The sequence below is a fragment of the Salmo salar genome, unplaced genomic scaffold (assembly GCF_905237065.1).
Source record: "Salmo salar unplaced genomic scaffold, Ssal_v3.1, whole genome shotgun sequence".
NCBI lineage: Eukaryota > Metazoa > Chordata > Actinopteri > Salmoniformes > Salmonidae > Salmo > Salmo salar.
Window position 1 is genome coordinate 27,874 of NW_025548242.1, and position 72,089 is coordinate 99,962.

At 45.3% G+C, this 72,089-nt stretch overlaps 2 protein-coding genes across 3 annotated transcripts; both read right to left on the minus strand.

Moving 5' to 3' along the window:
- Positions 1-13,918: 13,918 nt before the first annotated feature.
- Positions 13,919-49,194, minus strand: LOC123732797 (vacuolar protein sorting-associated protein 13C-like). 2 transcript variants are annotated; one of them, XM_045712074.1, is made up of 6 exons: positions 48,959-49,194; positions 44,284-44,327; positions 42,061-42,103; positions 31,453-31,548; positions 30,852-30,884; positions 13,919-14,408 (listed from the first exon to the last, which is right to left on the minus strand). In XM_045712074.1, exons 1-6 carry the CDS (start codon positions 49,056-49,058, stop codon positions 14,275-14,277), a joined length of 450 nt encoding a protein of 149 aa, XP_045568030.1. In that variant the 5' UTR covers positions 49,059-49,194; the 3' UTR covers positions 13,919-14,274. The 2 variants fall into 2 exon arrangements, with proteins under 2 accessions (XP_045568030.1, XP_045568031.1); XM_045712075.1 differs by lacking the exon at positions 30,852-30,884.
- Positions 49,195-49,975: 781 nt separating this feature from the next.
- On the minus strand, positions 49,976-51,852 carry LOC123732798 (C2 calcium-dependent domain-containing protein 4C). The gene is made up of 2 exons (XM_045712076.1): positions 51,672-51,852; positions 49,976-51,423 (listed from the first exon to the last, which is right to left on the minus strand). The coding sequence occupies exon 2, from the start codon at positions 51,394-51,396 to the stop codon at positions 49,993-49,995; it is 1,404 nt and encodes a 467-aa protein (XP_045568032.1). The 5' UTR covers positions 51,397-51,423; positions 51,672-51,852; the 3' UTR covers positions 49,976-49,992.
- Between the last annotated feature and the right edge of the window lie 20,237 nt (positions 51,853-72,089).

The window sequence follows — 72,089 nt, forward strand, 5'->3', positions numbered from 1 at the left end:
CTACATAACCTAATACCTGGCTGGTCCACTACACTACAGAACAGAACCTAATGCCTGGCTGGTCCACTAAACAACAGAACCTAATACCTGGCTGGTCCACTACACTACAGAACCTAATGCCTGACTGGTCCACTACACTCCAGAACCTAATGCCTGACTGGTCCACTACACTCCAGAACCTAATGCCTGACTGGTCCACTACACTACAGAACCTAATACCTGGCTGGTCCACTACAGAACATAACCTAATACCTGACTGGTCCACTACACTACAGAACCTAATACCTGGCTGGTCCACTACAGAACAGAACCTAATACCTGGCTGGTCCACAATAGAATAGAACCTAATACCTGGTTGGTCCACTACAGAACAGAACCTAATACCTGGCTGGTCCACTACAGAACAGAACCTAATACCTGGATGGTCCACTACAGAACAGAACTTAATACCTGGCTGGTCCACTACACTACAGAACAGAACCTAATACCTGGCTGGTCCACTACACTACAGAACCTAATACCTGGCTGGTCCACTACACCCCAGAACAGAACCTAATACCTGGCTGGTCCACTCCAGAACAGAACCTAATACCTGGCTGGTCCACTACAGAACATAACCTAATACCTGGCTGGTCCACTACACTACAGAACAGAACCTAATACCTGGCTGGTCCACTACACTACAGAACAGAACCTAATACCTGGCTGGTCCACTACAGAACAGAACCTAATATCTGGCTGGTCCACTACACTACAGAACAGAACCTAATACCTGGCTGGTCCACTACACTCCAGAACAGAACCTAATGCCTGGCTGGTCCACTACACTTCAGAACAGAACCTAAAACCTGGCTGGTCCACTACAGAACAGAACAGAACCTAATGCCCGGCTGGTCCACTACAGAACAGAACCTAATGCCTGGCTGGTCCACTACACTACAGAACCTAATACCTGGCTGGTCCACTAAACTACAGAACCTAATGCCTGGCTGGTCCACTACAGTACAGAACCTAAAACCTGGCTGGTCCACTACACTACAGAACAGAACCTAATGCCTGGCTGGTCCACTACACTACAGAACAGAACCTAATGCCTGGCTGTCCACTACAGAACAGAACCTAATACCTGGCTGGTCCACTACAGTACAAAACCTAATGCCTGGCTGGTCCACTACGGAACAGAACCTAATACCTGGCTGGTCCACTACACTCCAGAACAGAACCTAATACCTGGCTGGTCCACTCCAGAACAGAACCTAATACCTGGCAGGTCCACTACAGAACAGAACCTAATACCTGGCTGGTCCACTACACTACAGAACAGAACCTAATACCTGGCTGGTCCACTACACTACAGAACAGAACCTAATACCTGGCTGGTCCACTACACTACAGAACAGAACCTAATATCTGGCTGGTCCACTACACTACAGAACAGAACCTAATGCCTGGCTGGTCCACTACACTTCAGAACAGAACCTAAAACCTGGCTGGTCCACTACAGAACAGAACAGAACCTAATTCCCGGCTGGTCCACTACAGAACAGAACCTAATGCCTGGCTGGTCCACTACACTACAGAACCTAATACCTGGCTGGTCCACTAAACTACAGAACCTAATGCCTGGCTGGTCCACTACAGTACAGAACCTAAAACCTGGCTGGTCCACTACACTACAGAACAGAACCTAATGCCTGGCTGGTCCACTACACTACAGAACAGAACCTAATACCTGGCTGGTCCACTACACTACAGAACAGAACCTAATGCCTGGCTGTCCACTACAGAACAGTACCTAATACCTGGCTGGTCCACTACACTACAGAATAGAACCTAATGCCTGGCTGGTCCACTAAACAACAGAACCTAATACCTGGCTGGTCCACTACACTACAGAACCTAATGCCTGACTGGTCCACTACACTCCAGAACCTAATGCCTGACTGGTCCACTACACTACAGAACCTAATACCTGGCTGGTCCACTACAGAACATAACCTAATACCTGACTGGTCCACTACACTACAGAACCTAATACCTGGCTGGTCCACTACAGAACAGAACCTAATACCTGGCTGGTCCACAATAGAACAGAACCTAATACCTGGTTGGTCCACTACAGAACAGAACAGAACCTAATGCCTGGCTGTCCACTACAGAACAGAACCTAATACCTGGCTGGTCCACTACAGTACAGAACCTAATGCCTGGCTGGTCCACTCACGGAACAGAACCTAACACCTGGCTGGTCCACTTCAGTACAGAACCTAATACCTGGCTGGTCCACCACACTACAGAACCTAATACCTGGCTGGTCCAGTACACTACAGAACCTAATACCTGGCTGGTCCACTACAGAACAGAAACTAATACCTGGCTGGTCCACTACAGTACAGAACCTAATACCTGGCTGGTCCACTACAGAACAGAACCTAATACCTGGCTGGTCCACTACACTACAGAACCTAATACCTGGCTGGTCCACTACAGAACAGAAACTAATACCTGGCTGGTCCACTACACTACAGAACCTAATACCTGGCTGGTCCACTACAGAACAGAACCTAATACCTGGCTGCTCCACTACAGAACAGAACCTAATACCTGGCTGCGCCACTACAGAACAGAACCTAATACCTGGCTGGTCCACTACACTACAGAACAGAACCTAATTTCTGGCTGGTCCACTACACTACAGAACAGAACCTAATACCTGGCTGGTCCACTACACTCCAGAACAGAACCTAATGCCTGGCTGGTCCACTACACTTCAGAACAGAACCTAAAACCTGGCTGGTCCACTACAGAACAGAACAGAACCTAATGCCCGGCTGTTCCACTACAGAACAGAACCTAATGCCTGGCTGGTCCACTACACTACAGAACCTAATACCTGGCTGGTCCACTAAACTACAGAACCTAATGCCTGGCTGGTCCACTACAGTACAGAACCTAAAACCTGGCTGGTCCACTACACTACAGAACAGAACCTAATGCCTGGCTGGTCCACTACACTACAGAACAGAACCTAATGCCTGGCTGTCCACTACAGAACAGAACCTAATACCTGGCTGGTCCACTACAGTACAAAACCTAATGCCTGGCTGGTCCACTACGGAACAGAACCTAATACCTGGCTGGTCCACTACACTCCAGAACAGAACCTAATACCTGGCTGGTCCACTCCAGAACAGAACCTAATACCTGGCAGGTCCACTACAGAACAGAACCTAATACCTGGCTGGTCCACTACACTACAGAACAGAACCTAATACCTGGCTGGTCCACTACACTACAGAACAGAACCTAATACCTGGCTGGTCCACTACACTACAGAACAGAACCTAATATCTGGCTGGTCCACTACACTACAGAACAGAACCTAATGCCTGGCTGGTCCACTACACTTCAGAACAGAACCTAAAACCTGGCTGGTCCACTACAGAACAGAACAGAACCTAATTCCCGGCTGGTCCACTACAGAACAGAACCTAATGCCTGGCTGGTCCACTACACTACAGAACCTAATACCTGGCTGGTCCACTAAACTACAGAACCTAATGCCTGGCTGGTCCACTACAGTACAGAACCTAAAACCTGGCTGGTCCACTACACTACAGAACAGAACCTAATGCCTGGCTGGTCCACTACACTACAGAACAGAACCTAATACCTGGCTGGTCCACTACACTACAGAACAGAACCTAATGCCTGGCTGTCCACTACAGAACAGTACCTAATACCTGGCTGGTCCACTACACTACAGAATAGAACCTAATGCCTGGCTGGTCCACTAAACAACAGAACCTAATACCTGGCTGGTCCACTACACTACAGAACCTAATGCCTGACTGGTCCACTACACTCCAGAACCTAATGCCTGACTGGTCCACTACACTACAGAACCTAATACCTGGCTGGTCCACTACAGAACATAACCTAATACCTGACTGGTCCACTACACTACAGAACCTAATACCTGGCTGGTCCACTACAGAACAGAACCTAATACCTGGCTGGTCCACAATAGAACAGAACCTAATACCTGGTTGGTCCACTACAGAACAGAACAGAACCTAATGCCTGGCTGTCCACTACAGAACAGAACCTAATACCTGGCTGGTCCACTACAGTACAGAACCTAATGCCTGGCTGGTCCACTACGGAACAGAACCTAACACCTGGCTGGTCCACTTCAGTACAGAACCTAATACCTGGCTGGTCCACCACACTACAGAACCTAATACCTGGCTGGTCCAGTACACTACAGAACCTAATACCTGGCTGGTCCACTACAGAACAGAAACTAATACCTGGCTGGTCCACTACAGTACAGAACCTAATACCTGGCTGGTCCACTACAGAACAGAACCTAATACCTGGCTGGTCCACTACACTACAGAACCTAATACCTGGCTGGTCCACTACAGAACAGAAACTAATACCTGGCTGGTCCACTACACTACAGAACCTAATACCTGGCTGGTCCACTACAGAACAGAACCTAATACCTGGCTGCTCCACTACAGAACAGAACCTAATACCTGGCTGCGCCACTACAGAACAGAACCTAATACCTGGCTGGTCCACTACACTACAGAACAGAACCTAATATCTGGCTGGTCCACTACACTACAGAACAGAACCTAATACCTGGCTGGTCCACTACACTCCAGAACAGAACCTAATGCCTGGCTGGTCCACTACACTTCAGAACAGAACCTAAAACCTGGCTGGTCCACTACAGAACAGAACAGAACCTAATGCCCGGCTGGTCCACTACAGAACAGAACCTAATGCCTGGCTGGTCCACTACACTACAGAACCTAATACCTGGCTGGTCCACTAAACTACAGAACCTAATGCCTGGCTGGTCCACTACAGTACAGAACCTAAAACCTGGCTGGTCCACTACACTACAGAACAGAACCTAATGCCTGGCTGGTCCACTACACTACAGAACAGAACCTAATGCCTGGCTGTCCACTACAGAACAGAACCTAATACCTGGCTGGTCCACTACAGTACAGAACCTAATGCCTGGCTGGTCCACTACGGAACAGAACCTAATACCTGGCTGGTCCACTACACTCCAGAACAGAACCTAATACCTGGCTGGTCCACTCCAGAACAGAACCTAATACCTGGCAGGTCCACTACAGAACAGAACCTAATACCTGGCTGGTCCACTACACTACAGAACAGAACCTAATACCTGGCTGGTCCACTACACTACAGAACAGAACCTAATACCTGGGTGGTCCACTACACTACAGAACAGAACCTAATATCTGGCTGGTCCACTACACTACAGAACAGAACCTAATGCCTGGCTGGTCCACTACACTTCAGAACAGAACCTAAAACCTGGCTGGTCCACTACAGAACAGAACAGAACCTTATTCCCGGCTGGTCCACTACAGAACAGAACCTAATGCCTGGCAGGTCCACTACACTACAGAACCTAATACCTGGCTGGTCCACTAAACTACAGAACCTAATGCCTGGCGGTCCACTACAGTACAGAACCTAAAACCTGGCTGGTCCACTACACTACAGAACAGAACCTAATGCCTGGCTGGTCCACTACACTACAGAACAGAACCTAATACCTGGCTGGTCCACTACACTACAGAACAGAACCTAATGCCTGGCTGTCCACTACAGAACAGAACCTAATACCTGGCTGGTCCACTACAGTACAGAACCTAATGCCTGGCTGGTCCACTACGGAACAGAACCTAACACCTGGCTGGTCCACTTCAGTACAGAACCTAATACCTGGCTGGTCCACCACACTACAGAACCTAATACCTGGCTGGTCCAGTACACTACAGAACCTAATACCTGGCTGGTCCACTACAGAACAGAAACTAATACCTGGCTGGTCCACTACAGTACAGAACCTAATACCTGGCTGGTCCACTACAGAACAGAACCTAATACCTGGCTGGTCCACTACACTACAGAACCTAATACCTGGCTGGTCCACTACAGAACAGAAACTAATACCTGGCTGGTCCACTACACTACAGAACCTAATACCTGGCTGGTCCACTACAGAACAAAACCTAATACCTGGCTGCTCCACTACAGAACAGAACCCTAATACCTGGCTGCGCCACTACAGAACAGAACCTAATACCTGGCTGGTCCACTACACTACAGAACAGAACCTAATACCTGGCTGGTCCACTACACTACAGAACCTAATACCTGGCTGGTCCACTACACTACAGAATAGAACCTAATGCATGGCTGGTCCACTAAACAACAGAACCTAATACCTGGCTGGTCCACTACACTACAGAACCTAATGCCTGACTGGTCCACTACACTCCAGAACCTAATGCCTGACTGGTCCACTACACTACAGAACCTAATACCTGGCTGGTCCACTACAGAACATAACCTAATACCTGACTGGTCCACTACACTACAGAACCTAATACCTGGCTGGTCCACTACAGAACAGAACCTAATACCTGGCTGGTCCACAATAGAACAGAACCTAATACCTGGTTGGTCCACTACAGAACAGAACCTAATGCCTGGTTGGTCCACTACAGAACATAACCTAATACCTGGCTGGTCCACTACAGAACATAACCTAATACCTGGTTGGTCCACTACAGAACAGAACCTAATACCTGGCTGGTCCACTACAGTACAGAACCTAATGCCTGGCTGATCCAACACAGTACAGAACCTAATACCTGGCTGGTCCACTACAGAACAGAACAGAACCTAATACCTGGCTGGTCCACTACACTACAGAACAGAATCTAATACCTGGCTGGTCCACTACACTACAGAACAGAACCTAATACCTGGCTGGTCCACTACACTCCAGAACAGAACCTAATACCTGGCTGGTCCACTACAGAACTGAACCTAATACCTGGCTGGTCCACTACAGAACAGAACCTAATACCTGGCTGGTCCACTACAGTACAGAACCTAATACCTGGCTCGTCCAGTACAGAACAGAACCTAATACCTGGCTGGTCCACAACAGTACAGAACCTAATACCTGGCTGGTCCACTACACTACATAACCTAATACCTGGCTGGTCCACTACACTACAGAACAGAACCTAATGCCTGGCTGGTCCACTAAACAACAGAACCTAATACCTGGCTGGTCCACTACACTACAGAACCTAATGCCTGACTGGTCAACTACACTCCAGAACCTAATGCCTGACTGGTCCACTACACTACAGAACCTAATACCTGACTGGTCCACTACACTACAGAACCTAATACCTGGCTGGTCCACTACAGAACATAACCTAATACCTGACTGGTCCACTACACTACAGAACCTAATACCTGGCTGGTCCACTACAGAACAGAACCTAATACCTGGCTGGTCCACAATAGAACAGAACCTAATACCTGGTTGGTCCACTACAGAACAGAACCTAATACCTGGCTGGTCCACTACAGAACAGAACCTAATACCTGGCTGGTCCACTACAGAACAGAACTTAATACCTGGCTGGTCCACTACACTACAGAACAGAACCTAATACCTGGCTGGTCCACTACACTACAGAACCTAATACCTGGCTGGTCCACTACACCCCAGAACAGAACCTAATACCTGGCTGGTCCACTCCAGAACAGAACCTAATACCTGGCTGGTCCACAACAGAACATAACCTAATACCTGGCTGGTCCACTACACTACAGAACAGAACCTAATACCTGGCTGGTCCACTACACTACAGAACAGAACCTAATACCTGGCTGGTCCACTACAGAACAGAACCTAATATCTGGCTGGTCCACTACACTACAGAACAGAACCTAATACCTGGCTGGTCCACTACACTCCAGAACAGAACCTAATGCCTGGCTGGTCCACTACACTTCAGAACAGAACCTAAAACCTGGCTGGTCCACTACAGAACAGAACAGAACCTAATGCCCGGCTGGTCCACTACAGAACAGAACCTAATGCCTGGCTGGTCCACTACACTACAGAACCTAATACCTGGCTGGTCCACTAAACTACAGAACCTAATGCCTGGCTGGTCCACTACAGTACAGAACCTAAAACCTGGCTGGTCCACTACACTACAGAACAGAACCTAATGCCTGGCTGGTCCACTACACTACAGAACAGAACCTAATGCCTGGCTGTCCACTACAGAACAGAAACTAATACCTGGCTGGTCCACTACAGTACAAAACCTAATGCCTGGCTGGTCCACTACGGAACAGAACCTAATACCTGGCTGGTCCACTACACTCCAGAACAGAACCTAATACCTGGCTGGTCCACTCCAGAACAGAACCTAATACCTGGCAGGTCCACTACAGAACAGAACCTAATACCTGGCTGGTCCACTACACTACAGAACAGAACCTAATACCTGGCTGGTCCACTACACTACAGAACAGAACCTAATACCTGGCTGGTCCACTACACTACAGAACAGAACCTAATATCTGGCTGGTCCACTACACTACAGAACAGAACCTAATGCCTGGCTGGTCCACTACACTTCAGAACAGAACCTAAAACCTGGCTGGTCCACTACAGAACAGAACAGAACCTAATTCCCGGCTGGTCCACTACAGAACAGAACCTAATGCCTTGCTGGTCCACTACACTACAGAACCTAATACCTGGCTGGTCCACTAAACTACAGAACCTAATGCCTGGCTGGTCCACTACAGTACAGAACCTAAAACCTGGCTGGTCCACTACACTACAGAACAGAACCTAATGCCTGGCTGGTCCACTACACTACAGAACAGAACCTAATACCTGGCTGGTCCACTACACTACAGAACAGAACCTGATGCCTGGCTGTCCACTACAGAACAGAACCTAATGCCTGGCTGGTCCACTACAGTACAGAACCTAATGCCTGGCTGGTCCACTACGGAACAGAACCTAACACCTGGCTGGTCCACTTCAGTACAGAACCTAATACCTGGCTGGTCCACCACACTACAGAACCTAATACCTGGCTGGTCCAGTACACTACAGAACCTAATACCTGGCTGGTCCACTACAGAACAGAAACTAATACCTGGCTGGTCCACTACAGTACAGAACCTAATACCTGGCTGGTCCACTACAGAACAGAACCTAATACCTGGCTGGTCCACTACACTACAGAACCTAATACCTAGCTGGTCCACTACAGAACAGAAACTAATACCTGGCTGGTCCACTACACTACAGAACCTAATACCTGGCTGGTCCACTACAGAACAGAACCTAATACCTGGCTGCTCCACTACAGAACAGAACCTAATACCTGGCTGCGCCACTACAGAACAGAACCTAATACCTGGCTGGTCCACTACACTACAGAACAGAACCTAATACCTGGCTGGTCCACTACACTACAGAACCTAATACCTGGCTGGTCCACTACACTACAGAATAGAACCTAATGCCTGGCTGGTCCACTAAACAACAGAACCTAATACCTGGCTGGTCCACTACACTACAGAACCTAATGCCTGACTGGTCCACTACACTCCAGAACCTAATGCCTGACTGGTCCACTACACTACAGAACCTAATACCTGGCTGGTCCACTACAGAACATAACCTAATACCTGACTGGTCCACTACACTACAGAACCTAATACCTGGCTGGTCCACTACAGAACAGAACCTAATACCTGGCTGGTCCACAATAGAACAGAACCTAATACCTGGTTGGTCCACTACAGAACAGAACCTAATACCTGGCTGGTCCACTACAGAACAGAACCTAATACCTGGCTGGTCCACTACAGAACAGAACTTAATACCTGGCTGGTCCACTACAGAACAGAACCTAATACCTGGCTGGTCCACTACACTACAGAACCTAATACCTGGCTGGTCCACTACACCCCAGAACAGAACCTAATACCTGGCTGGTCCACTCCAGAACAGAACCTAATACCTGGCTGGTCCACTACAGAACATAACCTAATACCTGGCTGGTCCACTACACTACAGAACAGAACCTAATACCTGGCTGGTCCACTACACTACAGAACAGAACCTAATACCTGGCTGGTCCACTACAGAACAGAACCTAATATCTGGCTGGTCCACTACACTACAGAACAGAACCTAATACCTGGCTGGTCCACTACACTCCAGAACAGAACCTAATGCCTGGCTGGTCCACTACACTTCAGAACAGAACCTAAAACCTGGCTGGTCCACTACAGAACAGAACAGAACCTAATGCCCGGCTGGTCCACTACAGAACAGAACCTAATGCCTGGCTGGTCCACTACACTACAGAACCTAATACCTGGCTGGTCCACTAAACTACAGAACCTAATGCCTGGCTGGTCCACTACAGTACAGAACCTAAAACCTGGCTGGTCCACTACACTACAGAACAGAACCTAATGCCTGGCTGGTCCACTACACTACAGAACAGAACCTAATGCCTGGCTGTCCACTACAGAACAGAACCTAATACCTGGCTGGTCCACTACAGTACAAAACCTAATGCCTGGCTGGTCCACTACGGAACAGAACCTAATACCTGGCTGGTCCACTACACTCCAGAACAGAACCTAATACCTGGCTGGTCCACTCCAGAACAGAACCTAATACCTGGCAGGTCCACTACAGAACAGAACCTAATACCTGGCTGGTCCACTACACTACAGAACAGAACCTAATACCTGGCTGGTCCACTACACTACAGAACAGAACCTAATACCTGGCTGGTCCACTACACTACAGAACAGAACCTAATATCTGGCTGGTCCACTACACTACAGAACAGAACCTAATGCCTGGCTGGTCCACTACACTTCAGAACAGAACCTAAAACCTGGCTGGTCCACTACAGAACAGAACAGAACCTAATTCCCGGCTGGTCCACTACAGAACAGAACCTAATGCCTTGCTGGTCCACTACACTACAGAACCTAATACCTGGCTGGTCCACTAAACTACAGAACCTAATGCCTGGCTGGTCCACTACAGTACAGAACCTAAAACCTGGCTGGTCCACTACACTACAGAACAGAACCTAATGCCTGGCTGGTCCACTACACTACAGAACAGAACCTAATACCTGGCTGGTCCACTACACTACAGAACAGAACCTGATGCCTGGCTGTCCACTACAGAACAGAACCTAATGCCTGGCTGGTCCACTACAGTACAGAACCTAATGCCTGGCTGGTCCACTACGGAACAGAACCTAACACCTGGCTGGTCCACTTCAGTACAGAACCTAATACCTGGCTGGTCCACCACACTACAGAACCTAATACCTGGCTGGTCCAGTACACTACAGAACCTAATACCTGGCTGGTCCACTACAGAACAGAAACTAATACCTGGCTGGTCCACTACAGTACAGAACCTAATACCTGGCTGGTCCACTACAGAACAGAACCTAATACCTGGCTGGTCCACTACACTACAGAACCTAATACCTAGCTGGTCCACTACAGAACAGAAACTAATACCTGGCTGGTCCACTACACTACAGAACCTAATACCTGGCTGGTCCACTACAGAACAGAACCTAATACCTGGCTGCTCCACTACAGAACAGAACCTAATACCTGGCTGCGCCACTACAGAACAGAACCTAATACCTGGCTGGTCCACTACACTACAGAACAGAACCTAATACCTGGCTGGTCCACTACACTACAGAACCTAATACCTGGCTGGTCCACTACACTACAGAATAGAACCTAATGCCTGGCTGGTCCACTAAACAACAGAACCTAATACCTGGCTGGTCCACTACACTACAGAACCTAATGCCTGACTGGTCCACTACACTCCAGAACCTAATGCCTGACTGGTCCACTACACTACAGAACCTAATACCTGGCTGGTCCACTACAGAACATAACCTAATACCTGACTGGTCCACTACACTACAGAACCTAATACCTGGCTGGTCCACTACAGAACAGAACCTAATACCTGGCTGGTCCACAATAGAACAGAACCTAATACCTGGTTGGTCCACTACAGAACAGAACCTAATGCCTGGTTGGTCCACTACAGAACAGAACCTAATACCTGGCTGGTCCACTACAGAACATAACCTAATACCTGGTTGGTCCACTACAGAACAGAACCTAATACCTGGCTGGTCCACTACAGTACAGAACCTAATGCCTGGCTGATCCAACACAGTACAGAACCTAATACCTGGCTGGTCCACTACAGAACAGAACCTAATACCTGGCTGGTCCACTACACTACAGAACAGAACCTAATACCTGGCTGGTCCACTACACTACAGAACAGAACCTAATACCTGGCTGGTCCACTACACTCCAGAACAGAACCTAATACCTGGCTGGTCCACTACAGAACAGAACCTAATACCTGGCTGGTCCACTACAGAAGAGAACTTAATACCTGGCTGGTCCACTACACTACAGAACAGAACCTAATACCTGGCTGGTCCACTACACTACAGAACAGAACCTAATACCTGGCTGGTCCACTACACTCCAGAACAGAACCTAATACCTGGCTGGTCCACTCCAGAACAAAACCTAATACCTGGCTGGTCCACTACAGAACATAACCTAATACCTGGCTGGTCCACTACACTACAGAACAGAACCTAATACCTGGCTGGTCCACTACACTACAGAACAGAACCTAATACCTGGCTGGTCCACTACACTACAGAACAGAACCTAATATCTGGCTGGTCCACTACACTACAGAACAGAACCTAATACCTGGCTGGTCCACTACACTCCAGAACAGAACCTAATACCTGGCTGGTCCACTCCAGAACAGAACCTAATACCTGGCAGGTCCACTACAGAACATAACCTAATACCTGGCTGGTCCACTACACTACAGAACAGAACCTAATACCTGGCTGGTCCACTACACTACAGAACAGAACCTAATACCTGGCTGGTCCACTACACTACAGAACAGAACCTAATATCTGGCTGGTCCACTACACTACAGAACAGAACCTAATGCCTGGCTGGTCCACTACACTTCAGAACAGAACCTAAAACATGGCTGGTCCACTACAGAACAGAACAGAACCTAATGCCCGGCTGGTCCACTACAGAACAGAACCTAATGCCTGGCTGGTCCACTACACTACAGAACCTAATACCTGGCTGGTCCACTAAACTACAGAACCTAATGCCTGGCTGGTCCACTACAGTACAGAACCTAAAACCTGGCTGGTCCACTACACTACAGAACAGAACCTAATGCCTGGCTGGTCCACTACACTACAGAACAGAACCTAATACCTGGCTGGTCCACTACACTACAGAACAGAACCTAATGCCTGGCTGTCCACTACAGAACAGAACCTAATACCTGGCTGGTCCACTACAGTACAGAACCAAATGCCTGGCTGGTCCACTACGGAACATAACCTAACACCTGGCTGGTCCACTACAGTACAGAACCTAATACCTGGCTGGTCCACCACACTACAGAACCTAATACCTGGCTGGTCCAGTACAGAACAGAAACTAATACCTGGCTGGTCCACTACAGAACAGAAACTAATACCTGGCTGGTCCACTACAGTACAGAACCTAATACCTGGCTGGTCCACTACAGAACAGAACCTAATACCTGGCTGGTCCACTACACTACAGAACCTAATACCTGGCTGGTCCACTACAGAACAGAAACTAATACCTGGCTGGTCCACTACACTACAGAACCTAATACCTGGCTGGTCCACTACAGAACAGAACCTAATACCTGGCTGCTCCACTACAGAACAGAACCTAATACCTGGCTGCGCCACTACAGAACAGAACCTAATACCTGGCTGGTCCACTACACTACAGAACAGAACCTAATATCTGGCTGGTCCACTACACTACAGTACAGAACCTAATACCTGGCTGGTCCACTACACTACAGAACAGAACCTAATACCTGGCTGGTCCACTACACTACAGAACAGAACCTAATATCTGTCAGTCCACTAGTTTAACTCCCGTCTCCTCACCTCTGTGATGTCAGTCCACTAGTTTAACTCCCGTCTCCTCACCTCTGTGATGTCAGTCCACTAGTTTAACTCCCGTCTCCTCACCTCTGTGATGTCAGTCCACTAGTTTAACTCCCGTCTCCTCACCTCTGTGATGTCAGTCCACTAGTTTAACTCCCGTCTCCTCACCTCTGTGATGTCAGTCCACTAGTTTAACTCCCGTCTCCTCACCTCTGTGATGTCAATCCACTAGTTTAACTCCCGTCTCCTCACCTCTGTGATGTCAGTCCACTAGTTTAACTCCCGTCTCCTCACCTCTGTGATGTCAGTCCACTAGTTTAACTCCTGTCTCCTCACCTCTGCGAGCAGCCATCAGTAGCGCGTCTTCAATGCGCTGCAGCTCCTTCTGCTTGGCCTCCTGCTGGTAACGCTCCTCCTTCGCAGCGTCATACTTTATCGCTTTGAAACAACACACCATGGACATAGTTAATAAACACAACGGGTGTTGGAATTCCAATATTCAGGGCTTCAGGTGATGTTTTGGTACTTATATCAAATAGAACAAGACAACATGACTACATAGTGGATAGACATAGAACTGTTGATAGTAACATACATACAGTACAGTTTAACTGGTGTTAGCGTTTCAACATTCAGAGCTTTAGTTGCCGGTTGGACTGTGTGGATTCAACCATGGATAGACTATAGGCTTACTTCCACTGTATAAACCAAGTTTAAGTTTAGTCCTAGATTTAAAGAGGGGTGGGTTTTTTTTGTCCAGGAAACGGTTGATCTTGGTCTGGGAAACCATCCAAAACAAGCCCTACACAAACCTATAGTACCAGTCAAAAGTGTGGACACACCTACTCATTCCAGGGTTTTTCTTTATTTTGACTATTTTCTACATTGTAGAATAATAGTGAAGACATCAAAACTATGAAATAACACACATGGAATCATGTAGTAACTCAAAAAAGTGTTAAACAAATCAAAATGTATTTTATGTTTGAGATTCTTCAAAGTAGCCACCCTTTGCCTTGATGACAGCTTTGCACACTCTTGGCATTCTCTCAACCAGCTTCATGAGGTAGTTACCTGGAATGCATTTCAATTAACAAGTGTGCCTTGTTATAAGTCAATTTGTGGAATTTCTTTCCTTCTTAATGCATTTGAGCCAATCAGTTGTGTTGTGACAAGGTATGGGTGTTAAACAGAAAATAGTCTTATTTGGTAAAAGACCAAGTCCATATTATGACAAAAACAGCTCGAATAAGCAAAGAGAAATGACAGTCCATCATTACTTTAAGACATGAAGGTCAGTCAATGCAGAAAATGTCAAGAACTTTGAAGGTTTCTTCAAGTTCAGTCGCAAAACCCATCAAGCGCTATGAGGAAACTGGCTCTCATGAGGACCGCCACAGGAAAGGAAGACCCAGAGTTACCTCTGCTGTTTAGAGGTTAACTGCACCTCAGATTGCAGCCCAAATAAATGCGTCACAGAGTTCAAGTAACAGACACATCTCAACATCAACTGTTCAGAAGTATTGCATGAAATCAGACCTTCATGGTCAAATTGCTGTCTAGAAACCACTACTAAAGGACACCAATAAGAAGAGGAGACTTGCTTCGGCCAAGAAACACGAGCAATGGACATTAGACCAGTGGAAATCTGTCCTTTGGTCTGATGAGATTTTTGGTTCCAACCACCGTGTCTTTGTGAGACGCACAGTAAGTGAACGGATGATCTCCGCATGTGTGGTTCCCAGCGTGAAGCATGGAGGAGGAGGTGCGATGGTGTGGAGGTGCTTTGCTGGGGACACGGTCTGTGATTTATTTAGAATTCTAGGCACACTTAACCAGTATGGCTACAACAGCATTCTGCAGTGATACGCCATCCCACCTGATTTGCGCTTAGTGGGACTATCATTTGTTTTTCAATGACCAAAACACACCTCCAGGCTGTGTAAGGGCTATTTGACCAAGAAGGAGAGTGATGGAGTGCTGCATCAGATAACCTGGCCTCCACAATCACCTGACCTCAACCCAACAAGTGCTCAGCATATGTGGTAACTTTTGGAAAAGCAAGATTGTTGGAAAAGCATTCCAGGTGACTACCTCACGAAGCTGGTTGAGAGAATGCCAAGAAAAAGGGTGGCTACTTTGAAGAATCTAAAATATATTTTGATTTGTTTAACACTTTTTTGGTTACAACAGGATTCCATGTGTTATTTCATACAATGTAGAAAATAATGAAAATAAAGAAAAACCCTTGAATGTATAGGTGTGTCCAAACTTTTGACTGGTACTGCACGCACACACACAAGACCAGATACCCAATTAGAAAACAGCCATACCAAATGTAGAGGTGGACTGGTGTGTGTGTGTCACAGTGCTCTCTACCAGAGCAGCAAGGAGTACATTACTGTGTTTGTTCTTGCCATTCATTGTTTCTGCTTCTGTGGATGTGACTGGTGCAAACATCACCGGTTAAAAGGGATACTTCAGGATGTTGTCAATGAGTTCCTTTATCTACTTTCCACAGAGTCAAGATTAACTCATGGATACCATTTTATTTGTTTCTATGTGCGGTTTGAATGAAGTTGCTAACTAGTGCTAGCACAATTGCTAACTTCCTGTTACTGTGCTAACACTAGTTAGCGTTGGCTCGCAAAACTACCTTTAACATCCTTCGTATTGGAGATGCTATCCACAAGTTCATCTGACTCTAGAGAAGTAGATAAAAGGGCCTCATCGACAACATCCCAACATATCCCTTTAATATGAAGATAATGTATTTGGCCAGGACATTATTTCTGCATCTTTGGATGTGGCTGGTATAAAATCAACACAGGTTAATATGAGGATATTTGCCCAGGACAGTATTATATCTAAGTAGCCTAGTCTAACAGTACTGCCCCTACCAAACAAAAATGGCAGTAACTGCTCATTGGAGTATAACTGAGAAAAATGTCTTGAAAAAGTTTTTTTCCATTGTGCAGACAAATGAGTTGTAGGCAGATCACTGTTGTCTTACTATGAGGTAATGTTTTATTCATATTGACCCTGACCTGACCTTTGACCCTAGACAGCAGTTACTGCCTTCTTGCTTGGTACACCCAATGGAATACGTTTCCATGACGATTTTTTATTTTATTTATTTTTTTACACAAACTTGTGTTCATAAATGCATTCGTATGTAGCTGTCAGTTTCATATAGTTTGATACTTGTATCAGCAAAGAACAAATAAAAAAATACAACAAAAAAAGGGTACATCATAGACACTGCAGCCCAAAGCTTGGTGACACCAAGGTAAAAGGCAGTAACTGACGTGAGTGATAGTAGTTACTGCTTTCCTCCTTGGTTTCACTGGAACTTTTTGTAGTTACTGCAGACATGACCTCCCATTTTCTCCAGAACAGAACACCGGGAATTTGTCCACATGATAAAGAAGACATCTAATATATTTAAAAATATATATATAAATATGTCAGTAACTTATTTTCGACCAAAATGTGAAGTTACTGCTCTTTTGCTTGGTAGGAGAGAGTAGATGAGGCCCATTGTGCAATCCACTGTTCTATTCACTATGACATCATCCTCCCAGTTCTGAGGAGGCTCATATGATCTGATCTAAATGAGGCTGTCAACTGAGTCACAAATTCACAGGTAACAGATTTCAATCCAGTAGCCATTTGTTGCTTTTTTTTTCTTTAGGTTTTTACTCTCAAAGTCACACTTTATATTATAGAAAAATTGTGATGTTCTAAGTCCATAACAACGCTTAAACCACATCAGGAAACCACTTTTGACTTCTGGGAAAATCAACGTTTAAAAAAAAAAAATTATTCAAGTGTGCAGGCACCTAATACTGTTGTTTGGTTAGTGGGGTTTCTGTAGCGCACATGAGATGGAGTATGCATAACAAAATGGCTACCAGATTGATGCAAATAATCATGATATCATTCTGCCAGGTAGGCAGAGGCTTCTTTGTATCTAGTTAACCTTTAACTGAGAAGGTTTTTGGGAAATCCTTTCCACCAACCAGAAGACGGTTAGGCCCATTATTAGCGTCGCTATATTTTTCCTTTTCCTTAATTGTTTGAAACTTGGACAAAACCCCACAATAGAAACTCGAAGCCAGGCCTCCCGAGTGGCGCAGCGGTCTAAGGCACAGCATCGCAGTGCTAGCTGTGCCACTAGAGATTCTGGGTTCGAGTCCAGGCTCTGTCACAGCTGGCTGTGACCGGGAGACCCATTGGGGCGGCGCACAATTGGCCCAGCGTCGTCCGGGTTAGGGGAGGGTTTGGCCGGCAGGGATGCCCTTCTCCCTTGGCCAAGTTTCGCACTAGCGACTCCTGTGGCGGGCCAGGCGCCGTACACGGTCGCCAAGTGTACGGTGTTTCCTCCGACACATTGGTGTGGCTGGCTTCCGGGTTAAGTGTGCATTGTGTCAAGAAGCAGTGTGGCTTGGTTGGGTTGTGTTTCAGAGGACGCACAGCTCTCGACCTTCACCTCTCCCGAGTCCGTACGGGAGTTGCAGCAATGAGACAAGACTAACTACCAATTGGAAACCACGAAATTGGGGAGAGGAAAAAGAAACGCGAAGCCAGTTATTTTATAAATACTTCCTCATTATGCGTTCTCCTGTTCTATTGGTTTTCAAGCCACTAAAGGTATTATACTAGTCATATTAGCATCCCATGATAGTTGTTGATAATCCCAGTCATATTAGCAACCCATGATAGTTGTTGCATCTTTAGATCTCCCCTCATTCTATATTCTAACAGATATTTCCATCTCTGTCCATGAAACTGTGTTTTCCCGGCAAAATGCATTTTGGAACATTTGCACGTAGGCATACAGTCGTGTGCACATTGCTGCGCTTAAAATGTGAATAAATAATAGTTTAGCAGCATTTTAAGCTAAAACATTCTGATTTGTTCCATCAGCCGTATTAATTGATAGTGTTTACCTCCACTACACTACTTTGATATGCATTGTGGGGAATTAAGGAGTATACGCTATGCCCATTGAAAATGAAGTGGGTATACGGTGTATAGCCTCCACTACACCACTGCTGAATCTGTATGCTAATCACAACATTAATATATATGTTTGCTTACTGCATGACCATCTATAGCCCAACACCACCAATTACGCTGTAAAGGAAAACTTTTTCCCTCACAAGGAGAAAACATGTTGCTTTTTCCTGTTGTGCTTTTGTAATAGAGGTTTGAGTTAATCCTGGGCTGGGCCACACAGACAAAACAATTACTGCCATTATGTTTTATATTGAATATTAGGCTACGTGTTATTTTGTACTTGATGTAATCAGCTATAGTAGGAACATTGAAACAGTCTCTCTCTCTCCTAGTGTTATGAATAGTAGGAACATTGAAACAGTGTCTCTCTCTCCCTCCTAGTGTTATGAATAGTAGGAACATTGAAACAGTCCCTCTCCTAGTGTTATGGATAGTAAGAACATTGAAACAGTGTCTCTCTCTCCCTCCTAGTGTTATGAATAGTAGGAACATTGAAACAGTCCCTCTCCTAGTGTTATGGATAGTAAGAACATTGAAACAGAGTGTCTGTCTGTCTGTCTGTCTGTCTATCTCTCTCTCCCCCTCTCCCTCCCTCCCTCCCTCCCTCGACTGCCTTCAGGACTGTGTTCGTGTCCATGGATAATTCAAGGACTTTGTGTCCAGTGGTTGCCTAGCAGCACGAGTGTTTTCTCTGGCTGTGTCAGTTAAACAGATGAATATTACATCTAAAACACACAGTACAGGATAAGGGCTGGGCAATACATCGTCTTTTAATTGTACACTACAAATCTTATTTGATTAAAGAGCAGCAGTGAATAACAATAGTGGGGCTATATACAGGGTATTACAGTACAGAGTAAATGTGGAGGCTATATACAGGGTATTACGGTACAGAGTCAATGTGGAGGCTATATACAGGGGGTACCGGTACAGAGTCAATGTGGAGGCTATATACAGGGGGTACCTGTACAGAGTCAATGTGGAGGCTATATACAGGGGGTACCGGTACAGAGTCAATGTGGAGGCTATATACAGGGGGTACCTGTACAGAGTCAATGTGGAGGTTATATACAGGGGGTACCGGTATAGAGTCAATGTGAGGGGGCACCGGTATCGAGGTAATTGAGATAATTATGTACATGTAGGTAGAGTTATTATTGATTGTAGAGCTGTTAAAGTGGCTATGCACAGATTATAACAGAGAGTAGTAGCAGCGTGGGGGGGGTGCAAATAGTCTGGGTAGCCATTTGATTAGCTGTTCAGGAGTCTTATGGGTAGAAGCTGTTTAGAAGCCTCTTGGACCTAGACTTGGTGCTCCGGTACCGCTTGCTGTGCGGTAGCAGAGAGAACAGTCTATGACTAGGGTGGCTGGAGTCTTTGACGATTTTTAGGGCCTTCTTCTGACACCGCCTGGTATAGAGGTCCTGGATGGCTGGAAGCTGGATGGCACTACATGGTCAAAAGTCTGTGGACACCCCTTCAAATTAGTGGATTGGGCTATTTCAGCCACACCCGGTGCTGACAGGTGTATAAAATTGAGCACACAGCCATGAAATCTCCATAGAGAAACATTGGTCGTAGAACGGTCCTTACTGAAGAGCTCAGTGACTTTCAACATGGCACCGTCATAGGATGCCACCTTTGCAACAAGTCCGTTCATCAAATTTCTGCCCTGCTAGAGCTGCCCCGGTCAACTGTAAGTGTTGTTATTGTGAAGTGGAAACGTCTAGGAGCAACAACGGCTCAGCCGTGAAGTGGTAGGCCACACAAGCTCACAGAACAGGACCGCTGAGTACTGAAGTGCGTAGCACGTAAAAATCGTCTGTCCTTGGTTACAACACTCTACAGAGTTCCAAACTGCCTCTGGAAGCAACGTCAGCATGATAACTCTTCATCGCGAGCTTCATTTAATGGGTTTCCATGGCCGAGCAGCCGCACACAAGCCTAAGGCCACTATGCGCAATGCCAAGCGCCGGCTGGAGTGGTGTAAAGCTTGCCACCATTGGACTCTGGAGCAGTGGAAACTCGTTCTCTGGAGTGATGAATCACGCTTCACTATCTGGCAGTACGACGGACGAATCTGGGTTTGGTGGATGCCAGGAGAATGCTACCTGCCCGAATGCATAGTACCAACTGTAAAGTTTGGTGGAGGAGGAATAATGGTCTGGGGTTGTTTTTCATGGTTCAGGCCCCTTAGTTCCAGTGAAGGGAAACCTTAACGCTACAGCATACAATGACATTCTAGACAATTCTATGCTTCCAACTTTGTGGCAACAGTTTGAAGAAGGCCCTTTCCTGTTTCAGCATGACAATGCCCCTGTGCACAAAGCGAGGTACATAGAGAAATGGTTTGTTGAGATTGGTGTGGAAGAACATGACAGGCCTGCACAGAGCCCTGACCTCAACCCCATCGAACACCTTTGGGATGAATTGGAACACAGACCGCAAACCAGGCCTAATCGCCTAACATAAGTGCCCCGACCTCACTAATGCTCGTGGCTGAATGGAAGCAGGTCCCCGAAGCAATGTTCCAACATCTAGTGAAAAGCCTTCCCAGAAGACTGGAGGCTGTAATAGCAACAAAAGGGTGTGACCAACTCCATATTAATGCCCAGTATGGATCCACTTACCAGTGCTAAATGAATGAAAGGTTCTAGACTACTTTACTGTCAGTTTTGTCCTAGTTTGGTTGAGTAGAAAACAAATCAGAAGAATGGAGAAAGCCCATTAAAACCACTTAGGATTTATTTGTTGCCATCCAGGTGACACCTCATGAAGCTGGGAAGGAGAGAGGAAAATAATGAACAGAAGAGAGAGGGGGAGAGAGAGGGGGTGAAAGAAGAGAAGAGGGAGGATAAAGAGGATGTAAAGAGAAAGGGGGAAAGGAGAGGGAGGATACCTAGTCAGTTGTACAACTGAATGCATGCAACTGAAATGTGTCTTCCGCATTTAACCCAACCCCTCTGAATCAGACAGGTGCGGGGGGGCTCGGGAGGCACAGAGAGGGAGGGAGGGAGGGAGATTAGAGAATAGAGAGAAAGAATGAGGGAAAAGAGAGAGAAGAAAGAGAGAGGGAGGAGGGGGTGAAAGAAGGGGTGGGAGAGAGAAGGAGTGAGAGGATTAGAGAAAAAAAAATGCCAGACATTAATGCATTGACTTATCTCATAGAATAATATTTTTTAGATATTCTAAATAAGTTCACAGCCAATGGGATATTTTCTAATGAGTTCAGTGACCATTGTCCCGTTGCCTGCATAAGAGACATTAAGCTCCCCTAATTATCGCTCACGTATTATTACAAAGAGAAATGTTTTGAATTTTAATTAATGAGCAATTTTCTTTGGACTGAGCTGGGGTTGAGTGATTGGTGGGTTGTGTCAACTTTCACTGACACGGATCAGGCACTTAATTGTTTTATTTCCCTGTTTAACTCTGTTGCAGATAAACATTCGCCATACAAAAAGCTAAGGGTAAAAGATAGATCTAATCCTTGGTTCACACATGAACTGTCTGAGAAAGAAATGTAGCTTGGGCTAAGGCTAGACTGACTGATTCCACATCTGATTGGCAGTACTCCAGACATTTGAGAAATGTGTCCATCTCTGGGTAGAAAAAAAAATAAAAATAATAATAAATAAATAAAATGAAATTGACCAATTTTTGGAATTGTGTATCAGAGAGTGGTGGTAATCCAGCCAATTTATTGAAATCTTTAAAACAAAACTCCACCACCCTTGTTGCCCCAAGCAGGTTTTTACAGCATCTGGTCCCATTCTAGACTAAACAGAAATGTGTGGTGCTTTTAATAAACATTTTGCTTCAGCTGACCACCTGTCTGAAAGAATAGTCTCTGAAAATGCATCCGATTCCACTAGAGGGAGTCCTTTAGTCACCTCTGAAACAGATTGTACAGAATGATGCAGTAACAGACTCACAGACTTTATTTCCATTTCAACCATTTGATGTCTATGATGTATTAACCTGTTAGGGCTAGGGGGCAGCATTTGCACGTCTGGATAAAAAAAAATGTACCCGATTTAATCTGGTTACTAATCCTACCCAGTAACTAGAATATGCATATACTTATTATATATGGATAGAAAACACTCTAAAGTTTCTAAAACTGTTTGAATGGTGTCTGTGAGTATAACAGAACTCATTTGGCAGGCAAAACCCTGAGACATTTTCTGACAGGAAGTGGATACCTGATGTGTTGTATTGACTTTAAACCTATCCCATTGAAAAACACAGGGGCTGAGGAATATTTTGGCACTTCCTATTGCTTCCACTAGATGTCACCAGCCTTTACAAAGTGTTTTGAGTCTTCTGGAGGGAGATCTGACCGAACAAGAGCCATGGAACGATGATGTCCCATTAGACACCTGGCGCGCGAGTTCATGTTGGGTACCCTCGTTCCAATACGTTATAAAAGAGTATGCATTCGTCCACCTTGAATATTATTCATGTTCTGGTTAAAAAGGCCCTAATGATTTATGCTATACAACGTTTGACATGTTTGAACGAACGTAAATATATTTTTTCCCCTCGTTCATGACGAGAAGTCCGGCTGGCTTAGATCATGTGCTAACAAGACGGAGATTTTTGGACATAAATGATGAGCTTTTTTGAACAAAACTACATTCGTTATGGACCTGTGATACCTGGAAGTGACATCTGATGAAGAGAATCAAAGGTAATGGATTATTTACATAGTATTTTCGATTTTAGATCTCCCCAACATGACGTCTAGTCTGTATCGCAACTCGTATTTTTCTGGGCGCAGTGCTCAGATTATTGCAAAGTGTGATTTCCCAGTAAGGTTATTTTTAAATCTGGCAAGTTGATTGCGTTCAAGAGATGTAAATCTATAATTCTTTAAATGACAATATAATATTTTACCAATGTTTTCTAATTTTAATTATTTAATTTGTGACGCTGACTTGACTGCCGGTTATTGGAGGGAAACGATTTCCTCAACATCAATGCCATAGTAAAACGCTGTTTTTGGATATAAATATGAACTTGATAGAACTAAAAATGCATGCATTGTCTAACATAATGTCCTAGGAGTGTCATCTGATGGAGATTGTAAAAGGTTAGTGCATCATTTTAGCTGGTTTTATGGTTTTGGTGACCCTGTCTTTGACTTGACAAAACATTACACACAACTCTTGTAAATGTACTGTCCTAACATACTCTAAATTTATGCTTTCGCCGTAAAACCTTTTTGAAATCGTAAAACGTGGTTAGATTAAGGAGATGTTTATCTTTCAAAGGGTGTAAAATAGTTGTATGTTTGAAAAATTTGAATTTTGACATTTATTTGGATTCAAATTTGCCGCTCTTGAAATGCACCTGCTGTTGATGGAGTGCACCACGGGTGGCACGCTAGCATCCCACCTAGCCCATAGAGGTTAAGGGTTTTGCTAAAAGATTGATGTTAAACAATCAAAGAGGCTGATTCACTTGATCCGTTCTTACTGCAGCTGTCTGCGCCACTTATTGCAGAACCACTGACCCATATTGTGTTTCTTGGCCGTCTTAAACAAATCTACTTTGAAACATAAGTATACACCTCATACACGTGGTTCTGGGCTTTAAATCCTTCTGACTTGGATAACTACCATGGTTCTTGGCTTTAAATCCTTCTGACTTGGATAACTACCATGGTTCTTGGCTTTAAATCCTTCTGACTTGGATAACTACCATGGTTCTGGGCTTTAACCTGTTAGGGCTAGGGGGCAGCATTTGCACGTCTGGATAAAAAAAATGTACCCGATTTAATCTGGTTACTAATCCTACCCAGTAACTAGAATATGCATATACTTATTATATATGGATAGAAAACACTCTAAAGTTTCTAAAACTGTTTGAATGGTGTCTGTGAGTATAACAGAACTCATTTGGCAGGCAAAACCCTGAGACATTTTCTGACAGGAAGTGGATACCTGATGTGTTGTATTACCTTTAAACCTATCCCATTGAAAAACACAGGGGCTGAGGAATATTTTGGCACTTCCTATTGCTTCCACTAGATGTCACCAGCCTTTACAAAGTGTTTTGAGTCTTCTGGAGGGAGATCTGACCGAACAAGAGCCATGGAACGATGATGTCCCATTAGACACCTGGCGTGCGAGTTCATGTTGGGTACCCTCGTTCCAATACGTTATAAAAGAGTATGCATTCGTCCACCTTGAATATTATTCATGTACTGGTTAAAAAAGGCCCTAATGATTTATGCTATACAACGTTTGACATGTTTGAACGAACGTAAATATATTTTTTCCCCTCGTTCATGACGAGAAGTCCGGCTGGCTTAGATCATGTGCTAACAAGACGGAGATTTTTGGACATAAATGATGAGCTTTTTTGAACAAAACTACATTCGTTATGGACCTGTGATACCTGGAAGTGACATCTGATGAAGAGAATCAAAGGTAATGGATTATTTACATAGTATTTTCGATTTTAGATCTCCCCAACATGACGTCTAGTCTGTATCGCAACGCGTATTTTTCTGGGCGCAGTGCTCAGATTATTGCAAAGTGTGATTTCCCAGTAAGGTTATTTTTAAATCTGGCAAGTTGATTGCGTTCAAGAGATGTAAATCTATAATTCTTTAAATGACAATATAATATTTTACCAATGTTTTCTAATTTTAATTATTTAATTTGTGACGCTGACTTGACTGCCGGTTATTGGAGGGAAACGATTTCCTCAACATCAATGCCATAGTAAAACGCTGTTTTTGGATATAAATATGAACTTGATAGAACAAAAAATGCATGCATTGTCTAACATAATGTCCTAGGAGTGTCATCTGATGGAGATTGTAAAAGGTTAGTGCATCATTTTAGCTGGTTTTATGGTTTTGGTGACCCTGTCTTTGACTTGACAAAACATTACACACAACTCTTGTAAATGTACTGTCCTAACATACTCTAAATTTATGCTTTCGCCGTAAAACCTTTTTGAAATCGTAAAACGTGGTTAGATTAAGGAGATGTTTATCTTTCAAAGGGTGTAAAATAGTTGTATGTTTGAAAAATTTGAATTTTGACATTTATTTGGATTCAAATTTGCCGCTCTTGAAATGCACCTGCTGTTGATGGAGTGCACCACGGGTGGCACGCTAGCGTCCCACCTAGCCCATAGAGGTTAAATCCTTCTGACTTGGATAACTACCATGGTTCTGGGCTTTAAATCCTTCTGACTTAGATAACTACCATTCAATTTCTAAATTATCTTTCCTTTCCAAACTTTTTAGAATCCCTGGCCAACTCGCTAAGAGACAAGAACTTTAACTTCTCGCTCTATTCTTAAACGTGCACCAGTCTGGTTTTAGACCAGGACATAGCACCGTATTAGCTGCTACGCTCCTTTTAGATGGCACAAGTCTGGTTATAGACCAGGACATAGCACCGTATCAGCTGCTACGCTCCTTTTAGATGGCACCAGTCTGGTTATAGACCAGGACATAGCACCGTATCAGCTGCTCCTCTCCTTTTAGATGGCACCAGTCTGGTTATAGACCAGGACATAGCACCGTATCAGCTGCTACGCTCCTTTTAGATGGCACCAGTCTGGTTATAGACCAGGACATAGCACCGTATCAGCTGCTCCTCTCCTTTTAGATGGCACCAGTCTGGTTTTAGACCAGGACATAGCACCGTATCAGCTGCTACGCTCCTTTTAGATGGCACCAGTCTGGTTATAGACCAGGACATAGCACCGTATCAGCTGCTACGCTCCTTTTAGATGGCACCAGTCTGGTTTTAGACCAGGACATAGCACCGTATCAGCTGCTACGCTCCTTTTAGATGGCACCAGTCTGGTTATAGACCAGGACATAGCACCGTATCAGCTGCTACGCTCCTTTTAGATGGCACCAGTCTGGTTTTAGACCAGGACATAGCACCGTATCAGCTGCTACGCTCCTTTTAGATGGCACCAGTCTGGTTTTAGACCAGGACATAGCACCGTATCAGCTGCTACGCTCCTTTTAGATGGCACCAGTCTGGTTATAGACCAGGACATAGCACCGTATCAGCTGCTCCTCTCCTTTTATATGGCACCAGTCTGGTTATAGACCAGGACATAGCACCGTATCAGCTGCTACGCTCCATTTAGATGATGTGTTAAATATGCATCACTGCATCCTGTATCAAAAAGGTTTCAAAAAAATGTCTCCCTTTTTGTTTACAAATATCTACTCCTCAGACTTCTGGCTTACCTAACTACGTTGTTATAGTATTAAAGTTACGAAACCCGTTCAGAGGGTTGTTTAACTCTTGACTTTCCTTGGGTCTACACTGAATTAGGTCGATCCTTCTTCAGGTTTAAATGCCCCCCATTCCTGGAATAACCTGCAGAACACCATGCGTCTTGATTCCCTGGTGCTGCTAGAGCAGTTTAGGAGACTCATGTTGAGTTTGTTTAACCTCTATGGGCTAGGTGGGACACTAGCGTGCCACCCGTGGTGCACTCCATCAACAGCAGGTGCATTTCAAGAGCGGCAAATTTGAATCCAAATAAATGTCAAAATTCAAATTTTTCAAACATACAACTATTTTACACCCTTTGAAAGATAAACATCTCCTTAATCTAACCACGTTTTACGATTTCAAAAAGGTTTTACGGCGAAAGCATAAATTTAGAGTATGTTAGGACAGTACATTTACAAGAGTTGTGTGTAATGTTTTGTCAAGTCAAAGACAGGGTCACCAAAACCATAAAACCAGCTAAAATGATGCACTAACCTTTTACAATCTCCATCAGATGACACTCCTAGGACATTATGTTAGACAATGCATGCATTTTTTGTTCTATCAAGTTCATATTTATATCCAAAAACAGCGTTTTACTATGGCATTGATGTTGAGGAAATCGTTTCCCTCCAATAACCGGCAGTCAAGTCAGCGTCACAAATTAAATAATTAAAATTAGAAAACATTGGTAAAATATTATATTGTCATTTAAAGAATTATAGATTTACATCTCTTGAACGCAATCAACTTGCCAGATTTAAAAATAACCTTACTGGGAAATCACACTTTGCAATAATCTGAGCACTGCGCCCAGAAAAATACGCGTTGCGATACAGACTAGACTTCATGTTGGGGAGATCTAAAATCGAAAATACTATGTAAATAATCCATTACCTTTGATTCTCTTCATCAGATGTCACTTCCAGGTATCACAGGTCCATAACGAATGTAGTTTTGTTCAAAAAAGCTCATCATTTATGTCCAAAAATCTCCGTCTTGTTAGCACATGATCTAAGCCAGCCGGACTTCTCGTCATGAACGAGGGGAAAAAATATATTTACGTTCGTTCAAACATGTCAAACGTTGTATAGCATAAATCATTAGGGCCTTTTTAACCAGAACATGAATAATATTCAAGGTGGACGAATGCATACTCTTTTATAACGTATTGGAACGAGGGTACCCAACATGAACTCGCGCGCCAGGTGTCTAATGGGACATCATCGTTCCATGGCTCTTGTTCGGTCAGATCTCCCTCCAGAAGACTCAAAACACTTTGTAAAGGCTGGTGACATCTAGTGGAAGCAATAGGAAGTGCCAAAATATTCCTCAGCCCCTGTGTTTTTCAATGGGATAGGTTTAAAGTCAATACAACACATCAGGTATCCACTTCCTGTCAGAAAATGTCTCAGGGTTTTGCCTGCCAAATGAGTTCTGTTATACTCACAGACACCATTCAAACAGTTTTAGAAACTTTAGAGTGTTTTCTATCCATATATAATAAGTATATGCATATTCTAGTTACTGGGTAGGATTAGTAACCAGATTAAATCGGGTACATTTTTTTTATCCAGACGTGCAAATGCTGCCCCCTAGCCCTAACAGGTTAATGAGAAGTGCATTTGTTTAGATAAAATATAAAAATTGATTGTGGTATTAAATTATAAAAAATTAAATATTTTTAATTTTTTAACTGTAACCCCCTTTTTTAAATGAAAATGTTCATGCTGAATATGTTGTCCTCAGGGCACCATTGAAAATGAGACCCTGGTCTTAATGGGTTCCCCTGATTAAATACACTTTATAAATCACTTAAAGCATCTCTGATGCTCATCTCTAGGCATCAATATTGTGACACTAATCTTCCCCAAATTGAATGCAATGTATACACATAAGCATCATGTTTCTTGAGGCATATCTTTTTGCAAAAAACGTACCAGATTGACGCTTTTCAATTATATAATGTTGGTATAATGTTACGTCAGAGATGAAAGAGGTCCTTTTGAGTTAGCCACAGAGACAAAGACAGTCCTGAAGGCAGGCAGTCTCCTTCACAGAGCACTGCTGGGACAGAGATCACTCAAAATGGTCCTGCCATCCCTTACATACAGCAAATAAAACAATAACATGTAGCCTAATCTAGAATCTAACATTACATACTGTAGCATATCTATGGCACTAAGCGTATAGTGTAGGCTATACACAGTGTTAAATAACATATGAAAAGAGATCCAAGCTTTTTATTGCTATATGCAGAAATCCTCTATTTTCTTTGGAATATGGTACACTTCTAAGTGCTGCTATGACAGAACTTTCAAGTCCAATAAAATACTGATTCAAACTATTGAAACCCATCATCCCTGCAGTCAGGTGTTCCCTTAGGGCCCCAGAGTCTGATTATCTTTCAGTCTTATTCTATTTATTCTGGTGTAGTCACCCATACACTTCAGCCAGTGACAGTTCAGTAGTTCATTTAAAATGTGCCTACTGTCTAAATGGCAGTCTAGAGACTCGAGGATAGCCTACTGCCTGAAGGGGGCAGCCTACTGCCTGAAGGGGGCAGCCTACTGCCTGAAGGGGGCAGCCTACTGCCTGAAGGGGGCAGCCTACTGGTATGTAAGGAAAGTGGTCAAAATAAGCATATGTAATGTCGCAATTGAATGTGAAATGACACTGCAATTTCCATTCCATTCAACAAATTATATCTGAAAAACCTTCCTGATTAACTGAAACGTCCAGATTATTATTTTTCATGACTCAAAACAAGACACGAAAAAAAACATGAGACATTTTTAAAACTTGCAGAAAGAAGACTTGTGTTTCAGATAGAAGTATAGACCCCATAACCAATCAAGGATGTAAACACTATCTGTCAGTTAGTAGATTGGAGCTGGTGTTTAATGGAAGTATAGACCCCATAACCATCCATGGATGTAAACACTATCTGTCTGTTAGTAGATTGGAGCTGGTGTTTAATGGAAGTATAGACCCCATAACCATCCAAGGACGTAAACACTATCTGTCTGTTAGTAGATTGGAGCTGGTGTTTAATGGAAGTCCACAAATCAGAGGGCCAGATAAAGACTTAAACGGATATACAGGTACCGTATAACTGTCATAGCGTCAGTATCTGACTCAGCTATTCATTTGATTTGTAGACAAAACCTTGACATCAAAAAAAGTCCCCCAAAAAAAAACAGTCTGGAGAAGCTCAGAAGATTCCAGAATAAAACCACAATACAAACCATTCTAATACCACAGTAGCAGTGTTAAATCATCAAGCTGAAATGACTAGCGGTATAGTCTGGTTCTGGGGAGAAACCGGTCGTGCAGGCTTTTATTCTAGCCCATCACTAGGACACCTGATTTAAATAAATCAAATGAAGGTATTTCAGTCTGGGCCATGATTTGCTGATTCAGTTGTGTTACCGCAGGGCTGGAACGAAAGCCTGCACACACAGAAGCTCTCGAGGACAGGAGTTGGAGAACCCAGTGTTCTCACAGGAGAAAGAGTACATTCACAGACTAGAGAGAGAGAGACTTGATTGGTCTCAGTCCACCACCTTGAACCCAGACTGGAGGATCCTCTTACCATTGTATGGACATGTACGTAACTGAGACGCAGCTGAAACACAGATAGCGCCATTGAAATATAGCTTCCTAAGGAGCTTTGATGGCTGGAGGCCACTGTAACTCATTATAGTACAGGACAGTATTACAGTGGCATAACAGTCTACAAGACAATATTACAGTGGCATAACAGTCTACAAGACAATAATACAGTGGCATAACAGTCTACAAGACAATATTACAGTGGCATAACAGTCTACAAGACAATATTACAGTGGCATAACAGTCTACAGGACAGTATTACAGTGGCATAACAGTCTGCAAGACAATATTACAGTGGCATAACAGTCTACAGGACAGTATTACAGTGTCATAACAGTCTACAGGACAATATTACATTGTCATAACAGTCTACAGGACAGTATTACAAGTCTTATAATCAAGTGTCACAAATCTCAAAGAGTGTTGTTATGAATCAATTCATGAGACTGGCATGTAGGGCTAGATGTAGGCCAACACTAAATCATTTAGAATCATTTGGAATCATTTAGAATCATTAGGAATCATTAGGAATCATTTAGAGCCATAGAACACAAAAATAGAGGGTATAAAATTATCCTTACTTGCTCCAGGAACCACCAGCAGATACAGACCATCTAACGTTGCAACTACAGCGTCATTGTACAAGTTCTTCCAAGGGATCTTCAACATCAGTTTTCCTGAAAAACAACAAGATCCTCAAGTCAAGAAGACGCAATAACATCTGAGTTATTTAACATAGTGTGTTCCATATCTGAGTTATTTAACATAGTGTGTTCCATATCTGAGTTATTTAACATAGTGTGTTCCATCTGAGTTATTTAACATAGTGTGTTCCATCTGAGTTATTTAACCTAGTGTGTTCCATCTGAGTTATTTAACAGAGTGTGTTCCATCTTGTCCAGCCATCTTGTGTCAAGATGACCACAATGGAAATAAGTCCCAGACTTTATTGTGTGTCATCTTTCCATGATTTTATTCATGTGTATGTTTGGCTTTTAAGTTGTATGTGTGCTTGTTTTTTTTTTAAATGGTCAAATTAATAAACTAAACTAAAACAGCCTTACCTCATGGTATTCTGTAGACTTGTCTAACTACAATAACATCTGAGTTATTTAATAGACAATACAGAATACCATGAGGTAAGGTTAACTACAATATCATCTGAGTTATTTAATAGCCTTACCTCATGGTATTCTGTATTGTCTAACTACAATAACATCTGAGTTATTTAATAACCTTACCTCATGGTATTCTTTAGACTTGTCTAACTACAAACTATGCTATCCGATATACTGGTCTACCATATAAAGCTTGAGTCAATTCATTCATGGTGGTTGTCGTTTGATTACGTTGCGCCTTTGTGCTTCTGATCGATTGAATCTATGTAGTCTACACCAAGAATAGCTGGCCCCATTTTTCTGGCTGAGCATCTTTTCCTTCATAAAAAGACCTTTGAGTTCCCACGACACCGTCTTTCAGATGACAACCTACATAACAGCTCTAAAACAGGCAGCACCATCAGCAGTGTCTGATGAACAGACTGCCGAGACACCTTTGAATGGCATCATAATTACTTTGCTGGGATTGGTGGGAAAACCTGAATAAAAATATGTTTATTCAATCCATTTACTGATAAAAGGACAGACATTTTTTTTTTTTTTTTTTTACCTTTATTTAACTAGGCAAGTCAGTTAAGAACAAAGGCGCCTGTTGGATTTAGTTGGGGCCTAATTCAATGTGGGGCTAACACTGTGCTGCTGGTAATTAATAAAATAAACTTCAAAACATCCATTCATTAAAAATGGCAAAAACAGCATCTATTTTCTATCGGGACTTATTAACTGTAGAGATAGGGGGATTTTTTTATTTTTTTTTAAATAAAGTTACAAATCACAATATTATTTTGTGCAGTATTATATCATTACTTTGACTACAATTATCTATTTTATTCCTAGGTATTGTTAGCCAGCGCTACCTGAGTCATATAGCTTTTAACATCCTATAGCTTGGTCTCCATCTTCTTTTCACACTGAAGAAAAATATCAACGCAACATGTAAAGTGTTGGTCCCATGTTTCATGAAATGAAACAAAAACATCCCAGAAATGTTCCATACGCACAAGAAGCTTATTTCTCTCAAATGTTGTTGCACAAATTTGTTTACATCCCTGTTAGTGAGCATTTCTCCTTTGCCAAGATAATCCATCCACCTGACAGGTGTGGCATATAAAAGAAGCTGATTAAACAGCATGATCATTACACAAGTGCACCTTGTGCTGGGGACAATAAAAGGCCACTCTAAAATGTAAAACTTTTTTTGGTAATAACATAGTACATGGGATTGATTTTAAGAAATGTGGTTTAATTAATTTGATTAATATTATGGTGTTTCTATTCCGAGAAAAACGAAACCCTCAGGGAGTTCCGTGAGGATGGAATGGAAAATATGGCGCTGTACAACGTGACGGTCGGGAGTAGACTACAGCATAAGTGCATTGGAGGATTCTAAGTGAATATCTAATGGGCATAACATTTCCACACCGTAATTGTAGTCTAACCAATACTCATTTCGCCTATGGTAGGCCTACAGTATACTAAAAAATATTTTTTTCAATGACGTGACTCTCCGCCAATAATTACATTTAGAGGATTGGAGGGGATTCCAAGGGTATTTTTCTGTTAGGATCTATGAGAATATCTAAGGGATTTTTATATCATTCTAAATTAATTAATTAATTAATTAATAATAATCGCTTTGTTTAACCTCTTAAGGATCAACCACCTTTAAAAACCAGAAGGTGTTTAGTTTTTCTTGGAACAGAAACACCATCATATTAATCACATTAATGAAGCAAGTACCAATCAAACGTTTGGACACACCTACTCATTCCAGGATTTTTCTTTATTTTGACTATTTTCTACATTGTACAATATAAGTGAAGACATCACAACTATGAAATAACACATATGGAATCAGTTAAGAACAAATTGTTATTTACAAGTACAGCCTACTCTTTTCTCTCCATCGGGGAATTGAACCCTGGTCTCCCGCGTGCCCGCATTCTCTAGTACAGCCATTATTGAAGGTACTTGAGGTCACGGAGAAAGTCTGGACATGGCCTGCTCTCCCTTACGTAAGGAATTACACTTCCCATGTTTACTACAGTATGTACTATAGTCTATGTTTACTTGTCAGACTGCACAGTAGCCTAATAAACAAATGCAGGTGGCTTATATCTTCAAAATGCTTTAAATGCTTTATTATCCAAATGTAAACGCATAAAGTGTACAGTACTGTATTTCTTCATCTGCATCTTTATGCTTTCGTTAATAAAATAATGATAAAAATACTCTTTCAAAATGCAGATATTGATTTAGTTATGGATCCATAACGAATTACTATGGGAATAAGTATTACTGAATTACAGAAATATTGAAAGAAATTGTTGCTTACTGGAAAATACTCTTTCAAAACACATGGTCACGTTGTACAGCGTCATTATGGCTATTAGCAAGGCTGTATTTTGGCCTTTATAAGTATTATTCTGGCCTTTATAAATATTATTCTGGCCTTTATTCAGATTACAAATTACTCAGTGTTTTTATTTTTTTGAAAACGTAATAATCTCAAAAATATCGTTATATATAGCCTTCCCACTGTGGACGTCTATTTCAGCAGAGTTTGGCGCTGCTCTGAGACGAGCACGGAGAAACAAAAATGTTCAATTATGTTCCATGATATTCTTAAGATAAATGTGTTGACTGAATATAAGCAGGTGATGTCTGCTAAATAATGAAGTTAGGTTTCTCCAGAAATAAAGATTTCTAAAATAACAAACTGGCTTTATTTACAAATTAGTGAGAATGTCTCACCCCATGTTCAATAATTGCCTTTTCCCCCCTCGCTCACTCTAGGTTAAATGAAAACGAAATCTCCCAAATATTGTTACTTTTTAAGCCTTGAGAAAATTGAGACATGGATTGTGTATGTGTGCCATTTAGAGGGTGAATGGGCAAGATAAAATATGGAAGTGCCTTTTGAACAGGGTATGTTAGTAGGTGCCAGGAGCACTGGTTTGAGTGTCAAGAACTGCAACGCTGCTGGGTTTTTCACACTCAACAGTTTCCTGTGTGTATCAAGAATGACCCAAAGGACATCCAGCCAACTTGACACAACTGTGGGAAGCATTGGAGTCAACGTGGGCCAGCATCCCTGTGGAACACTTCCCACACCTTGTAAGAGTCCATGCCCCAACGAATTGAGGCTGTTCTGAGGGCAAAAAGGGGTACACTCAGTGTACAGGCTTTGTCAACTCCTGTGGTGTTTAACAGGACAATGATCAGACGAGTTGGCAAGACAGATTTGTTATATAGGCTAGTTAAACTAGAGGACAAAGATCATGTCTTCCTGAGCTCCAGGATTATTTTAGTTCAAAATTAACCACATTGGGTTTGAGTACCCAACGCATTCAGGCCTAAATTAGAAGGCCTTAATCTAGACTAGGCCTAAATTAGAAGGCCTTAATCTAGACTAGGCCTAAATTGTCCTTAATCTAGACTAGGCCTAAATTGTCCTTAATCTAGACTAGGCCTAAATTAGAAGGCCTTAAATCTAGACTAGGCCTAAATTAGAAGGCCTTAAATCTAGACTAGGCCTAAATTAGAAGGCCTTAAATCTAGACTAGGCCTAAATTAGAAGGCCTTAAATCTAGACTAGGCCTAAATTAGAAGGCCTTAAATCTAGACTAGGCCTAAATTAGAAGGCCTTAAATCTAGACTAGGCCTAAATTAGAAGGCCTTAAATCTAGACTAGGCCTAAATTAGAAGGCCTTAATCTAGACTAGGCCTAAATTAGAAGGCTTTAACCTAGTCCAGGCCTAAATTAGAAGACTTTAACCTAGACTAGGCCTAAATTAGAAGGCTTTAACCTAGACTAGGCCTAAATTAGAAGGCTTTAACCTAGACTAGGCCTAAATTGGCCTTAATCTAGACTAGGCCTAAATTAGAAGGCTTTAATCTAGACTAGGCCTAAATTAGAAGGCTTTAATCTAGACTAGGCCTAAATTAGAAGGCTTTAATCTAGACTAGGCCTAAATTAGAAGGCTTTAATCTAGACTAGGCCTAAATTAGAAGGCTTTAATCTAGACTCATGACTGAAGTCTAAATCCATAATGAATGTGTGTCTCAGTTAAGATGCATTGATGTGGAGATCCTCATAAGGAACAACAGGTCCACCATGGGACAAGTGATACAACTCCAGTCTCAAAGTCACAGTGGTCCAATTCCCTGCTTTGTTAATCACAACCAGATCACATGCTGCTGATGTTGTCTAGCTAGTAGGAGATATACAGACACCACTATACACAGACCAGTAGTCAACAGCTGTGGATCAGAGAGAACCTCATTCAAAAGCCCATCTCCAGATACTGGTGGTAATGTAGTCTTGTTTTCTACAGCGGCTGTGGGAAGAGACTGGTGGTAATGTAGTCTTGTTTTCTACAGCGGCTGTAGGAAGAGACTGGTGGTAATGTAATGTTGTTTTAAACAGCGGCTGTGGGAAGAGACTGGTGGTAATGTAATGTTTCATACAGCGGCTGTAGGAAGAGACTGTTGGTAATGTAGTCTTGTTTTATACAGCGGCTGTAGGAAGAGACTGGTGGTAATGTAGTTTTGTTTTATACAGCGGCTGTAGGAAGACACTGGTGATAATGTCTTGTTTTATACAGCGGCTGTAGGAAGAGACTGGTGGTAATGTAGTCTTGTTTTATACAGCGGCTGTGGAAAGAGACTGGTGGTATTGTAGTCTTGTTTTATACAGCGGCTGTGGGAAGAGACTGGTGGTAATGTAGTCTTGTTTTCTACAGCGGCTGTAGGAAGAGACTGGTGGTAATGTAATGTTGTTTTATACAGCGGCTGTAGGAAGACACTGGTGATAATGTCTTGTTTTATACAGCGGCTGTAGGAAGAGACTGGTGGTAATGTAGTCTTGTTTTATACAGCGGCTGTGGGAAGAGACTGGTGGTATTGTAGTCTTGTTTTATACAGCGGCTGTGGGAAGAGACTGGTGGTAATGTAGTCTTGTTTTCTACAGCGGCTGTAGGAAGAGACTGGTGGTAATGTAATGTTGTTTTATACAGCGGCTGTGGGAAGAGACTGGTGGTAATGTAGTCTTGTTTTATACAGCGGTTGTAGGAAGAGACTGGTGGTAATGTAGTCTTGTTTTATACAGCGGCTGTAGGAAGACACTGGTGATAATGTCTTGTTTTATACAGCGGCTGTGGGAAGAGACTGGTGGTAATGTAGTCTTGTTTTATACAGCGGCTGTGGGAAGAGACTGGTGGTATTGTAGTCTTGTTTTATACAGCGGCTGTGGGAAGAGACTGGTGGTAATGTAGTCTTGTTTTCTACAGCGGCTGTAGGAAGAGACTGGTGGTAATGTAATGTTGTTTTATACAGCGGCTGTGGGAAGACACTGGTGGTAATGTAGTCTTGTTTTATACAGCGGCTGTAGGAAGACACTGGTGATAATGTCTTGTTTTATACAGCGGCTGTAGGAAGACACTGGTGGTAATGTAGTCTTGTTTTATACAGCGGCTGTAGGAAGACACTGGTGATAATGTCTTGTTTTATACAGCGGCTGTAGGAAGAGACTGGTGGTAATGTAGTCTTGTTTTATACAGCGGCTGTAGGAAGACACTGGTGATAATGTCTTGTTTTATACAGCGGCTGTAGGAAGAGACTGGTGGTAATGTAGTCTTGTTTTATACAGCGGCTGTGGGAAGAGACTGGTGGTATTGTAGTCTTGTTTTCTACAGCGGCTGTGGAAAGAGACTGGTGGTAATGTAGTCTTGTTTTATACAGCGGCTGTAGGAAGAGACTGGTGGTAATGTAGTCTTGTTTTCTACAGCGGCTGTGGGAAGAGACTGGTGGTAATGTAGTCTTGTTTTCTACAGCGGCTGTGGGAAGAGACTGGTGGTAATGTAGTCTTGTTTTATACAGCGGCTGTAGGAAGAGACTGGTGGTAATGTAGTCTTGTTTTATACAGCGGCTGTAGGAAGAGACTGGTGGTAATGTAGTCTTCTTTTATACAGCGGCTGTAGGAAGAGACTGGTGGTAATGTAGTCTTGTTTTATACAGCAGCTGTAGGAAGAGACTGGTGGTAATGTAGTCTTGTTTTATACAGCGGCTGTAGGAAGAGACTGGTGGTAATGTAGTCTTGTTTTATACAGCAGCTGTAGGAAGAGACTGGTGGTAATGTAGTCTTGTTTTATACAGCGGCTGTAGGAAGAGACAGGTGGTAATGTAATGTTGTTTTCTACAGCGGCTGTGGGAAGAGACCGGTGGTAATACCGTTGGCAGGAAGTCAGTGAACAGAAGTGGCTGTCAACCCACTAGTAACACATTAAAATGGGTCAAATGCAATTATATCAGTCAAACACTACAGTAACAAAGACACGGGAGAGTCCTTCACATGTTGTGGTACAACCAGCTAGCCAAGGACCTAGCTGAGATTATTAACAACTGAACAAGTTAACACTGTTTCAGAGTAAAAGTCTTTGAGATATTAACTAAATACCTAACAGTTGTCTACTTCCCAGTTAATTCTAGTAAAGTCAAGAAGCCTAGTTAACTAACTAACCAACAACAGAAACAGACAACATCAGAGTCTGATGAGAGGGAAGATGAGCGCGATACAGAACATATAAAGGGAGTCTAAAGAGAAACAAACTATTTCAGTTGTTTACTAGTTTCAGGTAAATTGAAATGGATTAAGAGGTAAATGAAAGTAGGTGATTTACTTTCCTCAGTGTTACATGTCCTCTCTCTACAGTCTCTGTCCATCTTTCCTCAGCGTTACATGTCCTCTCTCTACTCTACAGTCTCTGTCCATCTTTCCTCAGTGTTACATGTCCTCTCTCTACAGTCTCTGTCCAGCTTTCCTCAGTGTTACATGTCCTCTCTCTACTCTACAGTCTCTGTCCATCTTTCCTCAGCGTAACATGTCCTCTCTACAGTCTCTGTCCATCTTTCCTCAGTGTTACATGTCCTCTCTCTACTCTATAGTCTCTGTCCATCTTTCCTCAGTGTTACATGTCCTCTCTCTACAGTCTCTGTCCAGCTTTCCTCAGTGTTACATGTCCTCTCTCTACAGTCTCTGTCCATCTTTCCTCAGTGTTACATGTCCTCTCTCTACAGTCTCTGTCCATCTTTCCTCAATGTTACATGTCCTCTCTCTCCAGTCTCTGTCCATCTTTCCCCAGTGTTACATGTCCTCTCTCTACAGTCTCTGTCCATCTTTCCTCAGCGTTACATGTCCTCTCTCTACAGTCTCTGTCCATCTCACAGTGTTGTTAACAAATCTCTGGGCTGCGTGGACACTTTCCCCAGTAGAGATATGAAGCATCTTGGATTGCAGTAGTTTCTCTAATGTCATTAAAGGATGATCAGAGAAAGTGTCAGGTGAGGTCAGGAAAGACACTCGTCACCATAGACACAACTAGTTCTTAGAAGTAAAGGGAGAAAGCCCCTCGCACCACAGTCATTTGACTGGAACACTCATGGCCGAGGTACACCCGATATGGCCGCTGGTCTGCTCCACCCACCACGACACGTTTCCTGGAATGGGGAAATCCCCGTTCTAGTCATTCTATATCTATGGGAGAGAGAATCTACTCACAGCACAGCACGTCTCCCATTAGAGTCCATTAACTAGGCAAGTCAGTTAAGAACAATTCTTATTTACAATAACGGCCTACACCGGAGCCTGGATTCGAACCAGGGTCTGTAGTGACGCCTCTAGCACTGAGATGCAGTGCCTTAGACCGCTGTGATACAGCCCGGGATGGAACCAGGGTCTGTAGTGACTCCTCTAGCACTGAGATGCAGTGCCTTAGACCGCTGCGCCACTCGGAAGCCCATTGCTCTGCAACATGGCCTCAAAATTTGCTAGTGTATCTTCAGCTTTAGTTTAGTGTGCATCCCAAATGGCATCCTAATTCCTCTATAGTACAATACTTTAGACCAGACCCCCTAATGGGCCCCATGTCAAAAGCAGTGCACTACAAACGGAATAGGGTGCCATTTGGGAGTCCACTTCTCGTTAGTGAAATACCACTGGAGTTGAAGTGGCTTAGTGAAGTGAGAGAGAGCAACGTAACGAGTCTGGAGAATTCACATACAGCCCATACACACATCACTGACCAATCCTCAAATAGCAGCCATATCACACTCTGTTCTCTTTATCATCACAGTCTCTCTACTAAGACACAGGGGCTGCTGGGTAGGTAGCTAGACTCTGTTCTCATTACAGTCTCTCTACTAAGACACAGGGGCTGCTGGGTAGGTAGCTAGATTCTGTTCTCTTTATCATTACAGTCTCTCTACTAAGACACAGGGGCTGCTGGGTAGGTAACTAGAATCTGTTCTCATCACAGTCTCTCTACTAAGACACAGGGGCTGCTGGGTAGGTAACTAGACTCTGTTCTCTTTATCATTACAGTCACTCTACTAAGACCCAGGATCATAGTTACTGAACAATCCTCTGAACTGAGACCCAGGATCATAGTTACTGAACAATCCTCTGAACTGAGACCCAGGATCAGAGTCACTGAACAATCCTCTGAACTAAGACCCAGGATCAGAGTCACTGAACAATCCTCTGAACTAAGACCCAGGATCAGAGCCACTGAACAATCCTCTGAACTGAGACCCAGGATCAGAGCCACTGAACAATCCTCTGAACTGAGACCCAGGATCAGAGCCACTGAACAATCCTCTAAACTAAGACCCAGGATCAGAGCCACTGAACAATCCTCTGAACTGAGACCCAGGATCAGAGCCACTGAACAATCCTCTGAACTGAGACCCAGGATCAGAGCCACTGAACAATCCTCTAAACTAAGACCCAGGATCAGAGCCACTGAACAATCCTCTGAACTAAGACCCAGGATCAGAGCCACTGAACAATCCTCTGAACTGAGACCCAGGATCAGAGTCACTGACCAATCCTCAAATAGCAGCCATATCACACTCTGTTCTCTTTATCATCACAGTCTCTCTACTAAGACACAGGGGCTGCTGGGTAGGTAGCTAGACTCTGTTCTCATTACAGTCTCTCTACTAAGACACAGGGGCTGCTGGGTAGGTAGCTAGATTCTGTTCTCTTTATCATTACAGTCTCTCTACTAAGACACAGGGGCTGCTGGGTAGGTAACTAGAATCTGTTCTCATCACAGTCTCTCTACTAAGACACAGGGGCTGCTGGGTAGGTAACTAGACTCTGTTCTCTTTATCATTACAGTCACTCTACTAAGACCCAGGATCATAGTTACTGAACAATCCTCTGAACTGAGACCCAGGATCATAGTTACTGAACAATCCTCTGAACTGAGACCCAGGATCAGAGTCACTGAACAATCCTCTGAACTAAGACCCAGGATCAGAGTCACTGAACAATCCTCTGAACTAAGACCCAGGATCAGAGCCACTGAACAATCCTCTGAACTGAGACCCAGGATCAGAGCCACTGAACAATCCTCTGAACTGAGACCCAGGATCAGAGCCACTGAACAATCCTCTAAACTAAGACCCAGGATCAGAGCCACTGAACAATCCTCTGAACTGAGACCCAGGATCAGAGCCACTGAACAATCCTCTGAACTGAGACCCAGGATCAGAGCCACTGAACAATCCTCTAAACTAAGACCCAGGATCAGAGCCACTGAACAATCCTCTGAACTAAGACCCAGGATCATAGTTACTGAACAATCCTCTGAACTAAGACCCAGGATCAGAGTCACTGAACAATCCTCTGAACTAAGACCCAGGATCAGAGTCACTGAACAATCCTCTGAACTAAGACCCAGGATCAGAGTCACTGAACAATCCTCTGAACTGAGACCCAGGATCAGAGTCACTGAACAATCCTCTGAACTGAGACCCAGGATCAGAGTCGCTGAACAATCCTCTGAACTAAGACCCAGGAGCTACTGTAGCTATTGAGTTGTCATGCTTCATGGATTGAATACTTGTCCTTTACCAGAGCCACTAGCACAGAGTTCTCCCAGAGTTTGATTATGCAATACCAAGGCTGTGGACCTACGAATGATACTTGAGAAAACAACATGAAGAAAATAAATAAGATCCTTTTGAACTGTGGAGTGGGGGGGGGGGGCTGCCGCCGGTACTCACCAATCTGACCAGCTTTCACTTTAAATGGAACATCCAGCTCACTCTGTAACAGAAACAGAATCAACATCATTTGACCAGTAACATACATGTCTTTTAAGTTCAGTCACTTGAATGGAAGCTAAAGGAGACAGTGGAAGATCATAGATAGATCATAGATAGCAGAGCAGCAGACACTCGAACACTGTGTTCTAACTTCTATCACACCTCTACTGATTCAACACTACCAGCCCTGATCACATCCTTCACCCTCCAACCACCATCCTTCACCCTCCAACTCTGATTCAACACTACAGCCCTGAGCACCATCCTTCACCATCCAACTCTGATTCAACACTACCAGCCCTGATCACCATCCTTCACCCTCCAACCACCATCCTTCACCCTCCAACTCTGATTCAACACTACCAGCCCTGAGCACCATCCTTCACCCTCCAACTCTGATTCAACACTACAGCCCTGACCTCCATCCTTCACCCTCCAACTCTGATTCAACACTACCAGCCCTGATCACCATCCTTCACCCTCCATCTCTGATTCAACACTACCAGCCCTGACCTCCATCCTTCACCCTCCAACTCTGATTCAACACTACAGCCCTGACCACCATCCTTCACCCTCCATCTCTGATTCAACACTACCAGCCCTGACCTCCATCCTTCACCCTCCATCACTGATTCAACACTACCAGCCCTGACCACCATCCTTCACCCTCCAACTCTGATTCAACACTACAGCCCTGACCACCATCCTTCACCCTCCATCTCTGATTCAACACTACCAGCCCTGACCTCCATCCTTCACCCTCCATCACTGATTCAACACTACCAGCCCTGACCACCATCCTTCACCCTCCAACCACCATCCTTCACCCTCCAACTCTGATTCAACACTACCAGCCCTGATCACCATCCTTCACCCTCCAACCACCATCCTTCACCCTCCAACTCTGATTCAACACTACCAGCCTGATCACCATCCTTCACCCTCCAACCACCATCCTTCACCCTCCAACTCTGATTCAACACTACAGCCACCATCCTTCACCCTCCAACTCTGATTCAACACTACAGCCCTGATCACCATCCTTCACCCTCCAACCACCATCCTTCACCCTCCAACTCTGATTCAACACTACCAGCCCTGACCAGCATCCTTCACCCTCCAACTCTGATTCAACACTACCAGCCCTGACCTCCATCCTCTGTACAGTGTCTATAGTTGATATAATGATTACACTACTGTCTCCTTGATCAACATGTGAGTTGCTGTAGTGGAAAAGGTCAGCGATCAACATCATGTATCATTAATGTATGGAAAACAGTCAGGTATATATAGGCTACATAAATGATTCAGAACCAGACCTGGTCTACTACAGGCCTCTGTGAGGTGAACCAGACCTGGTCTACTACAGGCCTCTGTGAGGTGAACCAGACCTGGTCAACTACAGGCCTCTGTGAGGTGAACCAGACCTGGTCAACTACAGGCCTCTGTGAGGTGAACCAGACCTGGTCAACTACAGGCCTCTGTGAGGTGAACCAGACCTGGTCAACTACAGGCCTCTGTGAGGTGAACCAGACCTGGTCTACTACAGGCCTCTGTGAGGTGAACCAGACCTGGTCTACTACAGGCCTCTGTGAGGTGAACCAGACCTGGTCTACTACAGGCCTCTGTGAGGTGAACCAGACCTGGTCAACTACAGGCCTCTGTGAGGTGAACCAGACCTGGTCAACTACAGGCCTCTGTGAGGTGAACCAGACCTGGTCAACTACAGGCCTCTGTGAGGTGAACCAGACCTGGTCAACTACAGGCCTCTGTGAGGTGAACCAGACCTGGTCAACTACAGGCCTCTGTGAGGTGAACCAGACCTGGTCAACTACAGGCCTCTGTGAGGTGAACCAGACCTGGTCTACTACAGGCCTCTGTGAGGTGAACCAGACCTGGTCTACTACAGGCCTCTGTGAGGTGAACCAGACCTGGTCAACTACAGGCCTCTGTGAGGTGAACCAGACCTGGTCTGGACAATAGGGATGGATCAGAACCAGACCTAGTCTACTACAGGCCTCTGTGAGGTGAGGACAATAGGGATGGATCAGAACCAGACCTAGTCTACTACAGACCTCTGTGAGGTGAGGACAATAGGGATGGATACCTGGAAAGTACAATAACATCTATTTAAAATGATAGGCTACACATGTTGATTATAATAAAGTAATGCATACTTACCAAAGCATTTTCTTTAACTTTCAAGTTTTCCAGAACAACATTGCCTGGACAGAGATGAGAGAAAACACAAGTTAATAGTGATACTAGAATGTGTACACTAGTTACAGGAAGTCTGCTTGATGTGAACACTAGTTACAGGAAGTCTGTTTGATGTGAACACTAGTTACAGGAAGCTTGCTTGATGTGTACACTAGTTACAGGAAGCTTGCTTGATGTGTACACTAGTTACAGGAAGTCTGCTTGGTGTGTACACTAGTTACAGGAAGTCTGCGTGATGTATACACTAGTTACAGGAAGTCTGCGTGATGTATACACTAGTTACAGGAAGTCTGCTTGATGTGTACACTAGTTACAGGAAGTCTGCTTGACTTACAGCTAGCAGAGTAGATTCAGACAATTATCAACTGTGTGTCGACCAGGGAGTCAGGTTTCTTTCATCGGGCTACTACAAAAATGTCAGTCATGGTGGTTATATAGCCTAGACCAAAACAGGAAGTTAAAAAACCATGGCTCCTAAATCTGGACCAAATCCTGTCTGATTCCTAAAAACCCAATTTCATGTGTACTGCAGTACTTTTTCACCAGGGCCCCAGCAGTGAATTATATTCACAATAAAACAAAACATACTCATTATGTTCAGAACAACCCAGTGTATGACATGTCATCTGGTAACTGTACATCAAAACATAGTGATTATTAACATTGACTGTACATCAGTTTTATTAACGTTTATTAACGTTGACACTGTAAATGACATCAGTTTTATGATTTGGAGATGTGAAGTGCACATTTGGACTCACGGGTGTTTGGCTTGCTTGTATAATATCAAAACGGTTTTTATTATGATCCTCAACGTCTCATCTTTCAAAATACATCGAGTCCTCTTAAATTTACAGCATTTCCCCCTCACTCAGACAACAAAACATTTCCCCCCTCACTCAGACAACAAAACATTTCCCCTCCTCACTCAGACAACAAAACATTTCCCCCCTCACTCAGACAACAAAACATTTCCCCCCTCACTCAAGACAACAAAACATTTCCCCCCTCACTCAGACAACAAAACATTTCCCCCCCTCACTCAGACAACAAAACATTTCCCCCCTCACTCAGACAACAAAACATTTCCCCCCCTCACTCAAGACAACAAAACATTTCCCCCCTCACTCAGACAACAAAACATTTCCCCCCCTCACTCAGACAACAAAACATTTCCCCCCTCACTCAGACAACAAAACAATTCTCAGACAACAAAACAGTTAGCGTAGGTCTAGGTGTTACATCACAGTGAGTTAGCGTAGGTCTAGGTGTTACATCACAGTGAGTTAGCGTAGGTCTAGGTGTTACATCACAGTGAGGTGAGTTAGCGTAGGTCTAGATGTTACATCACAGTGAGTTAGCGTAGGTCTAGATGTTACATCACAGTGAGGTGAGTTAGCGTAGGTCTAGGTGTTACATCACAGCGAGGTGAGTTAGCGTAGGTCTAGGTGTTACATCACAGTGAGTTAGCGTAGGTCTAGGTGTTACATCACAGTGAGGTGAGTTAGCGTAGGTCTAGGTGTTACATCACAGTGAGGTGAGTTAGCGTAGGTCTAGGTGTTACATCACAGTGAGGTGAGTTAGCGTAGGTCTAGGTGTTACATCACAGTGAGGTGAGTTAGCGTAGGTCTAGGTGTTACATCACAGTGAGTTAGCGTAGGTCTAGATGTTACATCACAGTGAGGTGAGTTAGCGTAGGTCTAGGTGTTACATCACAGTGAATTAGCGTAGGTCTAGATGTTACATCACAGTGAGGTGAGTTAGCGTAGGTCTAGATGTTACATCACAGTGAGGTGAGTTAGCGTAGGTCTAGATGTTACATCACAGTGAGGTGAGTTAGCGTAGGTCTAGATGTTACATCACAGTGAGGTGAGTTAGCGTAGCTCTAGATGTTACATCACAGTGAGTTAGCGTAGGTCTAGATGTTACATCACAGTGAGTTAGCGTATGTCTAGGTGTTACATCACAGTGAGTTAGCGTAGGTCTAGGTGTTACATCACAGTGAGTTAGCATAGGTCTAGATGTTACATCACAGTGAGGTGAGTTAGCGTAGGTCTAGATGTTACATCACAGTGAGGTGAGTTAGCGTAGGTCTAGGTGTTACATCACAGTGAGGTGAGTTAGCGTAGGTCTAGATGTTACATCACAGTGAGGTGAGTTAGCGTAGGTCTAGATGTTACATCACAGTGAGGTGAGGTGAGTTAGCGTAGGTCTAGGTGTTACATCACTGTGTCCAGTGTACAGAAACAACACGTCTGGTGAAATCGTGTTGTTGATCACCTCTGATGGCAGTCACAGGACTGTAAGGTGATCTAGCTCAGGTAACCGTCATGTACTTTGGAAAAATAACCCAGGACTTAAAAAGAACCAAGCCTCCCACGTCAAGGTGTGACAAAAGCATTCATAGTGTTGTGAGGTAAAGTGAGCTCGCTTTGAGATGGAACAGTCATGTGATCATAATCTCTTCAGAATATGTTGTTGATAGACTCTGTACTCCTTTGCCCTCCATTCACATATCTATTGTTAAAACGTAGGCCTTTTCCATCAATGATTGAATTATACAACATCAATTGAATTTAGCGTAGAGTTTAGATATTAACCTGGAGAAACACTACCGTGGGTCAAGACAATGACCTTATCTGACCTTTGGGCTTTTATCAAGGACCAAGGGTAAACTAATCTATGGTATAAAAACACAACAGCAGAAAGCCTAAAATGGAAGACTTCCTTAGTGAAACAGACAGATCAACAGACCGTACAGTAGGTTACAACCAACAGACTAACATTTAATCATGAAGCTCTGTATAGGGCCTAGTCGACGGTTGAGACACATGATACAATAACTAGGCCTACAGGGAAGAAACAGGACTAGTAAGGAATCTGTCGGTACTGTTTGGTATTTGTAGTAAGGGTTTTTCCTTTATGAGTCTATATCACAATGCAATACAAAAAAAACTAAATGGTGCTGCCGGCTATCTTTGGTCTTACTAGGATATATGACACTTATGCAAATGTAATACAATGGCTTTTATCTGGCTTCAACGTTCCAAAGATATAGGCTAGGCTAGTACTGTGGTCTACCCATGACATAAATAAGGGTCCTGTCTAGCTAAGGAATCATAGATCCGACTACTGTATTAATACAACTGCTGTATTAATCCAACTGCTGTATTAATCCAACTACTGTATTAACCCTGGCGTCAGGTCTGGAGTGCAAACATGGGACAAAGATCCTACCCTCCAACACTCGGGTGACGGGAGAGGAACAGGTACGGCAGAGGCCTAACAGTCACAATGGTTTCTGCAGGTATTATAGTGACGGTGGGTGTGGACGGTGTTACCTGCCAAGAGACTTACTGCAGTATCCTGAACTTCCTTCATAGCAAACATTGCAGTTGACAACTCAAAATGTCAGTACATTCTCATGTCAGTTTGCCAGGATCAAAATGTTGTTTGTTATAGGCCTACTCTTTCACCAGCTGTGTTGACAGCTGTATGTGTGACTAAATGTTTCTATTCACATTCTAATGTATACCCTACTAGCTAGGTAAATACTATCTAGCTTTGCAACTAACTGTGTCTTATCCTGGGCACAGTCTGTTTCGGCTCCCTTGCCAACTCCTTATTGAATGGTCATGCCATTGGCTTGACAATGATAGCAATGGAATTGGCAAGAGCACAAAAATATCTGGGACCAGGCTAGTAAAGTATAGGATATGGTAAGTACACAAACAGATCTGGGACCAGGCTAGTAAAGTATAGGATATGGTAAGTACACAAACAGATCTGGGACCAGGCTAGTAAAGTATAGGATATGGTAAGAACACAAACAGATCTGGGACCAGGCTAGTAAAGTATAGGATATGGTAAGAACACAAACAGATCTGGGACCAGGCTAGTAACGTATAGGATATGGTAAGAACACAAACAGATCTGGGACCAGGCTAGTAAAGTATAGGATATGGTAAGTACACAAACAGATCTGGGACCAGGCTAGTAAAGTATAGGATATGGCTAATAGAAAAGTTGCCACTTCACTCAAGAGATCCACACGGAGAGAAAGGAATCAACTGGAAACTGGTTGATGCCTTGGTACCTGACCAGATCATACCATCTTGATTTACCAGTCCGCTCAGTCCTGTATGCATTCATCGTTGTGAAGACAGATTAGTTAGACAGACTACACTGTGTCCAGCAGGAAACAGCTGGGATTAATGCATGTCTGTTTATGTTTATGTCTACATGTTGTACCCATATAATAATAGATTACTAATAAATGTAGGCTAAGCCTGACAAAACATAAGGTTGTTTGTGTATGGCAGCTCATTTATGCAATGCCAGATCAAAGTAAATATGTTAGCTGTGTGAGCCCCAGTCAGTGACTTTCTAGGCACACAAAGGGTCCTACAACATTTCAATATCATTACAGGTATGTTTACAAAACCTTTTGTCGTAGACTGGGTAATGTTAGCATCATATCCCAGAGACTGGTTATAGCTAGCTAGTTAGTTAGTTAGCATTAAGGCTTGTTTGTTTAAAATGCTAACAGCTAACCTAGCCACACTAGCATTCCTGGCACTGTGAGGTTAGCAGCGCTTCAACTGTCATTCCAGCCTCTTCTGTGCGTGTCGCTCACCTCCCCAAATGCCAATCTTCAACTGGGACTTGTCGAGGTTCTCCACATAGTCTCCGATGAACCTATTCAGGAGATCACTGACCATAGATTCAAAAACCATTGTTGAACTTCGTGGCTAGCACTACCCTTGTTGATGGTTAAATGCTACGAGTGCCAAGATTATCCCGTGATCTTCAGTGTGAACGCCTTTCCGTAGCAAGATGACAAGAGCTTTAATATGAAAGAGATTCGCTCTGCGATCGATTAGTAATGTAGCTAATCGACTAGTAATGCCTGTATACAGTGACAGCCAGCGGTGTCAAATTATGTCATCTTGAATAAACTGTATTTGCAAATAACACAGGTGTGATCATGTAAAAATAAATTATTGGTGGCCAGAATGAAATCCTTGAATGACTTTCAAACATGAGGGAATGTAGACCTCTGGACCATATCAATTAACTATATTTGGTAGTGTCATCTTTGACAAGGTTAGCAGTTTGTTTTAGTCTTCTCATCATAGGCAATGTAATTGTAATGTATTTGTTAAATAAAAGCTTTTGTAATTAATTAAATGTATATTATAAAATGTAATCTGAGTGCTCTTAAAGATTATTTTCTGTAGGTTTTAAAGCAGGTCCAATTCATTTCCATTTATGGACCAAATCTAATCACGAATTCAATTTCTAATCATTCCTTATGTCGATGTAGGCTGTTGTGTAGACGGCTCTGCAATTGCAGCGCTTGAAATAGACCAGTGGAGGCTGCTGAGGGGAGGACGGCTCATAAATGTCTGGAACAGAGCAAATGGAATGGCACCAAACACATGGAAACCAAACACTCATTCCGCTCCAGCCATTACCACGAGCCCATCCTCCCCAATTAAGGTACCACCAACCTCCTGTGAAATAAACTGTCTCTGAATACAGTCACACTTTAGTAGGATAAGACTCAAAACAACCAGATGGGTTTTTTTTACGTTGATTTAATAAATATGTAGCAGAGTAAAAAGTCAAAAAATATTTCTTATATACATTCAAGCCAATCAACAATTTTTACATAGATAATAAACTTTTCAGCAAAATCTCACAGTCTCCCAAAATATAGTCCCTTTTCATGGAGGACATTTTGTTGACAACTTTGAACCGCAGCGACCGGCAGCAGATATCTTCCTGTGAGATACCATAGAAGAAGAAATCCTCGTCGAAGATGGGGTTCCTGCTCCTCTTAATTACCGCGCTGCGTTGCTTCTGAATCTTCCCCGGTAACAGACAGATACTGATGCTGCAGTTGATGCTCTTAGGATCCACAGAGATAGCATACAGTCCCTCAGCACTGATCAACCTCACTCTGAGTCTCTGGTTGTCTAGGCAGTACTCTGCTGAGAGCCGTAGTGCCCCCTCTCTACCTACAGGAACTAGACTCTCCTTCATGACCCTCTCTCTGTGGAGGACGAAGTCTATGGGGAAGATAACAGGGGGAGCCAGGGTGAAGGCACTGGGAAGGGGTTCTACTAATCCAGCATCAGAGGCCCTCCGGATGATATTTGGGCTGTTGTCCATGGAGCTGCTTTCATCTGTGGACAGGGAGTTGTTTCTGGAGAGCACAGCTTTTCTCATAGTCTGGGACAGAAGTCTGTCGTGGCTCAGGGCTTTGAGCAGGGAGGACTTGGGAGGCGGCCTGGCCAGGAGAGGGGAGCTGAACGGGGAGGACTCGGTGGAGGACGTGGTGTCACTGTCCAGGGTGCTCTGTCTCTGGAGAGCCACCAGCCTGGAGCCTCCAGGAGACAGCCTGCTGGAGGTCAGCTTGGTGAGGCTGAAGGAGGATGACGGGGAGTGGGGTAGAGGTGAGGTTCTGGAGGAGTACGTTTTGGAGCGGCCGTGAGGCCCGGGAGAGGCAGCGATCAGGGGGAGGGGGCAGGCTTTGGGGTGGCTGTGGAACAGAGACTCTTTCCTCCGGGTGTGGGGGCTCTCCAGGAGGGTACAGAAACCGTAGCAGGTCTGGGCCTTGGCCAGGTGGGGCAGGGAGAGAGCTGCTTGGCTCTGGGGGTCAGCGTTGGTTCTCTCCTCATCACTGAAGCCCTGGTCGTATGGAGTCTCGTCCACGCTCTCTACCTGGATGAGGGTTGGATGAGTGTTGATGAAGGGTTCTCTCACTGTTACCTCCCTCTCCGGGCTGCTGCCCTTCTCAGGAGAAAAGGACACCTTTCCAACAGGGCTAGTTTTACTCCAGTCCACTGTCTTTAGCTCCTGCTGTGGTGAGATCTTTGGTGGGATGCAGAACTCAGGGATAGTATTCGGAGTGATGATGTTAGGACACAGAGAGATCGTCTTCCTTCCTTTCTCCCGAGATGTTCTCTCTCCCAACATGATGTCTGAGATGCGGAAGCTGTACTCTGCTATTGGCAACAGAAGGTTGTTTTTGGCCACTGAAACACGGATCTGCTCAACGACCCACATTACATGCGCTCTGTCAGGATCACAGCTCTGGAGAAAGAGAAGGAAGAAAATTCACAGTTAGGTCAGATCACAGGCAACTTTTCAAAACCAAAAAACACAAGCAACCAAGGCTACAACTTTTCAAATCCAATAATTGCAAAGCCAATTCTCCCTCATCATGTAATATTTGAATTCAATTCAGTTTCTTATTCAATTCAATGAATTGAAATAATAATACATGTATCCTGTATAGGAATAGTCGACTATAAAATGTTTTTTACTGTATAGGAAATTACCTTGAATGGAAGAGCACATTCAAGCCAGGTCCTTAGACTTCTTGTGGTTATAGTCACCTGTTACACTATCAGTGTCAGTCTACCTCCAGAGAGTGTCAGGCTCAGTCTCCCTCCTGTAGTATCTTCCTGTAGGATCCTCCTGTAGGATCCTCCTGTATGGTCCTTCTGTAGTATCCTCCTGTAGTATCCAGTGTGTGATGCTATAGGAGACGGCCAAGCTGGTTAAATAGGGCTGTGGATCTGGGCGGCGGTCACTGCTGTTAAGAAGATCCTCCCTCTCTGTCCTGGTCATCCATTTATACAGCAGGCTTTTATCTCTGGTCATCCCTTCACAGACAGGCCAGCCCAGCAGGCTGTTCACATGGAAACACACGGCAACCAATGCCACGATACTGCACCCTGGGGTCAGCACATGGGAATATCAGCTGGACCATGAACAGACACATGCCAGAGACATGGGAGAGACCACAGTCAGACTAGACACACCACAGAGACATGGGAGAGACCACAACCAGACCAGACACACCACAGAGACATGGGAGACACCACAGTCAGACTAGACACACCACAGAGACATGGGAGACACCACAGTCAGACTAGACACACCACAGAGACATCAAAGACACCACAACCAGACTAGACACACCACAGAGACATGGGAGACACCACAACCAGACCAGACACACCACAGAGACATCAAAGACACCACAACCAGACTAGACACACCACAGAGACATGGGAGACACCACATCCAGACCAGACACACCACAGAGACATGGGAGACACCACAACCAGACTAGACACACCACAGAGACATGGGAGACACCACAGCCAGACCAGACACACCACAGAGACATGGGAGAGACTTTTCTTTTTGCCGATCAAACTTTTAATGGACTGCTAAAGTTTCCGGAAGCTTCTGCCCATGTGTGGGATTCTCTACCTTACGCACAGTCTCTGTACAGCTACTGTTACTCGGGCAGATGGTGCTCGCTTAATAAAGTTACATCAAAGCTGAATCAATGTCTGCAAGATCACATAGTGATAGTATTGTATATTACAGAACAGAATATAATAGTATAGAACAACGTTCATGTAAGAGAAAAAAAAACCATCTAATTTCTTATGACGTTTTACGATGATTGTGCAAATGGTCACATTTTTCTCTCATCAAAACAAGTCAAATGAAATTGTATTTGTCAAATGAACCGAAATACAGTGAAATGCCGTTCCCAACGACGCAGAGTAAAAAAAAAATATATATATATAGCAACAACAAGATAAATATAATACACAACAATGGCGCTATATACAGGAAGTACCAATACTATATACAGGAAGTACCAGAACAATGTGGAGCTGTATACAGGAAGTACCAGTACCAGATCAATGTGGAGCTATATACAGGGAGTACCAGATCAATGTGGAGCTATATACAGGGAGTACCAGTACCAGATCACTGTGGAGCTATATACAGGGAGTACCAGTACCAGATCAATGTGGAGTTATATACAGGGAGTACCAGTACCAGATCACTGTGGCGCTATATACAGGGAGTACCAGTACCAGATCAATGTGGAGCTATATACAGGGAGTACCAGTACCAGATCAATGTGGAGTTATATACAGGGAGTACGAGTACCAGATCACTGTGGAGCTATATACAGGGAGTACCAGTACCAGATCACTGTGGAGCTATATACAGGAAGTACCAGATCACTGTGGAGCTATATACAGGGAGTACCAGTACCAGATCAATGTGGAGCTATATACAGGGAGTACCAGTACCAGATCACTGTGGAGCTACATACAGGGAGTACCAGATCACTGTGGAGCTATATACAGGAAGTACCAGATCACTGTGGAGCTATATACAGGGAGTACCAGTACCAGATCAATGTGGAGCTATATACAGGGAGTACCAGATCAATGTGGAGCTATATACAGGAAGTACCAGATCAATGTGGAGCTATATACAGGGAGTACCAGTACCAGATCAATGTGGAGCTATATACAGGGAGTACCAGTACCAGATCAATGTGGAGCTATATACGGGGAGTACCAGTACCAGATCACTGTGGAGCTACATACAGGGAGTACCAGATCACTGTGGAGCTATATACAGGGAGTACCAGATCAATGTGGAGCTATATACAGGGAGTACCAGTACCAGATCACTGTGGAGCTGTATACAGGAAGTACCAGATCATTGTGGAGCTATATACAGGGAGTACCAGTACCAGATCAATGTGGAGCTATATACAGGGAGTACCAGTACCAGATCAATATGGAGCTATATACAGGGAGTACCAGTACCAGATCACTGTGGAGCTATATACAGGAAGTACCAGATCACTGTGGAGCTATATACAGGAAGTACCCGTACCAGATCAATGTGGAGCTATATACAGGGAGTACCAGATCAATGTGGAGCTATATACAGGGAGTACCAGTACCAGATCAATGTGGAGCTACATACAGGAAGTACCAGATCACTGTGGAGCTATATACAGGGAGTACCAGATCAATGTGGAGCAATATACAGGAAGTACCAGTACCAAATCAAAGTGGAGCTATATACAGGGAGTACCAGTACCAGATCAATGTGGAGCTATATACAGGGAGTACCAATACCAGATCAATGTGGAGCTATATACAGGGAGTACCAGTACCAGATCACTGTGGAGCTATATACAGGGAGTACCAGATCACTGTGGAGCTATATACAGGGAGTACTAGTACCAGATCACTGTGGAGCTATATACAGGGAGTACCAGTACCAGATCAATGTGGAGCTATATACAGGGAGTACCAGTACCAGATCAATGTGGAGCTATATACAGGGAGTACCAGATCACTGTGGAGCTATATACAGGGAGTACCAGTACCAGATCAATGTGGAGCTATATACAGGAAGTACCAGTACCAGATCACTGTGGAGTTATATACAGGGAGTACCAGTACTAGATCAATGTGGAGCTATATACAGGGAGTACTAGTACCAGATCACTGTGGAGCTACATACAGGGAGTACCAGTACCAGATCAATGTGCAGAGGTACGAGCTATTTGATTTCAAGGGTAAAGTGACAAGGCATCAGGATAGATAATAATAAGTTATTAGAGGTTATTAGAGGTTGATATGTACATGAAGAACACCTACTCATTCAAGGGTTTTTCTTTATTTTTACTATTTTCTACATTGTAGAACAATAGTGAAGACATCAAAACTATGAAATAACACATATGGAATCATGTAGTAACTAAAAAAGTGTTAAACAAATCAAAATATATTTTATATTTGAGATTCTTCAAATAGCCACAATTTGCCTTGATGACAGCTTTGCACAATCTTGGCATTTTCTCAACCAGCTTCATGAGGTATTCACCTGGAATGCATTTCAATTAACAGGTGTGCATGAGAGACTGTTGTACTGGCACCACACTGACTGGTATCTGACCTCGTAGGCTGTCTCATCATTTACATCGGTGATCAGGTCTACCACCATCGTGTTGTCAGCAAACTTCATGATGGTGTTGAAGTCGTGCGTGGCCACACAGTCGTGGGTGAACAGGGAACATAGGAGGGGACTAAGCATGCACCCCTGAGGAGCCTCCGTGTTGAGGGTCAGCGTGGCAAAGGTGTTGTTGCCTACCTTCACCACTTGGGGTCGACCCATCAGGAAGTCCAGGATCCAGTTGCAGAGGGAGGTGTTCAGTCCCAGGGTCCTGAGCTTGGTGATGAGCTTGGAGGGCACCATTTTTTTCGTTTTTTTTCTGGTACTTTTTGTTTAAGCTTTTGTTTATAAACAGGAAGCACGAGGATAGAGTCACGGTCTGATTTGCCTAAGGGAGGATGAGGGAAGTCCTTGTATGCAGTTCATGTGGCCCACAACTCAACAGCGTGCCACTAGGTAAAATATGTACTATGCTACAGTTCGTTAATAACACATCTGCTAAAAAAATATGCTCACTGTGCATAATTCAAAACAACACTGTACATTACTGAGAAGATCATTCACCATTGACGTTGAGAAATGTGTAGGGAGGGTGACCACAACAATGTATGTGTAAAGTAGAGGTTAAGAAACACATGAACGTGATACAGATCTGTCCAGGGGGTTCCAGGGGGGGTGGGACGGGAACGTAATGGGGCTGATAAATATGGATCCGTAGCCTCGGGCCAATAGTTAAAGACTAGATTAGAATCATCTGTTTTGATTTTGACAATACATTTCTGATGGCAGAATTCTGGAAAATATTTCTGTCATAGAAAGCCTATTAAATTACTAGAGGGCCCTATGTCATAACCCTCATAGTTCCAAAATGGTTGGATAATGGCAGCCATTTTGGTCAGGGAGAAATCCAAACCACAGTCTAATTGTAATGAATGGCAGTAGATACATAGGTGATGCATTTCCTGCTTTTACTCAAGGAGGAGAATAAAAGTACGGCATGTGATATATCAGAAACTGTGTAATAGAAGTATTGTCATATAATTATAAATAGTTTATACAGATTTTATTTTGGTTTAAATAGCCTCTAAAATATGTAAACAGACCATAAATGTCTCAATGTTTGTTCTCTTGGAAAGCTGTGAGGGTTATAATATGATAAAATATCCGTCCGTATTGGTTGCTTTTACAAGTTGTCTAAGTGCAATCATCAAATAATTTCAGCAAGTGTATGTGTCACGGCTGTCGAAAGGAGAAGAATGAGCGGACCAAAGTGCAGTGTGTGTATCGTTCCACATTTTATTTTCAGAGTGAAACTATGCGATACATAAACAATAAACTCAACTAACAAAAACAACACACCGTGACGCAGAGGTGAAACATACACTACTCAAAATTAATCTCCCATAAACCCAGGTGGGACAAACACCAACTTAAATATGACCTCCAATTAGAGACAACGATGACCAGCTGCCTCTAATTGGAGATCATCCCAAACAAAAACCCAACATAGAAATACAAAACTAGAACAACCCAACATAGAAAATCTAACCTAGAAAAAAAAACTGTCACGCCCTGACCTACTCTACCATAGAAAATAACAGCTTTCTATGGTCAGGATGTGACAGTATGGCTGTGGATTGACTGAATTCTTTGTAAGGAATGTTGGCATATTGACAGTTAACTTAAAAAAGTTAATGGAATCATCCAACTAAAAACTGGGTCAATGGCTAGAAGCGATCCAGCTTTTGTCAAATTAAAGTCAGATTTGTCTTTTCAGTATCAGCTTAGGAGAATTTAGGCAGCAGGTTAGGATAATTAATGTAGCAGATTAGGATAATTATATTAAAATTAGGAAAAGGGTTAGGGTAAGCTTAAATGCAACAACAACAACAACAAAAACTTTTGACGTTAATTTGAGAAAAGCGAAATCCCTTCTAGCCATGAGGCTAAAAGTGTCTAGCTAGCTAGCTAATAAACATACTTTGCAGATAATCTTAAAATTCATTGTTTTATTAAATATCTTATCACAGCATTAGCTGACCATGGTTGACCAACTTCTTTACCAAAATGTCTGACCTTCTATACTGTCATAACATAGTTCATGTCCATTCTATTGTTCTAATGCCTAATTCTATGGTTTCTGTCCATGTCAGGAACCCATTTTGGCTCAAGAGCTCTGTAAAGTTATGTATGGCCTCTTTAAGACTATGGTTTCTGTCCATTTCAGGAACCCATTTTGGCTCAAGAGCTCTGTAAAGTTATGTATGGCCTGTTTAAGACTATGGTTCTGTCCATTTCAGGGACCCATTTTGGCTCAAGAGCTCTGTAAAGTTATGTATGGCCTGTTTAAGACTATGGTTTCTGTCCATTTCAGGGACCCATTTTGGCTCAAGAGCTCTGTAAAGTTATGTACCGCCTGTTTAAAACTTTTTGGAAGGTACAAAAAATATGAAGATGGATAAAGGAACAGCACAGATATCCCAATACATCAGCTATAACTTTTCAAACAACAAATCATGATGTCTAATGTTCAATTTACCTGAATTCTACAGACTTCTACCCTCTATCGGTTACTTCATGAACTTCCTGTCTTGGCACAAAACTGTACTTCTAATATTGTCCAAGAGATGGCGATATTTACTTCCTTTCAGAGGAAACGTCCTGGGTAGGGAGGTTTTGATCCTGTTTTCTGTCCTTAAAGAAGAGGTCCTGTAGACTAGAACATCTCATTATAGATACTATTATAGAGTCATGGAGAGTCACACAGTCTAGTGATGCATATAAACTATAAAAACACAAACACAAACACACACACTCCTGCTGTCCTGCTGCTGTCCCCTTCAGAAAAGAAACACACCAGAATGACAAACACCAGCGGGTGGCCACAGCGTGTTACCGATCACCTGCTGGGTTTTTGGGTGTGTATTTTACACCGTCTAGTGTCCGTATCTTCCACCATCTAGTGTCTGTATTTTCCACCATCTAGTGTCTGTATCTTCCACCATCGAGTGTCTGTATTTTCCACCATCTAGTGTCTGTATTTTCCACCAGCTAGTGTCTGTATCTTCCAACATCTAGTGTCTGTATCTTCCACCGTCTAGGGTCTGTATTTTCCACCATCTAGTGTCTGTATCTTCCACCATCTAGTGTCTGTATTTTCCACCATCTAGTGTCTGTATTTTCCACCATCTAGTGTCTGTATCTTCCACCATCTAGTGTCTGTATCTTCCACCATCTAGTGTCTCTATCTTCCACCATCTAGGGTCTGAATCTTCCACCATCTAGTGTCTGTATCTTCCACCATTTAGTGTCTGTATCTTCCACCGTCTAGTGTCTGTATCTTCCACCGTCTAGTGTCTGTATCTTCCACCATCTAGTGTCTGTATCTTCCTACATGTATCTTGGTGGTTCTATAGTGGTATGTGGCTGGGGGGGTTCTATAGTGGTATGTGGCTAAGGGGGGGTTCTATAGTAGTATGTGGCTAGCGGGGGGTTCTATAGTGGTATGTGGATGGGGGGTTCATTAGTGGTATGTGGCTAGGGGGGTTCTATAGTGGTATGTGGCTAGGAGGGGTTCTATAGTGGTATGTGGCTGGGGGGTTCTATAGTGGTATGTGGCTGAGGGGGGTTCTATAGTGGTATGTGGATGGGGGGGTTCTATAGTGGTATGTGAATGGGGGGGTTCTATAGTGGTGTGTGGCTAGGGGGAGTTCCATAGTGGTATGTGGCTAGGGGGGTTCTATAGTGGTATGATGCTAGGGTGGTTCTATAGTGGTATGTGGCTGGGGGGTTCTATAGTGGTATGTAGCTAGGGGGTTCTATAGTTTTATGTGGATGGGGGGTTCTATAGTGGTATGTGGATGGGGGGGTTCTATAGTGGTGTGTGGCTAGGGGGGTTCCATAGTGGTATGTGGCTAGGGGGGTTCTATAGTGGGATGTGGATGGGGGGTTCTATAGTGGTAAGTGGATGGGGGGGTTCTATAGTGGTGTGTGGCTAGGTGGGGTTCCATAGTGGTATGTGGCTGGGGGGTTCTACAGTGGTATATGGCTAGGGGGGTTCTATAGTGGTATGTGGCTAGGGGGTTCTATAGTGGTATGTGGCTAGGGGGGTTCTATAGTGGTTGTGGGTAGGGGGTTCTATAGTGGTATGTGGCTGGGGGGTTCTATAGCGGTATGTGACTGGGGGGTTCTATAGTGGTATGTGGCTAAGGGGGTTCTATAGTGGTATGTGGCTAGGGGGGTTCTATAGTGGTATGTGGCTGGGGGGTTCTATAGTGGTATTTGGCTAGGGGGTTCTATAGTGGTATGTGGCTAGGGGGTTCAATAGTGGTGTGTGGCTAGGGGTGGTTCTATAGTGGTGTGTGGCTAGGGGTGGTTATATAGTGGTATGTGGCTAGGGGGGTTCTATAGTCTTAGGCGGATGGGGGAGTTCTATAGTGGTATGTGGCTAGGGGGGGTTCCATAGTGGTATGTGGCTAGGGGGGTCTATAGTGGTATGTGGCTGGGGGGTTCTATAGTGGTATGTGGCTAGGGGGGTTCTATAGTGGTATGTGGCTGGGGGGTTCTATAGTGGTATGAGGCTAGGGGGGTTCTATAGTGGTATGTGGCTGGAGGGGTTCCAAAGTGGTATGTAGCTAGGGGGGTTCTATGGTGGTGTGTGGCTGGGGGGTTCTATAGTGGTATGTGGCTAGGGGGTTCTATAGTGGTATGTGGCTGGGGGGTTCTGTAGTGGAATGTGGCTAGGGGGTTCTATAGTGGTATGTGGCTAGGGGTGGTTCAATAGTGGTGTGTAGCTAGGGGGGTTCTGTAGTCTTATGTGGCTGGGGGGCTCTATAGTGGTATGTGGCTAGGGGGGTTCCATAGTGGTATGTGGCTAGGGGGGTTCTATAGTGGTATGTGGCTGGGGGGTTCTATAGTGGTATGTGGCTAGGGGGTTCTATAATGGTATGTGGCTGGGGGGTTCTATAGTGGTGTGTGGCTAGGGGGGTTCTATTGTGGTATGTGGCTAGGGGTGGTTCTATAGTGGTATGTGGCTAGGGGGTTCTATAGTGGTATGTGGCTAAGGGGGTTCTACAGTGGTATGTGGCTGGGGGGTTCTATAGTGGTATTTGGCTAGGGGGGTTCTATAGTGGTATGTGGCTAGGGGGGGTTCAATAGTGGTGTGTGGCTAGGGGGGTTCTAAAGTGGTGTGTGGCTAGGGGTGGTTATATAGTGGTATGTGGCTAGGGGGGTTCTATAGTCTTATGCGGATGGGGGGATTCTATAGTGGTATGTGGCTAGGGGGGTTCCATAGTGGTATGTGGCTGGGGGTTCTATAGTGGTATGTGGCTAGGGGGGTTCTATAGTGGTATGTGGCTGGGGGGTTCTATAGTGGTATGTGGCTAGGGGGGTTCTATAGTGGTATGTGGCTGGAGGGGTTCCAAAGTGGTATGTGGCTAGGGGGGTTCTATAGTGGTATGTGGCTGGGGGGTTCTATCGTGGTATGTGGCTAGGGGGCTTCTATAGTGGTATGTGGCTGGAGGGGTTCCCAAGTGGTATGTGGCTAGGGGGGTTCTATAGTGTTGTGTGGCTGGGGGGTTCTATAGTGGAATGTGGCTAGGGGGGTTCTATAGTGGTGTGTGGCTAGGGGGTTCAATAGTGGTGTGTGGTTAGGGGGTTCTATAGTGGTGTGTGGCTAGGAGTGGTTATATAGTGGTATGTGGCTGGGGGGTTCTATAGTCTTATGCAGATGGGGGGGTTCTATAGTGGTATGTGGCTGGGGGGTTCTATAGTGGTATGTGGCTGGGGGTTCCATAGTGGTATGTGGCTAAGGGGGGTTCTAAATTGGTATGTGGCTAGGGGGTTCTATAGTTGTATGTGGCTGGGGGGTTCTGTAGTGGTATGTGGCTGGGGGGGTTCTAAAGTGGTATGTGGCTAGGGGGGTTCTATAGTGGTATGTGGGTGGAGGGGTTCCATAGTGGTATGTGGCTAGGGGGGTTCTATAGTGGTGTGTGGCTGGGGGGTTCTATAGTGGTATGTGGCTAAGGGGGTTCTAAAGTGGTATGTGGCTAGGGGGGTTCTATAGTGGTATGTGGCTGGGGGGTTCAATAGTGGTATGTGGCGAGGGGGGTTCTATAGTTGTATGTGGCTAGGGGTGGTTCTATAGTGGTGTGTGGCTGGGGGGTTCTATGGTGGTATGTGGCTAGGGGATTTCTATAGTGGTATGTGGCTGGGGGGTTCCATTGTGGTATGTGGCTAGGGGGGTTCTATAGTGGTATGTGGCTGGGGGGTTCTATAGTGGTATGTGGCTGGGGGGTTCCATAGTGGTATGTGTCTAGGGGGGGTTCTATAGTGGTATGTGGCTGGGGGGGTTCTATAGTGGTATGTGGCTAGGGGGTTCTATAGTGGTATGTGGCTGGAGGGTTTCCATAGTGGTATGTGGCTAGGGGGGTTCTATAGTGGTATGTGGCTAGGGGGGTTCCATAGTGGTATGTGGCTGGGGGGGATTCTATAGTGGTATGTGGCTGGGGGATTCTATTGTGGTATGTGGCTAGGGGGTTGTATAGTGGTATGTGGCTAGAGGGGGTTCTATAGTGGTGTGTGGCTGGGGGGTTCTATATTGGTATGTGGCTGGGGGGTTCTATAGTGGTATGTGGCTGGGGGGTTCCATAGTGGTATGTGGCTAGGGGGTTCTATAGTGGTATGTGGCCGGGGGGGTTCTATAGTGGTATGTGGCTGGGGGGCTCCATAGTGGTATGTGGCTAGGGGGGTTCTATAGTGGTATGTGGCTGGGGGGTTCTATAGTGGTATGTGGCTAGGGGGGTTCTATAGTGGTATGTGGCTGGAGGGTTTCCATAGTGGTATGTGAATAGGGGGGTTCTATAGTAGTATGTGGCTGGGGAGGTTCTATAGGTGTATGTGTCTAGGGGGTTCTATAGTGGTATGTGGCTGGGGGTTCTATAGTGGTATGTGGCTAGGGGGTCTCTATAGTGGTGTGTGTATGGGGGGTTCTATAGTGGTATGTGGCTGGGGGGTTCAATAGTGGTATGTGGCTAGGGGGTTCTATAGTTGTATGTGGCTAGGGGTGGTTCCATAGTGGTGTGTGGCTGGGGGGTTCTATGGTGGTATGTGGCTAGGGGATTTCTATAGTGGTATGTGGCTGGGGGGTTCCATAGTGGTATGTGGCTAGGGGGGTTCTATAGTTGTATGTGGCTGGGGGGTTCTATAGTGGTATGTGGCTGGGGGGTTCCATAGTGGTATGTGGCTAGGGGGGTTCTATAGTGGTATGTGGCTGGGGGGTTCTATAGTGGTATGTGGCTAGGGGGTTCTATAGTGGTATGTGGCTGGAGGGTTTCCATAGTGGTATGTGGCTAGGGGGTTCTATAGTGGTATGTGGCTGGGGGGTTCTATAGTGGTATGTGGCTGGGGGGTTCTATAGTGGTATGTGGCTAGGGGGGGTTCTATAGTGGTATGTGGCTGGAGGGTTTCCATAGTGGTATGTGGCTAGGGGGGGTTCTATAGTGGTATGTGGCTGGGGGGGTTCTATAGGTGGATGTGTCTAGGGGGGGTTCTATAGTGGTATGTGGCTGTGGGGGTTCTATAGTGGTATGTGGCTAGGGGGGTTCTATAGTGGTGTGTATGGGGGGTTCTATAGTGGTATGTGGCTAGGGGGTTCTATAGTGGTATGTGGTTTGGGGGTTCTATAGTGGTATGTGGCTAGGGGGGTTCTATAGTGGTATGTGGCTAAGGGGGGGTTCTATAGTGGTATGTGGCTTAGGAGGTTCTATAGGGAATGTGGCTGGGGGGGTTCAATAGTGGTATGTGGCTAGGGGGTTCTATAGTTGTATGTGGCTAGGGGGGTTCTATAGTGGTGTGTGGCTGGGGGTTCTATAGTGGTATGTGGCTAGGGGGGTTCCATAGTGGTATGTGGCTGGGGGGGGATTCTATAGTGGTATGTGGCTGGGGGTTCTATTGTGGTATGTGGCTAGGGGGTTGTATAGTGGTATGTGGCTAGAGGGGTTCTATAGTGGTGTGTTGCTGGGGGGTTCTATATTGGTATGTGGCTGGGGGGTTCTATAGTGGTATGTGGCTGGGGGGTTCCATAGTGGTATGTGGCTAGGGGGTTCTATAGTGGTATGTGGCCGGGGGTTCTATAGTGGTATGTGGCTGGGGGGGCTCCATAGTGGTATGTGGCTAGGGGGGTTCTATAGTGGCATGTGGCTGGGGGGTTCTACAGTGGTATGTGGCTAGGGGGGTTCTATAGTGGTATTTGGCTGGAGGGTTTCCATAGTGGTATGTGGCTAGGGGGGTTCTATAATAGAATGTGGCTGGGGAGGTTCTATAGGTGTATGTGTCTAGGGGGGTTCTATAGTGGTATGTGGCTGGGGGGTTCTATAGTGGTATGTGGCTAGGGGGGTTCTATAGTGGTGTGTGTATGGGGGGTTCTATAGTGGTATGTGGCTAGGGGGTTCTATAGTGGTATGTGGTTTGGGGGTTATATAGTGGTATGTGGCTAGGGGGTTCTATAGTGGTATGTGGCTAAGGGGGGTTATATAGTAGTATGTGGCTAGGGGGTTCTATAGTGGTATGTGGCTAGGGGGTTCTATAGTGGTATGTGGCTGCGGGGTTCTGTAGTGGTATGTGGCTGGGGGGTTCTGTAGTGGTATGTGGCTAGGGGGGGTTCTAAAGTGGTATGTGGCTAGGGGGGTTCTATAGTGGTATGTGACTAGGGGGGTTCCATAGTGGTATGTGGCTGGGGGATTCTATTGTGGTATGTGGCGGGGGGTTCTATAGTGGTATGTGGCTAGGGGGTTCTATAGTGGTGTGTGTATGGGGGGTTCTATAGTGGTATGTGGCTAGGGGGTTCTATAGTGGTATGTGGTTTGGGGTTCTATAGTGGTAAATGGCTAGGGGGGTTCTATAGTGGTATGTGGCTAAAGGGGGTTCTACAGTGGTATGTGGCTGGGGGTTCTATAGTGGTATTTGGCTAGGGGGTTCTATAGTGGTATGTGGCTAGGTGGGGGTTCAATAGTGGTGTGTGGCTAGGGGGGTTCTAAAGTGGTATGTGGCTAGGGGTGGTTATATAGTGGTATGTGGCTAGGGGGGGTTCTATAGTGGTATGTGGCTAGGGGGGTTCTAAAGTGGTATGTGGCTGGAGGTGTTCCAAAGTGGTATGTGGCTAGGGGGGTTCTATAGTGGTGTTTGGCTGGGGGTTCTATAGTGGTATGTGGCTAAGGGGGTTCAAAAGTGGTATGTGGCTAGGGGGGGTTCTATAGTGGTATGTGGCTAGGGGGTTCCATAGTGGTATGTGGCTGGGGGGTTCTATTGTGGTATGTGGCTGGGGGGTTCTATAGTGGTATGTGGCTGGGGGTTATATAGTGGTATGTGGCTAGGGGGTTGTATAGTGGTATGTGGCTAGGGGGTTCTATAGTGGTGTGTGGCTGGGGGGGTTCTATATTGGTATGTGGCTAGGGGGGTTCTATAGTGGTATGTGGCTGGGGGGTTCCATAGTGGTATGTGGCTAGGGGGGGTTCTATAGTGGTATGTGGCCAGGGGTTCTATAGTGGTATGTGGCTGGGGGGGTCCATAGTGGTATGTGGCTAGGGGGGGTTCTATAGTGGTATGTGGCTGGGGGTTCTATAGTGGTATGTGGCTAGGGGGTTCTATAGTGGTATGTGGCTGGAGGGTTCCATAGTGGTATGTGGCTAGGGGGGTTCTATAGTGGTATGTGGCTAGGGGGGTTCTATAGTGGTATGTGGTCTAGGGGGTTCTATAGTGGTATGTGGCTGGGGGTTCTATAGTGGTATGTGGCTAGGGGGTTCTATAGTGGTGTGTGGCGGGGGGTTCTATAGTGGTATGTGACTAGGGGGTTCTATAGTGGTATGTGGTTGGGGGTTCTATAGTGGTATGTGGTTAGGGGGTTCTATAGTGGTATGTGGCTAGGGGGGTTCTATAGTGGTATGTGGCTGGGGGTTCTATAGTGGTATGTGGCTAGGGGGGTTCTATAGTGGTATGTGGCTAGGGGGTTCTGTAGTGGCATGTGGCTGGGGGTTCTATAGTGGTATGTGGCCCAGGGGGTTCTATAGTGGTATGTGGCTAGGGGGGTTCTATAGTGGTATGTGGCTAGGGGGTTCCATAGTGGTATGTGGCTGGGGGTTCTATAGTGGTATGTGGCTGGGGGTTCTATAGTGGTATGTAGGGGGTTCTATAGTGGTGTGTATGGGGGGTTCTATAGTGGTATGTGGCTAGGGGGGTTCTATAGTGGTATGTGGTCTGGGGGGTTCTATAGTGGTATGTGGCTAGGGGGGTCTCTATAGTGGTATGTGGCTAGGGGGTTCTATAGTGGTATGTGGCTAGGGGGGTTCTATAGTGGTATGTGGCTAGGGGGGTTCTGTAGTGGTATGTGGCTAGGGGGTTCTATAGTGGTATGTGGCTAGGGGGGTTCTATAGTGGTATGTGGCTGGGGGGTTCTATAGTGGTATGTGGCTAGGGGGTTCTATAGTGGTATGTATTAGGGGGTTCTATAGTGGTATGTGGCTGGGGGTTCTATAGTGGTATGTAGCTGGGGGGGTTCTATAGTGGTATGTGGCTGGGGGTTCTATAGTGGTATGTGGCTAGGGGGGGTTCTATAGTGGTATGTGGCTAGGGGGTTCTATAGTGGTATGTGGCTAGGGGGTTCTATAGTGGTATGTGGCTAGGGGGGTTCTATAGTGGTATGTGGCTAGGGGGTTCTATAGTGGTATGTGGCTAGGGGGGTTCTATAGTGGTATGTGGCGAGGGGGGTTCTATAGTGGTATGTGGCTAGGGGGGTTCTATAGTGGTATGTGGTTGGGGGTTCTATAGTGGTATGTAACTAGGGGGGTTCTATAGTGGTATGTGGCTAGGGGGTCTCTATAGTGGTATGTGGCTAGGGGGGTTCTATAGTGGTATGTGGCTAGGGGGTTCTATAGTGGTATGTGGTTAGGGGGTTCTATAGTGGTATGTGGCTGGGGGGGTTCTATAGTGGTATGTGGCTGGGGGTTCTATAGTGGTATGTGGCTAGGGGGTTCTATAGTGGTATGTGGCTTGGGGGTTCTATAGTGGTATGTGGCTAGGGGGGTTCTATAGTGGTATGTGGGCTAGGGGGTTCCATAGTGGTATGTGGGGGGGGTTCTATAGTGGTATGTGGCTAGGGGGTTCTATAGTGGTATGTGGCTGGGGGTTCTATAGTGGTATGTGGCTAGGGGGTTCTATAGTGGTATGTATGGGGGGTCCTATAGTGGTATGTGGCTAGGGGGTTCTATAGTGGTGTGTGCTTGGGGGTTCTATAGTGGTATGTGGCTAGGGGGGTTCTATAGTGGTATGTGGCTAGGGGGTTCTATAGTGGTATGTGGCTGGGGGTTCCATAGTGGTATGTAGCTAGGGGGTTCTATAGTGGTATGTGGCTGGGGGTTCTATAGTGGTATGTGGCTGGGGGGTTCTATAGTGGTATGTGTTAGGGGGGTTCTATAGTGGTATGTGGCTTGGGGTTCCATAGTGGTATGTGGCTAGGGGGGTTCTATAGTGGTATGTGGCTGGGGGTTCTATAGTGGTATGTGCTTAGGGGGTTCCATAGTGGTATGTGGCTAGGGGGTTCTATAGTGGTATGTGGCTGGGGGTTCTATAGCGTGTATGGGGGTCCATAGTGGCATGTGTGGGGGTTCTATAGTGGTATGTGGCTAGGGGGTTCTATAGTGGTATGTGGCTGAGGGGTTCTATAGTGGTATGTGGCTGGGGGTTCTATAGTGGTATGTGGCTGGGGGGTTCTATAGTGGTATGTGGCTGGGGGGTTCTATAGTGGTATGTGATGGGGGGGTTCTATAGTGGTATGTGGCTAGGGGTTCTATAGTGGTATGTGGTTGGGGGTTCTATAGTGGTATGTGGCTAGGGGGTTCTATAGTGGTATGTGGCTGGGGGGTTCTATAGTGGTATGTGGCTGGGGGTTCTATAGTGGTATGTGGCTAGGGGGGTTCTATAGTGGTATGTGGCTGGGGGGTTCCATAGTGGTATGTGGCTAGGGGGGTTCTATAGTGGTATGTGGCTGGGGGGTTCCATAGTGGTATGTTTAGGGGGTTCTATAGTGGTATGTGGCTGGGGGGGTTCTCATAGTGGTATGTGGCTAGGGGGTTCTATAGTGGTATGTGGCTGGGGGTTCTATAGTGGCATGTGGCTGGGGGGTTCTATAGTGGTATGTGGCTAGGGGGTTCTATAGTGGTATGTGGCTGGGGGGTTCTATAGTGGTATGTGGCTAGGGGGTTCTATAGTGGTATGTGGCTGGGGGGTTCTATAGTGGTATGTGAATAGGGGGTTCTATAGTGGTATGTGGCTAGGGGGGTTCTATAGTGGTATGTGGCTGGGGGTTCTATAGTGGTATGTGGCTAGGGGTTCTATAGTGGTATGTGGCTGGGGGTTTCCATAGTGGTATGTGGGCGGGGGGTTCTATAGTGGTATGTGGCTGGGGGTTCTATAGTGGTATGTGGCTGGGGGTTCCATAGTGGTATGTAAAGGGGTTCTATAGTGGTATGTAATGGGGGTTCCATAGTGGTATGTAGTAGGGGGCCTCTATAGTGGCATGTGGCTAGGGGGTTCTATAGTGGTATGTGGCTGGGGGGTTCTATAGTGGTATGTGGCTAGGGGGGTTCTATAGTGGTATGTGGCTAGGGGGTTCTATAGTGGATGTGGCTGGGGGTTCTATAGTGGTATGTGGCTGGGGGTTTCCATAGTGGTATGTACTAGGGGGTTCTATAGTGGTATGTGGCGGGGGGTTCTATAGTGGTATGTGGCTAGGGGGGTTCTATAGTGGTATGTGGCTAGGGGGTTCTATAGTGGTATGTGGCTAGGGGGGTTCTATAGTGGTATGTGGCTGGGGGTTCTATAGTGGTATGTGGCTGGGGGGGTTCTATAGTGGTATGTGGCTAGGGGGTTCCATAGTGGTATGTGGCTGGGGGTTCCATAGTGGTATGTGGCCGGGGGTTCTATAGTGGTATGTGGTCGGGGGGTTCTATAGTGGTATGTGGCTCGGGGGGTCTCCATAGTGGTATGTGGCGGGGGGTTCTATAGTGGTATGTGGCTAGGGGGTTCTATAGTGGTATGTGGCTGGGGGTTCTATAGTGGTATGTGGCTGGGGGGTTCCATAGTGGTATGTGGCTAGGGGGTTCCATAGTGGTATGTGGCGGGGGTTCTATAGTGGCATGTGGCTGGGCCATGTGGCATGTAGGGGGTTCTATAGTGGCATGTGGCTGGGGGTTCTATAGTGGTATGTATTGGGGGTTCTATAGTGGTATGTGGCTAGGGGGGTTCTATAGTGGTATGTGGCTGGGGGTTCTATAGTGGTATGTGCTGGGGGTTCTATAGTGGTATGTATTAGGGGGTTCTATAGTGGTATGTGGCTAGGGGGGTTCTATAGTGGTATGTAGCTAGGGGGTTCTATAGTGGTATGTGTTGGGGGGTTCTATAGTGGTATGTGAATAGGGGGGTTCTATAGTGGTATGTGGCTAGGGGGTTCTATAGTGGTATGTGGCTAGGGGGGGTTCTATAGTGGTATGTGCTGGGGGTTCCATAGTGGTATGTGGCTAAGGGGGGTTCTATAGTGGTATGTAGCTAGGGGTTCTATAGTGGTATGTGCTCAGGGGGTCCTGCTAGTGGTATGTGGCTAGGGGGTTCTATAGTGGTATGTAGCTAGGGGTTCTATAGTGGTATGTGGCTGGGGGTTCTATAGTGGTATGTGGCTAGGGGGGGTTCCATAGTGGCATGTATTGGGGGGTTCTATAGTGGTCGTATTGGGGGTTCTATAGTGGTATGTGATTAGGGGTTCTATAGTGGTATGTGGCTGGGGGTTCTATAGTGGTATGTGACTAGGGGGTTCTATAGTGGTATGTGGCTGGGGGGTTCTATAGTGGTATGTGGCTAGGGGGGTTCTATAGTGGTATGTGGCTAGGGGGGGTTCTATAGTGGCATGTGTCGGGGGTTCCATAGTGGTATGTGGGGGGGTCCATAGTGGTATGTGGCTAGGGGGGTCTCATAGTGGCATGCGTGGGGGTTCTATAGTGGCATGTGCTGGGGGGGTTCTATAGTGGTATGTGGCTGGGGGTTCTATAGTGGTATGTGGCTGGGGGGTTCCATAGTGGCATGTATGGGGGTTCTATAGTGGTATGTGGCTAAGGGGGTTCCATAGTGGTATGTGGCTAGGGGTTCTATAGTGGTATGTGGCTAGGGGGGTTCTATAGTGGCATGTGACTAGGGGGTCCATGTGGCATGTGCTGGGGGTTCTATAGTGGCATGTATTAGGGGGGTGTCCGATAGTGGTATGTGGCTGGGGGTTCTATAGTGGTATGTGGCTGGGGGTTCCATAGTGGTATGTGTTGGGGGTTCTATAGTGGTATGTGGCTCGGGGGTTCTATAGTGGTATGTGGCTGGGGGGTCTCATAGTGGTATGTGGCTGGGGGTTCCATAGTGGTATGTAGTGGGGGGTTCTATAGTGGCACGTATTGGGGGTCCCATAGTGGTATGTGGCTGGGGGTTCCATAGTGGTATGTGGTGGGGGTTCTATAGTGGTATGTGGCTGGGGGTTCTATAGTGGCATGTGGCTAGGGGGTTCTATAGTGGCATGTACTAAGGGGGTTCTATAGTGGTATGTATGAGGGGGTTCTATAGTGGTATGTGGCCGGGGGTTCTATAGTGGTATGTGGCTGGGGGTTCCATAGTGGTATGTAGCTAGGGGGTCTCTATAGTGGTATGTAGCTGGGGGTTCTATAGTGGTATGTGGCGGGGGGTCCTATAGTGGTATGTGGCTGGGGGTTCCATAGTGGCATGTGGGCGGGGGGTTCTATAGTGGTATGTGGCTGGGGGTTCTATAGTGGTATGTGGCTGAGGGGGTTCCATAGTGGTATGTGGCTGGGGGGTTCTATAGTGGTATGTGGCTGGGGGTTCTATAGTGGTATGTAAGGGGGGTTCTAAGGGGCATGTGGCTAGGGGGTTCTATAGTGGTATGTGGTGGGGGTCCATAGTGGCATGTATTAGGGGTTCTATAGTGGTATGTGGCTGGGGGTTCTATAGTGGCACGTAATAGGGGGTCTCATAGTGGTATGTAGTAGGGGTTCTATAGTGGTGTGTGGCTGGGGGTTCCATAGTGGTATGTGGCTAGGGGGTTCCATAGTGGTATGTGGCTGGGGGTTCTATAGTGGTATGTATGGGGGTTCTATAGTGGTATGTAGCTAGGGGGGTTCTATAGTGGCATGTGGCTGGGGGGTTCCATAGTGGTATGTAATAGGGGGTTCTATAGTGGCATGTGGCTGGGGGTCCGATAGTGGCATGTGGGGGTTTCTATAGTGGTATGTGGCTAGGGGGTTCTATAGTGGTATGTCTCGGGGGGTTCCTATAGTGGTATGTGGCGGGGGTTCTATAGTGGTATGTGGCTAGGGGGTTCCATAGTGGTATGTGACTGGGGGGGTTCCATAGTGGTATGTGGCGGGGGGTCCCATAGTGGCATGTGGCTGGGGGTTCCATAGTGGCATGTGGCTGGGGGGTTCTATAGTGGTATGTGGCTGGGGGTTCCATAGTGGCATGTGATAGGGGGTTCTATAGTGGTATGTGGCTAGGGGGGTTCTATAGTGGTATGTGGCTGGGGGTCCCATAGTGGTATGTGAATAGGGGGTTCTATAGTGGTATGTGGCTAGGGGGTTCTATAGTGGTATGTGGCCGGGGGTTCTATAGTGGTATGTGGCTGGGGGTTCCATAGTGGTATGTGGCTGGGGGTCCCATAGTGGTATGTAGCTAGGGGGTTCTATAGTGGTATGTGGCCGGGGGTCCCACAGTGGTATGTAAAAGGGGGGTTCTATAGTGGTATGTGGCCAGGGGGTTCTATAGTGGTATGTGGCCCGGGGGTCTCTATAGTGGTATGTGAATAGGGGTTCCATAGTGGCATGTAATAGGGGGTTCTATAGTGGTATGTGGCCGGGGGGTCTCCATAGCGGTATGTTCAGGGGTCTATAGTGGTATGTGGCTGGGGGTTCCATAGTGGCATGTGGCCGGGGGTTTCTATAGTGGCATGTGGCTAGGGGGTTCTATAGTGGTATGTGGCGGGGGGTTCCATAGTGGCATGTGGCAAGGGGGGTCTCCATAGCGGTATGTGGCTGGGGGTTCCATAGTGGTATGTATCAGGGGGTTCTATAGTGGTATGTGGCGGGGGGTCCATAGTGGTATGTGGATAGGGGGTCTCTATAGTGGTATGTGGCCGGGGGTTCTATAGTGGCATGTGGCTAGGGGGTTCTATAGTGGTATGTGGAGGGGGGTTCCATAGTGGTATGTGAATAGGGGGTTCCATAGTGGCATGTACTGGGGGTCCCATAGTGGCATGTAATAGGGGGTTCTATAGTGGTATGTGGCAGGGGGTTCTATAGTGGTATGTAATAGGGGGTCTCTATAGTGGTATGTGGCAAGGGGGGGTCCATAGTGGCATGTGACGAGGGGCTCCATAGTGGTATGTGGCGGGGGGTCCATAGTGGTATGTAATAGGGGGTCCTATAGTGGTATGTGCCGAGGGGGGTTCCATAGCGGTATGTGGCGGGGGGTCTCTATAGTGGTATGTGGCCAGGGGGGGTCCATAGTGGCATGTAATAGGGGGCCCCATAGTGGTATGTGGTGGGGGTTCTATAGTGGCATGTACCGGGGGCTCCATAGTGGCATGTGGCCAGGGGTTCCATAGTGGCATGTGGCTGGGGGTTCCATAGTGGCATGTACTAGGGGGTTCTATAGTGGCATGTGGCGGGGGGTTCCATAGTGGTATGTGACGAGGGGGGTTCCATAGTGGTATGTGGCTGGGGGTCCCATAGCGGTATGTAGGGGGTCCCATAGTGGCATGTACGGGGGGCTCCATAGTGGCATGTAACAGGGGTCCCATAGTGGTAGCAGGGGTCCCATAGTGGTATGTATCGGGGGGTTCTATAGTGGCATGTGGCCAGGGGGTT

Coding starts and splice junctions, on each gene's coding strand:
- LOC123732797 (XM_045712074.1), bottom strand. CDS start 49,058: ATGGTTTTTGAATCTATGGTCAGTGATCTCCTGAATAGGTTCATCGGA. Junction 31,549..42,060: donor AGTGAAAGCTGGTCAGATTG/GTGAGTACCGGC, acceptor GTTGTTTTTCAG/GAAAACTGATGTTGAAGATC. Junction 30,885..31,452: donor GCTGGTGGTTCCTGGAGCAA/GTAAGGATAATT, acceptor TCTGTGTTTCAG/CTGCGTCTCAGTTACGTACA.
- LOC123732798 (XM_045712076.1), bottom strand. CDS start 51,396: ATGTGGGTCGTTGAGCAGATCCGTGTTTCAGTGGCCAAAAACAACCTT.